This window comes from Macrosteles quadrilineatus, unplaced genomic scaffold (assembly GCF_028750875.1).
Source record: "Macrosteles quadrilineatus isolate MER2022 unplaced genomic scaffold, UCM_ALF_1.0 Scaffold_4__1_contigs__length_99947679, whole genome shotgun sequence".
Classification (NCBI taxonomy): Eukaryota; Metazoa; Arthropoda; class Insecta; order Hemiptera; family Cicadellidae; genus Macrosteles; species Macrosteles quadrilineatus.
In genome coordinates this window covers 30602032-30674120 of record NW_026542597.1, presented here as the reverse complement: position 1 = coordinate 30674120, position 72089 = coordinate 30602032, and the positions used below count along the sequence as shown (strand labels likewise).

The 72089-nt window shown below is 35.3% G+C and overlaps 3 protein-coding genes across 3 annotated transcripts in view; 1 reads left to right on the top strand and 2 right to left on the bottom strand.

Moving 5' to 3' along the window:
* Positions 1–3032, bottom strand: part of LOC128992463 (facilitated trehalose transporter Tret1-like) — a 4424-nt gene extending 1392 nt beyond the window's left edge. The window contains exons 1-3 of the mRNA XM_054416047.1: positions 2963–3032; positions 1196–1267; positions 1–63 (exon numbers count right to left, since the gene is read on the bottom strand). The exon at positions 1–63 is cut by the window's left edge and continues 1392 nt beyond it. Of these exons, the coding sequence (XP_054272022.1) occupies positions 1–63; positions 1196–1267; positions 2963–3002 (175 nt within the window). The 5' untranslated portion in view covers positions 3003–3032. The remainder of the gene's footprint in view (positions 64–1195; positions 1268–2962) is intronic.
* A 14774-nt stretch (positions 3033–17806) lies between these two features.
* On the bottom strand, positions 17807–37521 carry LOC128993279 (transcription initiation factor IIA subunit 1-like). Its single transcript, XM_054417070.1, has 9 exons — positions 37367–37521; positions 25476–25683; positions 24686–24780; positions 23939–24002; positions 23412–23537; positions 22856–23058; positions 21066–21215; positions 20139–20228; positions 17807–19068 (listed from the first exon to the last, which is right to left on the bottom strand). The coding sequence occupies exons 1-9, from the start codon at positions 37388–37390 to the stop codon at positions 18961–18963; spliced, it is 1068 nt and encodes a 355-aa protein (XP_054273045.1). The 5' UTR covers positions 37391–37521; the 3' UTR covers positions 17807–18960.
* Positions 37522–40179: 2658 nt separating this feature from the next.
* On the top strand, positions 40180–66168 carry LOC128992731 (proteasome subunit alpha type-6-like). Its single transcript, XM_054416457.1, has 8 exons — positions 40180–40391; positions 43407–43501; positions 45186–45267; positions 45869–45984; positions 53141–53221; positions 57599–57736; positions 59100–59194; positions 66046–66168. Exons 1-8 carry the CDS (start codon positions 40316–40318, stop codon positions 66101–66103), a joined length of 741 nt encoding a protein of 246 aa, XP_054272432.1. The 5' UTR covers positions 40180–40315; the 3' UTR covers positions 66104–66168.
* Positions 66169–72089: the final 5921 nt, after the last annotated feature.

Below are 72089 nucleotides of genomic sequence, written 5' to 3'. Positions count from 1 at the left end.
GATGAGGAAGAAGTGGAGTAGGCCACGCGAACCATGCCCCACCCGCAACCAGACTTATAGCAGCTGTAACAGAACAGTAGATGGTTGATTATTTTTCTAATGCTCTTTTTATACCTAAGTTTTACATTTTTTACTTTCTCCCCCTATACCATAGTATTAGTTTTGTCAAAATTTTCGAGTTTGAGTTTTGAGTGGATACATTCGTTTTGGGTCCCCCTGGACCCAAAAAAGTGGTTTTCGAAGTGATGTCTGTGTTTGTGTGTGTGTGTGTCTGGATGTGTACAGAGCTAGAGACTACACCTGTGGTCCGATTTCGATGAAATTTTGTATGTAGGTTCGAATCCATGGTATCTCCAGGCGTTTTTTTCATTTTTTTGAAATTTTGATTTTTAATGGGGATTTTCCCATAAAAACCCATAAAAATCAGGAAAAATTGAATTTTCTCAAAAATGGCCCGAACGATTTTGATAAAAATTTAGTATGTAATAGTCCTTTAAATTCTGATCAAAATTTTACTAATCCCATTTCCGTATATTTACTCTCACCGCTTACACATGATAAAGGTTGTTGACAAACTTATGGGAGAAAATATGTATCAGAATGCTGATACCGTTTATTTCGTTTTTATTTTATACACCACTGGCGTTTTGTATGAGAGTTAAGGGAAAGTGCTTGAAACATCTCAATTTGTTTTGATATGCTGGGGATCGTGCAAGGTTAAAAGAGGCCGCCAACCTCTTAAAAAAAATAAAAAAAGTTAAGTGTATGAATTTGCCTGTTGTGATTTTAGTTGATTGTTAAATTTGTATATTACACATCAAATCAATTTAATTTATATAAGAGACCTAGTGTTAATTAGGCCTATGTTAGGGGGGCCTAAGAGATAATTTCACTCCCTCCCACCTTTCTCACACGGAATTTCCTCTTCCTTGTGCCTCCAAAAAACCTAAAATCTCTTGCTCCCCTGAACCAGGCCCATTTATTAAAGCATTCCTGATGTTGGTACATTGTCTTAATAATGTCAATGAGTACAATTTCATTTCCTTTTCCATTGTATACAAAAATGTTTTAAATGGGACAAATGACAAAGAATTATTGAAGGCCTGTGGTGAAATTTTCGCACAATCCATTAAGTAATTTTCTCTCCAAAACTATCTTTCATTAGGAAAAAAAAGTATAGATTAACTTTGCTTACCTGCAACTCCGGCTGAATACTGGCGCCATCTCGTCTGGGGAAGCTTCTTGTCTTTTTGTTTGACCACTTGTACTAATCATATAAGAGAGTTACATTTTTTCATTCATATAGTATATAAAGTAACAATTAGATTATGAAAGACGATGTAAAAGAAAATTATTTTTGTTCACACTCTCGTCTAGAGAGTGAGGGAAATCCGAATAGGTAGTTTTCCCTTTGTTTTTGATTTGACGTTTCTTTGTTCGGTTCTGCTTCACTGTCTAGCCAGAAATGACACTTTTGGAACTTGTAATGCAATTTAATATTGTTTGTCAATTAGTTATACTGCATTAAACTAATTCAAATTTGAAATAATATGTTTTTGTAACAATATCACAATCAATGCCTTTCTAATAATGAAGCAATATTATTAGGTAGATGTCTATGTATAAAATTACCTTTTGAATACCTTTAGTACAAAAATGAAACAGAAATAATTTCTTCAAACAAATAATAAGACTTCTAAAGCAACCCACACACTAGGGCGCTTGTGCGCGCGCATGTGACGCGCGAACAGCTCGACGCGCATGCGCCTCAATGTGTGGGTAAATGTGCCCATGCTCACGACGCGCATGCGAGGTGCCTGGTGCCTGCCGCCGGACCTTCGAGCATCGTCACAAGTGTGCGAGCTTGTTATGATGCGCGCCAGTCTGTGGGAAACCGAGGCACATGTTCGCGAACTAGCAGTACAAACCATAGCTGCATATACTGTAAATCGGGAACTACAAGGTCTGCGCCTGCGTGGCACAGTGTACATTAACTGCCCCACGTGTTGCATTTTATTTGTCCTTGTTGTTTGGTTATTATTGACTTATTATTATTATTATTAAACACCAACGGCAAACACCATTTTGCATTAAGTTGACTTCTTTGTTGTGCGGTTAAGATGTCCTTTAATGGCATAAGAAAGATTTGGTCTGACTTTATTGAGCTTTATAGATCAAAAACGTGTTCTTTGGACGTGGGAAGTGTAAACTTTTCAAACAAATAAATGAGAAAAGGATGGAGCTATTGATAACGAAATGCAAGGGGGTGTTTCCTGACAGTGATGATAAGTTTGTGAAGACTGAAATTAACTCTTTGAGAGCTTAATATCGATGTGAACCAAATATACTAATTAAATCTAAGTCTATAACCCTTATACTCTAGAAACAACCCTAATACCCATATATTAAATAATACAACCCTCATTCTCATATTCTTTAATAACTTATTTCCCAAAAACCCAAAACCATAATACATACAACTAATAACTACCCAATTAATTGGTAGTGTATAATCACTTCTGTTTTTTTTTAGACAAATTTTATTCTTTAGTGACTTTGCTTGCAACTATAAAAAAATGTCCTTGTTAAAAAAATGCAAAATGAAAAAAAAATAGTAAAAATTAACATAGTAACGATACAAAGGATTTCAATATAACTGTTGAATTTGCTGTTATAGCCCACTATTTGCATCGTCAAATACGGTGGTGCGTGCGCATGTGTCTTTAGTGAGTGGTTACCAATTGAATCGCACATGTGCCTCGAGCCGCTCGCAGTCACCTCACCACGAGCCACGCAAGGCACATGCGCGCTAGTGTGTGGGCCGCTTAATACTACAAGGCTTTACAAGACACATTTTACCACCAAATAGTGACAAGATTGTAACATTTGGAATTTAGATCCAAAACTTATGAAGCAAATGTCCTACGAGATTGTAAAATTTTTAGCATATATAGGTACTCACAAGGAGTGCAAATGATGTTAGTAAGCTGCAATCGAGTCATTAAAATATATCAAGATTGAGTATTGCCTAGCTTAACACAGAAGTAAGAATGTAGAGTTTGCAATCACCAGTTGTTAACCCCAAGGTTGTGTTATGATAACAAACCACAGGGAACAAATAATAATTATAACTACTATCACTAATTACCTTATTTTTCCTACCTAAATTTTTTGTATCATTCAACCCTTTTATTGTTAGCAATTGCCTATACAATAGCTCACATTAATTTATAAATTATTTAAAAAAATTTTAATTTTAATTTATGTTTTATTTGGAAACAAACTCTTTCTGAGACTTTGCTTCAGTGTGAGAGTCATAATTATTGTGTTGTTAGCGAATTTCCCATATAGGGAATGAGCTATTACCGTAGGTCTCATGGTAAGACCTGGACTCGGGACCAATTTACTTTTTCATTTTGATGTCCCCAGAGGCCAAAAACACCATCCATTCAAATTCATATATATATATTTTTTTTGTTATTGTATACATCAATGAGAGCTACTTTAAATGTTACTAAGTAAATCAAAATACCACAGTACCCTAAAAACATTTTATTTTATATTACTTACATGTTTCGGACATTAATGGATCACAGTATAGTATATAACCTATTAGTTTCTTTTATTTACAAACATTATTAGATATTTCTTGTTAAAGAACAGGTGATAATTTTTATGTTAAGGGAAGGAGGTGTTTTCTTTAAGATTTATAATTTCATTGAATATTACGTTTTGATTTTGAATTTGTGTCAAGTTTAGTAAATTGTCTTTGTAATTAATATGATGAGTATAAATATAAAAGTCTTCTTTTGCATTCATTTTTTCACCTTTATTTTCAACATCCAGAATGTGCATATTTTTATTCATCTCTGAGTATGTATGGTCGGTCTGAAGTATATGTTCGGCGTATGAGGATTTTTGTGTTGTCATGTTGTTTGATCTTATTGTCTGTATATGTTCTTTGTACCTGACTTTGAATGTTCGACCTGTTTGACCAATATAATACTTTTCACAGTTGTTACATGATAATTTGTAAATTCCCGATTTCTTATATACACCGTGTCCCAAAAAAAACTGAACAATTTTATTTACTTATAAAAAGTTTATTAACAATCACACGATAAACTAATTACATTTTAACTGACACAAATATTCCTAAGTTTTGTTTGATATCATATGTGTTAATGATTTTCAACATGGTTGCCATTGTTGACAAAAATATAGTCAATACGGCTGTCCGATTCAGCCCACACTCTATGCCGCATTTCGTCAGTAATGTTAGTAAAGGCTGCATTTATTATTTGCCTAAATTCTCGGACATCGGAAACTACTATCTTATAAACTGATAATTTTGACAAATTTAACTCACATGCTGCACAGCGAACAGACTTTCGAGGGTCGTGAAGAAATAATTGTTGCACGTTTTCAATCAATTCATTTTGGATTTTCGGCCTACCTTTACCTTTTAAATATTGTAATTAAGCTTCCAGTTAACATAAATTTGTCATACCAGGCTCGAATGCTGTTCCGTGATGGAGGACGTCGACCATAGCGTCTTCTAAATGTTCTTTGCACTGCAAAATCTGACTTACTTTGAATGTACCATTCAACGCATTGCGCTTTCTCTCGTGCGTCCATGGTGCTTAATGACAGGGCAATGTTTTTAAATTTCAAGTTTCAAGCGACAACAATGAATCAGCTGATAATTACAATTGATACAGTAGAACCCCTCATATCCGGCCTTGGTTTTACCGGTCCTCTGTTTATCCGGCCCCTTCCAGGAAGCCAATATCAAAATTTTTTTCTCACAGCTTACAGACGTTTAGATGCAAGCACTAGTCTTTGTGACTGCTCAAGTCATAAAATAAATTGTTCTCATTATTTATCTGTTTGTTTATACATTTATTTGCTGAGTCACTATACTCAGTTGAGCTAGTAGGCCTAACCTCTGATCAGTTGGTTGACTATTTCCAAAGTGGGGTTAGTACAGTACAGTACGAGTACATTAATTTTTGTATTTAACAAAATGGTTAAGAATGTTGAGTAGAAATGCATGTACCATTTAAGTCATAATGATCTTTAATTACAATTTATTGTCATTTTTACCTCCATTTTAGGTTGTGTTACCTGGAATCATAATATTTGTACATTCATTACTTAATGACTTTAACCTACAAATATTTTTTTTTCTTTTTACAAACATGTTTATTTTTCTAAAAATGATCCCAGAACAGAATTAAATGATACTTTTGATTGCATATATTGATTACCTATTATTATTAGGTATGAATTGTCATTTTCATAGTAGGTTGGTTTATCCGGCCAAATTGTTATCCGGTCAGGGACTTGGTCCCGTGGTAGCCGGATATGAGGGGTTCTACTGTATTGAACAAAACTTCATGAGCTCAGTTATCATATGATCACCTTCAAAGTAGACTAGGTACGCCTGGACGTATTTTATAACAATTTAAAATTGTTCAGTTTTTTTTGGGACACGGTGTACATTTGGGGGTTGCGTCTCGGATTTGTTCTTTTTTGAATTATGTTAAAAGCGTTATTCCTTGTTTTAAAACTTAGTTTAAATTTTGAGTTCGGTAATGTCTTTCTTAAGGTTTTGTTTAAGGATGAGCTGAATGGAATACATATAAATTCTTTCTTTACGTTTTCTTGTTCTTCTACTTTCATTCTTTTCGTTTTTTTCATTTTTTATTAATTTTTCAATCATTTTTTCTTTGTATCTATTTGTTCCTGCAATTCTTTTTATAGTTTTCTTTTCTATTTCAAAGTTGTCTTTGAGACATTGGTATGTTAAGTAGTCTAAATACCATTGATTTGAATGTAGAAATTTTGTGTTGCCAAGGATGGTTTGACTCAAATGGAATGATTAGGTCAGTTTGGGTAGGTTTCCTATATATATTGAAATTATGTCGATCGTTTTCTTTAGTAATTGTTATGTCTAAGAAATTTATCTTCTTTTCTTGTGTCTCCATCGTAAATTTAATTGTTTGGGAGATAGAATTTAAATATTTCAAAAAATCTTGATATGAGTCTTTATTGCCGTTGTATAAGCATAATATATCATCGACATATCTATACCAATAGATTATATCTTTTTTAAACAGATTTTTGTCGTTTATGATTTTTGATGATTCTAGATGCTGCATATATATGTTTGCTAGAATACCAGAAAGTGGAGAACCCATAGCCAATCCTTCTAATTGTTTGAAAAATTTGCCATTGAATTCAAAATTGCTTTGATTGATTGCTACTCTAGATAGTTTCATAAGATCATTTAACTCATTTTTTGAAACCTGTTTATTTTTGTTTAAAGTTTCTTGAAGGATTTTAAGGGTATCTTTTGTAGGAATATTTGAATACATATTAATTACATCAAAGGAGATGAAAATTGCATTTTCAGGTATTAATTCATCCTTAATTTTTTCAATTAATTTATATGTATTGTTGCTACTGTATCCAGATTCAAAGTTTATCTTATGTTTTAGTTTATTATTTAGGTACTTACATACATTGTATGCTGGGGCATTCCTGTAGTGAACAACAGGACGTATTGGTACATTTGTTTTATGTGTTTTAAGGTTGTCCTCTAAATTTTGGTATTATTGGATTTATCATTTTTAGTTGTATCATTTCACTTTTACTTAAAGTTTTACATTTAGATATTGTACTATTAATTTCTTTACTGTATTCTAGTGTGGGATCTTTAGAGAGTTCTCTGTAATTATTGTCTTCAATAAAGTTTTCTACCTTTTTGTTATAGTCGTCTATGTTTATTATAACAGTTGTATTTCCCTTATCAGCTTTGGTTATTATTGCGTTGTTATCTTTGAGTTTCTTTTTATATTGATGTGACAGTATTTAAGTCTTTTCTAGATTTCTTTATTATACCTTTGTTTTTAGATTCTATTCTGTTTTTGTCTAATTCGTGTACAAAATTATGTCTAATTGACTCTTGGATGTCTGTCTTTTGTTTTCTTATTGCAACTTCTAGATCTAGCATTTCATCTTTTATAACCTTCTGTTGGAAGTCCATGTTAATGTTGTATTTTAGTGCTTTTGATAACATTTCTGTTTCATCTTTTTCAAATACAATATTTGTTAGATTTTGAACTTTGGGATAAAATGAATGGGTTTCATTCGAATTTTCATTTTTTATCTTTTTAGCTTTTTGACCTATCAGACTTTGTAGCTTCTTGTGATGAGTTTCTTTTTTTCTTTTTATAATTGGTTCAATCCAATTTTGTATGTAGGCCTATTCATTGAATTCTTCAATTGATTCTGAGTGGTAATTTTTATTGATTTCTGTCTTTATGATGTTCATTTTTTCATTCAGAGTATTCAGTTTAGAATATAGACTGTTAATTTCTTCTTTTATCCATATCTTCTTTGCAATTGTTAATGTTTTCTGAGCTGCAATTGATTTAGATTTTGTGTTAATTTGAATGTAGTTTGGCGTTATATTCTCATGTATACATCTTTTATTGAAAGAAATATCTTCTTTTATTGTTGCAATTCTCAAGGTTATCCTATACTCTAATACGAGCAAGGTTTGCTTGTATGTATATATGTATGTATGTATGTATGTATGCTTGCACCAAGATCTCGAAAACGGCTCCGACGATTTTCTTCAAATGTTGTAAATAGTTTATTTCTGGCCTAAAAACGAGTTTACTGCAGTTAGAACTGCCAACAAAAATCTAAATACGTAGAAAAATGAAACTGAAAATCACATTTTTTTAACATTAGTCTTATGGGTTGCTAGGTAACCATGTTGGCAGAATTAAATAACAAGGAAAAGGTAAACAACAGACTTGAAGTTGTAGCATGTGTTCATAATAAGCCAACTACCCACAGTATACTAGCAAATTACAAATACAGTACAAAAGGAAAAACATCAGTTGTTACTATTAAGCAAAGATTATACTGAAGATTAATCGATACATGATACCATTATACATTTTAGTCAAGGGTAGCAGTGAGAAGTCTGGGATCTGTTTATGACGATTAGATTAAGGAATCTGCAATCCTAAAATACTATGGGAAGGGAAGGAAACAGGTCCGCGACGTAGGAAGTGGTGAAGGAAGTAGTAAAGGCAATCATAAAATGCTATGGGAATAGAGGGAAACAGGTCCATGACGTAGGAAGTGATGAAGGAAGTAGTAAAGGCGAGCAGTCCGGAATGTGGGGACTGTTTATTACGATAAGATTAGGGTATCTGCAATCCTAAAATGCTATGGAAAGGGAGGAAAACAGGTCCGCGACGTAGGAAGTGGTGAAGGAAGTAGTCAAGGCGAGTAGTCCGGAGTGTGGGTACTGTTAATTACGATTAGATTAAGGTATCTGCAATCCTAAAATGCTATGGGGAAGGAGGGAAACAGGTCCGTGACGTAGGAAGTGGTGAAGGTAGTAGTCAAGGCAAGCTGTCTGGAGCGTGGGAACTGTTTGCAATACTAAAATGCTATGGAAAGGGAGGAAAACAGGTCCGCGACGTAGGAAGTGGTGAAGGAAGTAGTCAAGGCGAGTAGTCCGGAGTGTGGGAACTGTTTATGACGATTAGATTAAGGAAGAAAGTATTAAAAGTATTAAAGTATCTGCAATCCTAAAATGCTATGGGAAGGGAGGAAAACAGGTCCGCGACGTAGAAAGTGGTGAAGGAAGTAGTCAAGGCGAGCTGTCCGGAGTGTGGGAACTGTTTATGACGATTAGATTAAGGTGTCTGCAATTCTGAAATGCTATAGGAAGGGAGGAAAACAGGTCCGCTACGTTGGAAGTGGTGAAGAAAGTAGTAAAGGCAATCATAAAATGCTATGGGAATAGAGGGAAACAGGTCCATGACGTAGGAAGTGGTGAAGGAAGTAGTCAAGGCGAGTAGTCCGGAGTGTGGGAACTGTTTATGACGATTAGATTAAGGAAGAAAGTATTAAAAGTATTAAAGTATCTGCAATCCTAAAATGCTATGGGAAGGGAGGAAAACAGGTCCGCGACGTAGAAAGTGGTGAAGGAAGTAGTCAAGGCGAGCTGTCCGGAGTGTGGGAACTGTTTATGACGATTAGATTAAGGTGTCTGCAATTCTGAAATGCTATAGGAAGGGAGGAAAACAGGTCCGCTACGTTGGAAGTGGTGAAGAAAGTAGTAAAGGCAATCATAAAATGCTATGGGAATAGAGGGAAACAGGTCCATGACGTAGGAAGTGGCGAAGGAAGTAGTCAAGGCGAGTAGTCCGGAGTGTGGGAACTGTTTATTACGATTAGATTAAGGTATCTGCAATCCTAAAATGCTATGGGAAGGGAGGGAAACAGGTCCGCGACGTAGGAAGTGGTGAAGGAAGTAGTCAAGGCGAGTAGTCCGGAGTGTGGGAACTGTTTATGACGATTAGATTAAGGTATCTGCAATCCTAAAATGCTATGGAAAGGGCGGAAAACAGGTCCGCGACGTAGTAAGTGGTGAAGGAAGTAGTCAAGGCGAGCTGTTCGGAGTGTGGGAACTGTTTATGACGATTAGATTAAGGTGTCTGCAATTCTGAAATGCTATGGGAAGGGAGGAAAACAGGTCCGCTACGTTGGAAGTGGTGAAGGAAGTAGTCAAGGTGAGCTGTCAGGAGTGTGGGAACTGTTAATGACAATAAGATTAAGGTATCTACAATTCTAAAGTGCTATGGAAATGGAGGTCCATGACGTAGGTAATGGTGTAGGACGTAGTAAAGGCGAGCCGTGTAGAGTTTGGGAATGGATTTATGTATCTCCAATTCAGTACTAAGACTGCTTTCAGAGTGAACTAATGATTTTCCCCGAGCAAAGCTCGGTCTCCAGGTACTGTACTTAAGTTGATGTACAATCTTTGGTTGGTTATCCATTATTATTTTGTTATTGTATACATCAATGAGGGCTACTTTAAATGTTACTAAGTAAATCAAAATACCACAGTACCCTAAAAACATTTTATATTACTTACATGTATCGGACATTAATGGTATTTTGATTTACTTAGTAACATTTAAAGTAGCCCTCATTGATGTATACAATAACAAAATATACATATATATATATATATATATATATATATACTAGCTGACCCGGCGAACTTCGTATCGCCTAAGTTATAGGTTTCCCCTAAGACAGACCGATGGAAAGAAAGTACCGTTACGTTTAATTTTCAAGATGATCTCGTTCGCATCGCTCAATCACGTCCTGGTTGAAGTTCGTTCGCTACGCTCACTCACCTTTGGGTTGGAGCTCGTTCGCTTCGCTCACTCACCTTTAGGTTGGAGCTTGTTCGCTGCGCTCACTTGCCTTCAGGTTAGCTTGTTCGCTACGCTCACTCGCCTCTCTCGTTCGCATCGCTCAATCACGTCCTGGTTGAAGTTCGTTCGCTACGCTCACTCACCTTTAGGTTGGAGCTCGTTCGCTGCGCTCACTTGCCTTCAGGTTAGCTAGTTCGCTACGCTCACTCGCCTCCAGGTTCAAGTTCGTTCGCTACGCTCACTCACCTTTTGGTTGCAAATTAGCTGTTGTCATAAATGTAAAAGAAATAATAGTGCTGCACCCTGTTGGTAATCCTTGTAACTTTAATGCTATTGAACATCATAGAACAGAACCAACTTGTTTAATTGAAACAGCTGTTAAGATTCATTCAATTCCATTTCTCATAAGGTTAACATGGGAAACTCCAGAGCCACTGGGGCGGAGCCCTTTTAAGAATTTCGAAACGGGAAATAGTTTACGTCCGATTCGCATACCTACAGAATTTACACACCAAATTTCATAACGATCGGTGAAGTCGTTCCGGAGGAGTTTGCAGACAAACACTGTGACACGAGAATTTTATATATTAGATATATATATATATATACACACATATATATATATGTGTCCGTCAGCACGATAACTCAAACAAAAATTATCCGATTTTGATGAAATTGGGTATAAACGTGTAAACCTACATTTATTTGAACGAGTTCGTGAACCAGCATGATCGGACCATGGGAACAGGGGTTTATGGGGGGTTTTATGGGGTAAAAATGGGTTTTTCCCATTTTTGACCCTAAAAACATAAAATTTTGGAATTTTTTTCCCAACCATTTTGTAGAGCTTAAAAAAGTAAATATTTTAGTATATTGAAGCATTGTTGTATGCCTAATGGTTACGGAGAAAATTCAAAAAAATGCAAATTTAAAATTCCTTTGTTATTCTTATGGAGAATATGAAAACTGTTGTGGTTTACTTGTTTATGGATATATATTGATAAAATTTGGCAAATTTATTTATTTCATCCTATACTATTGACTTATGGTCGAAAAACGCTTTTATTTTCCCTGTAGCAGCAAACCTAAGCACTCGTTAAATCTAATGTTATTTAAATTGAGAATAAGTATGTCTTATATATGGATATATTTTAGTAAAAATGTAATCAGACAAGTTGAAATTCGCTTAGTCTGCAGGTTTGCTGCTGCGGGGGTATTTGTTGTCTAATCTTTAGATTTTATTTATATGAGATATTAAAATTGTGTCTATATGCTGATGATAATTTGTTAGTTTCTGGTAAATATTTTAATAAAATACAAGAGTCTGCTCTAAACCATCTATTATCTATAAAAAAGCTACTTTAACTTCAATAAACTATATTTAAATTTTAATAAAACCAATTTTATATCATTTAGTACAGCACAAAAGTTAAGTCCAGATTTTGGTATCAAAGTAAATGATCAAATCATTCAACACAGAGTACATGTATTGAATATAGTCAAGTCAATAAAATTAGAAAGTAAACATTTAGTCGAGGGCTTACTTAAAATACAAACAATATAATGTATTTCTAAGCACCGGGAAGATAAAAAAAGTAAATAAATAACCAAACAAGTTCCCTTAGTTATGTTATGTACAAAAAACTTTTTTTTTTAAATGATTATTTGCTGATTTTTGTGCTTAAAAAAAATCTTCTATCGAATAATAAGGATATTGAATCAAAAACTTTTTTAATGTGTGTGAGTTTATTTATACGTATTTTCTTCTATCTTTAAAGGAGCCGGTAGGTGTTGTAAAAATGTTAACCCTGAATAGTAAGTTTTCTTTTTAAATAATTCCAGATTATGCCGTGGTAAAACAATTATAAATCTAGTGTTATGGCCACCAGTATTATTTTGAGTGGATGACAATTGAATTTGTTTGGCATAGAGGGATGTTTCATAAATATGCAGATTATAAACTGTTAAGATTTGTAATTCTTAAAACATCGCCTAGCAGAATCTCTTTTTCACAGTTTCATCGTAACACGAATAGCCTTCTTTTGTTTAATTAGAATGGGATTCCAATTGCTCTTTGTTGTTGCTCCATAAATAGATATTCCATAAGATATGTGACTATGCAGTAATGAAAAATATATTATTCTCAGAGTATCTATGCTGCAGATCTGAGATATCTGCCTCAAAGCAGATATACCAGAACTCAATTTTCTTATAACATGTTTAACATGATTATTCCAAGTAAGATTTTCATCGATTTTAGAAATTTAGTTTGTTCTACTTGCTCCATTTTGTCCTTTTTTATAAAAATGTCTGTTTCAAATTTTGTTTTGTTTGTGGAAAAATATATAAAATTTGATTTATTTTAATTTATAAGGAGATTTTTTTTGTTTAAAAATTCATGAGTTACAGGAAGATTTTTTGAAGAGGATGTTTCGATTTCAGAATTAGAATTTCCAGTAAGGAGGATGTTAAGAGTCATCAGCATACAGACACATAGATCCGTCACTCCCGAGAATAGTCCCAAGCAAGCCTCTAATATAACAAAGAAATAGTAGAGGGCCCAGGATCGATCCCTGGGGCACTCCATATCAGTGTCCGGTGCTGAGATTGAGCTTTTTCAATGTAATTTATATTATTATGCTCTATGATGTCATCCACTTCAACAAACTGGTACCTATTTTGAATATAGGATTCAAACCATTTGAGTTCTTTACCACAGACTCCAAGTTCATACTTTTATTAACTTATTGTGTGACACACTGTCAAAGGCTCTACTGAGATCTAAGAAATTACTGATGATGATTGATCTCCAAATTACTCAAGCAAAGGTAACAACATTTTTGGATTCATTGCTTGATGAAAATGCATCATTGTCACTCCATAAATTTCCTCTGGTTTATTTGCCTTGAGAAATCTGTCAAAATTTTGTTCGCTTGAGATATTGCTTAAGTTTTACCACACACATATCAACTCACATAATTACATTTGGTATTGAGTTATGAAGCTACAAGTAATCAAAATTTACAAAGTATTCTAATCCTTCAAAAAAAGGGCATTAAGAATCATGTTAAATCTGAATTATGAAGAATCGGCCAAAAGCTATTTTCCTAAATTAAAAATTCTAACCGTTTACAGCTCATATATGTTTCACACTATATGCATGCAAGGGCTTCTGAAGACAAGGTGCTACTGCTGGGGATAATCATCGATATAATACTAGGCATAAAAATTATCCATCCGTAACACAACACAAAGTGGAGTTTTATAAAAAGAAGCCAACAGCTGCAGGTATTCAAGAAGAAATGTTTGTGACTAGAAAAAGGTGAACACTTAAAAACTTCAACTTTTGTGTTGTTTATGTGTCTCTATGGACTTATTCAATGGTAAGCCTGCTTTCCTGTAAATTTTCTAAACAATTCCTGGCAAATGCCCTATCTTTTAATCAAATAATTATAATACAGTAGAACCCCTCTTAACCTACCCTAATGCAGGGGTGCCCATCCCCCCCTAGACTCGTGACGCACCCCCCCCCCCCAATTGAGCAACAGCCCCCCCCCTATAAATGATGTACACAACAAATGAGAAACATTATTCCCCCGCCCAGCACTATTTGTATAAAAGAAGTTTTAAAATTTTTTTAGATATTTAAAATTCAAACCCAGTTAATCTATATCAATAAAGTTATAGTTTTGTCTGTACATTGCTCAGAATTATACATATTTTGGGTTATTTATGTTTTATACATTGAAGAAGTTGAAACATGTCTTATCTCCATTTATGTCCGTCTGTCACGGCCCAGAAGGCATTTTATGCAGCCTACTCATGGTCTACTCTGAAGAAAACTAGAGTACCGCATATGATTCTAATGGTTTAATTGTATCCACAGGATTGGCGAGAGAGTCCTTATAGCCATTAAAATATGGCCTCACTATTTTGGAAATAAAATAACGGACGATCAAAAATACAATTTTGTGTGATTTTTTCTAGTTTATTTTCTCCATGTTTACTACATACGTCATTAATTTATGAAATACTAATAATCTGTTAAGAAAACACGTCATATATGAAATTACGAACAGCTGTTTTGATAAAGATTCCTTTTCCTAGCTGTCACTGATATGTTTACATAAATGTTCTTTAAGAATACTGTGTAGGTCCTAACCCTAACCATTTCCGATCACGTTTGTAAGCAAATCCAAAACCAAGTGAGATTAATAACCGCGTGGCTTTGGCTTACATAACGGGTTTGATTTATCACGAGTACTAATATGTAACTGTAAATTAAATTAAATAACTAGCCATCATCCAGGTCGGGAACCGGAGATTCTGCGTGTATCAAGTTGTACTTGAATTTTGATTACAGGGAAAAGACCGTGAATCAGTGTTGTACAGGACTGGAAAACTTATCTTTCTATATAAATAAAATTAGAGTTTTATAAGTCACCTCAATTTAAGCAATTTTTTATTGCCAGAATATCCATAACGAATTGTCAGCGTCTTTCTCGATATAACGATCCCCTCTCCCTCCCTTTAGAAACATCATAGCTCCTTTGATGAAAATGAAATTGAAACAACGCTTGCGCCAACAATCGTCTGCTCCGTTATACACTTCTGTCTGCTGTGCGCTATGTTACAACAGATTTCAGATACAACAGCTGGGGAATGATGACGATATAATGCTTAGTACACTGTGATTGAGTGATAACCATGGTAACTTTAGTAAGGCTGTGATTGGTCAATGAGTAGGCCTAAATATGGCGACTTCGACTTGTTGAATTTGTGTATGAATTGAAGAGAAACCTATTAATGAACAGAAGAACAAAGAAAGAGAATAACAAGATTGTTCTCGTTACATTCTTTTTTAAGAGTGTTTTAATTATCTCTAAATATAATTTTACACTTTTTCATTACTTATCTATCAATTCCTATGCTGTGATACAGCACCTATCGGTAGCCTATCAGTCTATCATGAGCAGTACCTTATAACACTTTCTAAAGGTTCCTTTAATATTTACGTTATTTATAGCAATGTAATGTTTGGCTCGTGATTAGTTGAGTTTGAGTTAGCTAGAATTTTAATCGTTGCCGTTTGTACAACTGAACCAAGATAAATGATTTGAAATTTACAATAATAATGATTGTGCAATATTGAATTTCGTTTATAAAAATGTAAATCGTGACTTAATGGCTGTTTACAGCGTGTTAAAGAGTTTTTCATCTGTTTTTATACTATACTAGCTGGCCCGACAGACGTCGTCCTGTCCTAATGTGGTTTTATGTCAATGCTCGTTCATTTTCAAGATGAGCTCGTTCGCATGGCTCAATCATGTCCTGGTTGAAGTTCGTTCGCTACGCTCACTCACCTTTTGGTTGCAAATTAGCTGTCGTCACAAATAAAAAAAATAGTGCTGCACCCTGTTGGTAAACCTATTAACTTTTTAATGCTATTGAACATCACAGAATCAAATTGCTTAGTTGAACCAGCTGTTAAGATTCTTTAATTCCATTTAAATATGAGTACTCATAAGGTTAACATGGAAAACTCCAGAGCCACTGGGGCAGAGTCCTTTTGACGGATCTGCACCAAACTTCACACAAACCATCCTTGAATAATGCTTAATAATGCCTGAAAGTTTCATTACAATCTGTCGAGCGGTTTCGGAGTCCATAAAGGACAAACATACATTGGATTATATATATAGATTGGATTAACCGTATTTTTCATTCCCCCCCCTCTCCCTATTAACTCAAGTAATCGAGTATACACAATAGTGTAAAGTATTGTAGCCTATGCTACTTGCTACTTGATTGTATTTTAACGAGCTTTATGTCAACAAAGCGTTCTGCTGTGCTTAAGTCGCGGTGTAGCTGGATGTGTCTGTACCACGCGTTATCTGTTATCTATCACAGCAGTTGAGCCATCCCGTGCGCTCCCTCTCTTAGATCTCACGTGTTGCTAATCATAACTTTATACACGAATCCTAAACTATCCTAAAATCCTATTTGAACTAATTTAATTCAAAAATATAACTATTGTCATTAATTATCCACTTTCTATCTGGCGATTTCGTAATGTATTTTGGATTGTCGTCACGTTGAACACTGTTGCAATTAACTTTAGCCCCCCCCCCATTTGAATTTTTTGAGCCCCCCCCAAGAATTTCAATGACGCAGTCTGCGTCACGGCCCCCCCTTGTGGGCACCCCTGCCTAATGGGACCGGACCTAGGTTGGATAACTCAAAAGGTCGGTTAAACCGGGCAATCCCTAAAATCGGTACAATCATAACATAATGAAGTGCTATTCATTTGGAATTATATAATCATTATTTTGAAGTCATACTTGATAAAATAAACTACTCTTGTCACCTTTTTCGTATTGATAGAAAAGTCACAAATAAACACAAAACACGGTTAAGTCAAATAGGCCTACTTTCAGTGGAATATATTATACTGTAGTACTAGGCAAGAGTCAATAAAAATTCCTATTTTAATAAAATTAGTACAATACTGTAATTTATTAATTGATGCTTTCCAAATCCATCGTAATACAGTACAGAACCTTTTGTCGAAATTAAAGATACAAGCAACCATTTTGTTACAAGACAGGATGTTTATTTATAGCCTCTCACTGGAGGCTCAGGCTCAAAACCTATCTTGACCTTGGAGTTGTTAACCCCCCTTCCCTGCCCTCCCTACAAGTTGTGTTGTTTGTTTACTCCAGTGATAAGATAATCAGTTCTCAAAATTGTACCGCACTTTACAATGTTATAAATTTGCCGCACAGATAACAAATCAGATCTGATGTACTCGCAGCGCTACAACTACAACGATGATGACAAACAGACAATAAGCTATATTTTTTGTGATCAATATAAAATAACCTATTCTTAGTCATATCCTGTGGAGATTAGCGTATGGTTCAGTTTTCATCGCCCAGCGTGAGAGCGGAAATGTCGAGATTCATAGAAAGCGGCGGTTAAACCGAACTGCTCTCAAAGCAAGGTCGGTTAAAACACACTATTATTTTAAGATCGAAGGCGGATAATCTGATAATCGGTTAATACGAGGTCGGTTAAAAGGGGGTTTACTGTAATACTTACTTGATGAAATAATGTTGATATTTGATCTTAAGTTTGTGTACTTACTGGGTAGCTTCCATGTCATTGTTGTTCTCACATTCAACTAGAATAATGAAGTTTTAATTTGCTCATTTCATATGATAAGTGCTATCAGGACTTTCCATTCAGTAAACATTTTCATTTTGATCTGAATGATTGTAATATTTATTCTATTGGCACATTTAAAAAAGTTGATTGTATGTGCGTGCACATGCCACAAGATCATTAAATATATTGATTCTGATTATAGTTTGTGAGCTTTTTGATGGTTTGAAACTGGATAAAGATGTTTTAGACTATTGAGCTTAAGTAAATCCTGGCTTAATAATCAGCTGTTCAGAGTAAAAGACATTACACCCATTCCGTTCTTGTGATGAATTCATACTTCGAATAAAGGGTTTCTAAAAATAAAAGAAAATGGTTACAAATTCATATAACAAATACGTTTATTATGCACAGTAATTTTAACAATATTTGCAATACCAATGTTGCTAGCTACCTCCATTAGCCTAGTTGTGACTATTTCTGTGTTGTCTTGATATGTTTTACGAGGGAAACCTCGAAAAACTCAGTCTTGTATCAGTCGACAACCAAACAACATTGGCAGTTAAGTGATAAACTGTGTGTCTACCATCACAGGCAAAGTTTGTATCTCCCTAAAATCATAAAACTGTTTGCCTGGTGGTAGGTCATACTCGATGTTCTTGCTTCACTCCAATAAATATGAATTAAAATTAACTATCTCATATTATACTTATTAGCACACATTGATTAGTTTAAAGAATACAATACATTTAAAAAGTTTATAATTCACATAAGATAAATTACATGTCTTTGTTGTGACTAACGAGATTACTGTAAACAACACTTCAAGTGCCATAAAAATTGACTAGAACAAAATTAAATAATTGAACAATTTTGTTCCTCAGTAAAAATACAACCATTGAACAAATATTTGTGATATTCATATTAATTTAATAGACTTGAGAAACAAAAAAATATGGGAAACCATCTACCTATATTAAAAGATTTAAGAGTCCAGCTCATTTTATAGGCATTTCTTTGGGTTAAAAGATAATTGTAAAACACTTTGTTCTTAACCACTTAAAAAATTTGTTTAACATTAATTTTTATTAACTTTTACCGTGTAGGCTACATAAAACTAGCTGTAAGATAATAAGCAACTCAACAAACATTAAGAATGAAGGTATTAATGGTAACTCTAAATATATAAACATAGTGAAAGTTGTGGCGATAAATAACAACCAAGAAGCACAGGGGACGTTAAATATCGAGTTCATATTTGAATGATTTAATAAACTAACATATAAATCTTAATTATTGTTGTCTTTAGAGTATTGACAACTAAACTATTTTTATGAAAAATATTTTCTTTTGAAACTACATCTATTCAATTTAAATAACATAATCTAAATCCCACAACCGGCTAAAAGGTTCTGGTGAAAATGCCTTCTAACTAAGCAAAACTGTGATCGTCCACTTTCAACCTGAGATTCGCTATTCAGCTGCCAATGTACAAATATATTACAATTTCATCTAATCTAAACAATAGGAACCGTGTTCACCACTCTGCGTCTCCGTTGGCCTTCTGGAACACAAAGTCTTTGCCACCGAGGTTCATGATGCCGTCTTTGAGGTAGAACTTCCATTTGTTGCGGCTACGAGTAATCTAGGGACAGACAACATTATGTAATCATAATCATCTATTGTATTTTGGTATTTACGAATCATTCAACGGATAAATTCAGGATTTTACAAACCACGAGGCTGAAAGAAGATTCTTAGGCACGCTGTAACTTTTTTAGGCCTAAATATTTAACTTACTGAAACATATATCAAAAGGTGGGGATTCTTCGATATTGTAGAATTATTGGAGCTCATTACTAGTTTACGCAACGATCGTGTAAAGATAGTGTTAACGACACGAGTAGAAAATTTAAGGTACGAGCCTTTGCCTTAAAAACTTTAAGTGTCGCTTAGACTATTTACACGAGTTGTGTATCAATACTTTACCTAAGTCAGTTTTTTTTTATAATTACTAACAATCACTACTCATAACTTCTATGAGAGGTTATGTTTTCGTTGCCACTGACAGTGAAACCTGAATAATTGTACTAAACACTAATGAGCTACTCATCAACAATTAAATTGATCTAAACAGCTGATTGGTTGACGTTTGAAGCATTACAATTTTACTTCTTCTCTCTGAATCCTTGACCCTCAATGGTCTAATACCCGTGTTGTTAAGTAAAACGACAATGCTGTTAAGTAAGTAAACAATGCTGTTAGGCATGTGAATCTTTTCAATTCTGAGAACTAAACTGAAACGGCTACTTTAAAATATGGTCTTAGGTAAAATATTTAACACTAGCCTATAAAATAAAATATTCTAAATAGTAAACAGACAGGTAGTCACACCACATGTTCGGTAAAATATCAAGAGTTTTCAGAGCAAGACTACTATACACAAGAACAAACAAACAGAATATGAAGGAGTTCATCCCAAACACATTGGTAGGCTTTAAGTTTCATAATAATACAATGAAAAATAACCAAGTTATATGCAAAATAGTCATGAGCCTATTAATAGGATCTTGGCAGCCAAAGGAGTAAAGCACAATATTTACTAAAACGTAAAATAGATGGCATTTTTTAAGAAAAGCATAGTAGGTACAAAAAAACTTGACACGGCTGTAGAACCGTTTTTACCCTAGAAATGTACTACTATGTGGCACATACCTTGTCATACTGACACACAACTACGTTGTCTGTATCAAACATGTCAGTTGGGTCTTCTTCACTGACATCATCGCCTGAATTCAGCGGTTCCTAAACAAAATATGATATAATTAAACAGATCATTCAATGATTACATAATAACACTAAATTAAAATATCGTGATTGTAAGAAGTTTATGATAGTTTTCTGACAAGTGCAGTGCCAGGGAAAAATCGTAAATTTTTCTATACTTACTAATTTATTTCCGTGGCCAAGGGTAACCTATAGTGCTTCTCCATTGCTCCCAGCTTGTCCGTATAAGCCTAACACTTCTTGCATATTTGGGGCCTGCCATTCCAATTGAAATCCTACTCTACATTAGGTAAATAATTCTGGAATAATTGTTCCCTCTAATAACATTACCATCTGTCTCTTAATTTTATCTTCTGTCCACTACACATGAAGATCAGTGAAAAGATATGATATTTCCTAATCATGTTCCTATGTGTCTCTGTGATTTACTCAGTAGGCTACCTTATTTTTAAAAGTAATAAGTTTGTCTATGGTATTGTTGTATATAATCCAGATTTTATAGGCACCCTTATAATTTTTCAGCCAAGTTTTAAAGTTTTTAAAAATAAGATTTTGTTACGTACAGATACATATTTTTACCCATTGTTTATTTTATAGATCAATGGTATAAACATTGTGATCTGATTTTTTTTGTCAATAGAAACTCTGAAGGTTTGATTTCATAAAGCAGACCCTTTTAGCCTAGGGCAGAAAACCCCTGTCCAGAAAATCAGGGAGGAAATAAAAATCCCAGTCTGTCCTCAACTAAAAATAAGATCCCAACCATCCGTAATAATAACATTTCTGACTGAATACACAGGTTATCATACAAGATAAAACTGTACTATACGACCAACTATACACAACCAAACCTACCTCCTCTGCTCCGGCCTCATTTTCATCATTCTCCTCCTCGTCCTTGTCTTCTACGTCATCATCATCATTGTCATCATCTTCCTCTTCTTCTTCCTCCTCATCATCAGAAGAGTCGTGTTGTCCGTCCAACTGAGGCACTGAGTTCTGGAGCTACCAACAAAATCACACATTAAGATTATGAATAATTTTTACTACCAAAATCTCATCAAGAGATTCTGTTATAGTTTCAGGAAGTTCAATTTTTTGCCATAAAAATTTAATGAGAACAAAGTAAGCCTATATAAACGACTATTCTTTCTGTTTTACAGAGCAAAGAAATTGCATATGGCTACCTTCAGTGAAAGCTGTCTTATTTAATTGAGGCTTCAGTGTTGGGAGCTAGGTTTTATGTGGAGATGGACTAATTCTGATTTCTCAAACTTTATTCGTTAATTCTTGAGTCTTCATGACTTTGGATTTGATGATAATTTCAGGATCTCTCTTAGCCGTGTCTAAAACATCATCTCTCTATTGAGTCATAAATTGTTTATTTGGATAGTAAAAAAAAAGATGTCTTCCATAGTATTGATTATTGGGATGTGTCGAATCCGAATCTCTAATCCACTGAATCCTAAGATTCGGATTCGAGATTCAATTAACAAGATTAGAGAAAATAATTAATTTTTTTTTAGAATAGAATTATAAGGCATATACATTGCCTAACCAATATAGAGATTATTGACATCGTAATAAATATACAGTACTTTTAAGTACTGTGACATTGCCTCATAGAGGTTATTGACGTCGTAATATACAGTACACTGTGACATAGACTGCTCATATAGGTTATTGACGTCGTAATATACAGTAGGCCTACACTGTGACATTATACTCACCATATAGGTTATTGACGTCGTAATATACAGTACACTGTGACATTGACTAACCATAGAGGTTATTGACGTCAAAATATACAGTACACTGTTACATTGACTAACCATAGAGGTTATTGACGTCGTAATATACAGTACACTGTGACATAGACTGCTCATATAGGTTATTGACGTCGTAATATACAGTAGGCCTACACTGTGACATTATACTCACCATATAGGTTATTGACGTCGTAATATACAGTACACTGTGACATTGACTAACCATAGAGGTTATTGACGTCGTAATATACAGTACACTGTGACATTGACTAACCATAGAGGTTATTGACGTCGTAATATACAGTACACTGTGACATTGACTAACCATAGAGGTTATTGACGTCAAAATATACAGTACACTGTTACATTGACAAACCATAAAGGTTATTGTCGTCGTGGTGGTTATAAGTGTTAAATGATTCCAATTCCATTCTTGCTTTTTTAATCACCATAAGCCCATTTGTAATTATTTTTGGGACTCGAGATTTGAAGATTCGAGATTAGATTTTTTTAGAATTCGGATTCGAGATTTGAAATTCCTGGATTTAACCATCACTAATTGATAATACAGTATTGTCAATTTTTGATTTTGTGATAATGGACAAACTATTTCATTCATGCCAGAAAAAAAAAGGAAATACAACTTCTAAAACTCATTTTTTTACCAGATTGTTTTTTATTCATCGTGTATCTCAAATTTGAATCGAGAATCAAAACCAACATTTATAATGGGAATCGGAACAAAACAATTTTTCCCCATCACAGATATTATATAAAAAATGCAAACCATTTCCCGTCAAAAATTTCAACAGCTTTCTCATGAATGACAGGATACACTGCAATATTGTCAAAGGGCATAAAACATCCAGTTAGTACCTGATGGTGAGTGAAGGGCTGCCTGTTGTCATGAGGCATTCCTACATTCTGCAGCACCTGGTGATGTTGTTGGGGCTGCGAATGTTGCTGCAGATGTTGCTGCGAATGTTGCTGCGGATGTTGTTGCGGATGTTGTTGTGAGTGTTGCTGCGGATGTGGCTGCGGTTGTTGCTGCTGCTGCATTTGTTGTTGTTGCATCGAGCCTAGACAAACAAACACACAACTTTATTATACATACTGAAAACACAATTAGATAGTTTCCATACTGTGTTTGAATGATAGAAAACTAAATTGGAAACTTGATTTTTTTATGATTAACAAAAATTGATTCAATATGTTTTGCGTTATCCTTTCCTCTTTTCTGACCTTGTCTCAGCCAGTTTAGATCAGATAAAAAAGACTCGATCAACTGTATTCGGACAAAGTTCAGAATTAGGCTATGTTTGGTGAACCTTTATTGTGCAGGCCTATCTGTTATTTTCGGGGGAAATACAAATAAACTTGAAAGTTGACAAGATTGCGCTAGATTGGCTTGATACAGACAGTGCATACATACCAGACATGGCTTGTCCCTGCAGATTGGCAGTGACGTGTGACTGAAGAACAGCCTCGGCTACATGAGTGGGGAGAGCCATTGTAGCAGATATGACTGGACCAGTCAGCACAGAATGTAGCTGGTTACCTGCAAGTAACAGTTGGTGATAATACAATACTCAATTAACTCTTAATGCATTTTAAAGTATTGACAACAAAATAAACCAGTAAAAATTCACTTATCCTTTTAGGTAGGCCTGCTTGTGTAACTTATATTTTGTACTGGCGAGTTGCTTTTAATCTTCTTGGTACGATCCCATCATAGACAGAAGTGCTGATGTTTTGACCTCGTTGCATACAACTATCTTCAGAGCAGTAGTAATTAACAGAACAGTAACGCCTGACATCTGTTCTGAAGAACTGGTCTGAAGATGGCTGCCTACAACGAGGCCAAAACACCAGCACTTAATAAACCTGTGACTACCTAGAAGACCTAGTTTGTAGTGGTAAGCTTATATTCTTACGTCATTGTTGCTATTGTAAACTTACCATGTAAAGCGCTTGCAGGGACCTGGATAGTTAGGGTTCTGGACTGACTGTTGGGAGTGCCAACCTGAAACCAAATTTTAACATTTTTTTATTGTTCGTTCACAACGAGGATTTTACTCTGCACCACCCAGTCCCATGATTGGAACACTCAATATTGCTCTTGAACCTACTTTATAACTGTAGAAATACTCTTATAAATAACTAGTGAAATGAAGGGAGGGAGCATTTAAACATTGTGAAATCCTTACTTTGAACATCATGCATTCATTCACAAAATATCATACTTCTATCTGTCTGTAGAATTCCTAAATATAATCAGAGTCAGAAGAGAGAGGGTAGTTGGAAAATAGTTTTGGATGGTTTGAACTTCCTTGACTATCAATGCATGAGATCTAGAGATAAACAAGAATTATGTCTAGATACAATGATAGCACCACACTGTAAAGCTTTGAAGCAAAGCTTAATGTCACATAGCCCAGTCAAGTTCATTCGCCACTTTTCATGACAGCGTCACTGCTTCGCCTGTCCCTAGTACAGAGTTTTTCACGTGTGGTAATTTTGACATGGTTTACGCTTGTTAAAGTCTAGTAACGATGTGGTCACCAAAGCCAAACCAAAGCTACCAAACTTCCATTGTTCGTCATTTTGAATTTATCTTGGAAAGTTAAACTCCTTAAAGTTGTCAGTTTTGGTTTAACAATCGCTCTGGGTTTAATTGGTAATTTTAACAGTCTATTGTTGGCTCACCTGTGCAGGGAGAGTTATCTGGATTGGAACTGGTTTGCTGAAGTCTGTCAGAGCAATCTGAGGCTGGCTGTTAGCAGACTGCGCCCCGGAGTTCGCTAAAAAAACAAATTAACTTAGATCCATCAGCTTGGAGCTGAGATGTTTTGAAAAACAATAACTCATAATTTCAAACATTTAGTGAACCTTTCAGAAAAAAACATAGTTTTCTTTGAAAACAAAATTTTTTTAAACACTTTTGAAAACAGAAACTAAGATACATTTTCAAATAAATTGAGTTTTAGGTCATAAGTGACAGCAATCTGTGGGAAGAAAATGTCTGTTGCCTACGTAGGGATACATTGTTTGTCTTTTATGAATGGAAAATTTGGTGTTCACTTAATTGATCATCTTAAAAAACCAATCCTGTCTATCGGTAATAACAGATGCTGTGACAATTGCTTTTTCAAGTTTTCAGTAATTTTGATTCTAGCTTTAGACAAATCGTTATGTATATAAACACAGGGAAGGAATTACTAACATCGCGTCTGCAATTTGCCCAATTCTGTGCATGCTCTTCAATGTAATAATCTTCCGCAATCAACACAGTTATCATTTCCCAACATCTCTTTTTGTCTCAGCGACACTGTTCGCATCTCCTGCATATTTGTGATTTTTGTAGCCTACTACATACAAAGACATTAAACAAAATCAATCAAACACCGTTAATATACACTCGGCCATAGACAATTTTTTAAAGTTTGTTGGTCCCAAACAGGATTCACTTAAACAGTTGACGGTTTCAGTGGCTCACCTGGTATGCTCGGAGTGGCCTTCTGTGAGTTAATGAGAGGAGGTTGAGGCTCGGGATGTTCAGGCTGCTCTAGCGCCTTGCTAGACAACAGTTTGCTTTCCCAGATCTGCTTGAGCTCCTGCAGTACCTGCTCGTCCACACCCTCGTCTAGGAAAGCATCTCGCACTCCACTGATCACATCCTCTATCACACTGGTGTACAACTTGAGCTGAAACATTGTGATACGATGATGAAGCAACGTGCATAGCTGAGTATCATCATTGACTTGTTCTCCCCTATTTTTTCATACCGTAATAGATAATTTAGAATGTAAAATACTGTCTAGTTTACATTAAGTTGTCCTTTCAGTTTGGCTTGGTTAAAAAGTTAGCATATTCAACAGAAATCGGTAATTAAAGTTTGTGCACTACCGGTGTGTGTTATGCGCGATTTATTACTAAATTCGTTTTTATTTTTGTAGGGTTAGAGAAAAAATGTGTGTGTGTATAAACTGTATATGTAACAGTATCTTCATGAATTTTATTATGCGTGAATATTAATGAATAGTGTGAAATAGTGTTTATAAAAGGTTGTATTTTTCTTGCGGTTGTCCGTTTATTATATTATTATGCCCATAACACGTAAACAAAATTGTTACTCAACGTGTTTTACATTTTTATGAAGGTAATTGAATACACTACAAGATGATTATGTTGGTTTGGGGTAAAAATTTTGGTACATAAGTTGTATACTACCGGTAAGTACTATGAATTTGGTTTCTTCACAAAATTGCTAAAATGTTTAAAATATAAGTTACAAATAAAAACTATTTTTACCATTAACTTTACAACTTTTTTGGATGCCTTACTTCATTAGCTTCACAAGTATGTAAATATCATTACATACAGGGTGATTGATATAAGTGTGCCAGCCGTTTTATTCGAAAACTTAAAACTATAATAGATATCAAAAAAAGTTAAATGGTAAGTGCCTTGGATTTTTTATTTAAAAAATTTTAGTCAAGTCAAAAAAATTATTTTAGCCGCCATTTTTCTAATATGGCCGCCAACTTTGATTTTTCTTATGGAACACCCTGTAATTTATGATGTAGTCTGGTAGAAAATGTAATTTTAAGACGATTTTATTCTTGTAATTTTTTTCATAAACCTAACCGTTTCAAAGATAATAATGGTTAAAGTTTTTAAATTTCTACATGAGAAAGAGTTTCGATAAAGGCCTAAGCAAGCATGCCAAGCTGTTTTATTCGAAAACCATTCAAAATTTCACAACTTAAACTATTATTATCTTTGAAACGGTTAGGTTTATGAAAAAAATTACAAGAATAAAATCGTCTTAAAATTACATTTTCTACCAGAATACATCATGAAATACAGAGTGTTCCATAAGAAAAATCCAAGTTGGCGGCCATATTGGAAAAATGGCGGCTAAAATAATTTTTTGACTTGACTATAATTTTTTTAATAAAAAATCCAAGGCACTTACCGTTTAACTTTTTTTGATATCTCTTATGGTTTTCGAATAAAACGGCTGGCACACTTATATCAATCACCCTGTATAAGTTAATGTACTAGCCTATACAGGGTGTTTTTTTTAAAACTTGCATCTTTATTTATGTAAAAACCGCAATAGATAGAAATATGCAGTTTGCGGGAATCATCTATTGAAGTAGGGGGCCCAATTGTTTTGAATTCAACGTTACATTCACATTCCCCCCCTGCCCCCAACTTATTTTTTTTAAATAGCAAGGTACCCCTTGTGACATATCAAATGAAAGAGCATAAAAAAAGAAAATGTTTGATGAAAAAAAATTAAAAATCGGTTCATAAATTTGCGAGATATTCCCCCCCCCCCCTTCCCCGGAACTTGATTAATTTTTTAATAGCAAAGTACCCCTTGTGACATATCAAATGAAAGAGCATGAAAAAAGAAAATTTTTAGTGGAAAAAAATTTAAAATCGGCTCATGAATTTGTGAGATAATCCCCCCCTTTTTCCCCTACCCATAACTTGTTTTTTAATAGCAAGGTACCCGCCCTTGTGACATATCAAATGAAAAATAAATTTCAGCAAAAATTTTATTTTTTCATGCTCTTTCATTTGATATGTCACAAGGGGTACTTTGCTATAAACAAAAAAATCAAGTTCCGGGGAAGGGGGGGGGGGGAAATCTCGCAAATTTATGAACCGATTTTTATTTTTTTTTCATCAAACATTTTCTTTTTTAGCGAATTTCCCTATAGGGAAGTAGCTATTACCGTAGGTGGCACGGTAAGACCTAGACCCGGGACCGATTTACTTTTTCATTTTGATGTCCCCAGAGGCCAAAAACACTATTCGTTCAAATTTTTATATATGTATATATATATATATATATATATATATATATAGACTTATATATATATACGTCCGTGAACGCGATAACTTGAGTAATTTTTGTCCGATTTTGATGAAATTTGGTTTAAAGGTGTAAAGCGGGATACACTTGAATGAGTTCGCGAACCAGCACGATCGGACCATGGGAACGGGGCTCTACGGGGGGTTTTATGGGGTAAAAATTGGTTTTTCTCACTTTTGACCCTCAAAACACAAAATTTCCCAATTTCTCTTTAGACCTTTTTAAAGAGCTTAAAAAAACAAATAATTTAGTAAATAAAAGTATTTTTGTTCGATTATTAGTAACGAAGAAAATTTAAAAAATTGTAATTTTAAAATTCCTATGTTATTCTTATGGAGAATATTGTCAAATGTTGTAGTTTGCTTGTTAGCGAATTTCCCTATAGGGAAGTAGCTACAGTAGAACCTCGGTTAACCGAGGTAATTGGGACCGAGGGTACCTCGGATACGGCGAACCTCGGATAACACGGAACGTAACCTAAAAATCGTTACCGGGGCTAAAAATAGCTCAAGATATACTAAAACATGAACAAAAGTTATTAACTGAACTGTTGTTTAGTTTATTAGTACAAGAAATGTTATTAGTACGCAATAAAACGTGAGAGGAAACGGTAACACTCACAATACTAAACACTGTTTTAATATAACACTCAATTTATTGCACAACTGAATACGTATGATATAGGCTACACAATGTACAGATGTTTAGTTACAGTACAGTACAGTATTCCTGTTTACAAAATTAAATCAAAGAAATGAAAATTAATTTACTGTACATTGTACAAAAATAAACAAGTAAGCTAATCTTTTTTCCCAAAGAAATCAGTTATTGTTTTTTGACTTAGATTAGAGGATCTTAGGCTAGCCGCCCTGTTGCGCCAGCGTCGTAGTCGTAGCCAAACTAAATCGTCAGCCCACTAGATGCGCAATAAGCTACGGAGTCGAATCGGGGTGGTGGGGAGAGCAAATGGCTCAGTCTCAGTCGCGTCTCGGCATTGAAACAGTTCGCATTGGTCCGGCGGCGAGCGGTGTCGGGTTACAATACAACACCTGCAGCTGCTCTGGCGAGCGGTGTCGGGTGACAGTGCCGTATGCATTCGGCAAAGATAAGCGCTAAGCTACGCAAATATTTGGCCGAGGAAACACAACAGTTGCCAACATTTTACTGTACAGTAGTTTTAACGCATTGCAGGCTAGCGTGCGTATTGCGATAATACCCCCGCCGCAGCAAACCTGCAGACTAAGCGAATTTCCATTTGCCTGATTGGATTTAGACTAAAATGTCTCCTTAAAAATATCACATTTATTCCCTATTTAAATAGAATCAGTTTAACACATACTTAGGTTTGCTGCAACAGGGAGGGTAAAATTTTTTTTTATGTAGGCCTAAAATGTTAATAGTTGGTAAGAAATAAAAACATTTTCCAAATTTGGGCAAAATATGTTAATAAACAAGCACACTACAACGGTTTACTTATTCTCCATAAGAATAACATGGGAATTTTAAATTAACAATTTTTTGGAATTTTCTCCGTAACCATTAGGCGCATTATAACGCTTCAATATACTAAATTATTTGTTTTTTTAAGCTCTACAAAATAGTTTGGAAAGAAATTTCAAAATTTTATGTTTTTTGGGTCAAAAATAGGGTAAACCCATTTTTACCCCATAAAAGCCCCCATAAACCCCTGTTCCCATGGTCCGATCATGCTGGTTCGCGAACTCGTTCGAACAAACGTAGGTTTACACGTTTGTACCAAATTTCATCAAAATCGGATCATTTTTGCTCGAGTTATCGCGCTAACGGACACATATATATATAAATATATATATATATATAAATATATATATATATATGAATTTGAACGGATGGTGTTTTTGGCCTCTAGGGACCTCAAAACGAAAAAAAAAAATCGGTTCCGGGTCCAGGTCTTACCATGAGTACTACGGTAATAGCTTATTCCCTATATGGGAAATTCGCTAAAAGGAGCACCCAAACGCTCATTACTGTACGTAGTTTGTGCGTGTTTCTTTTGCTTTTTAAATAAAAAAAATCGTCCGAGGACGGCCTCGGTTAACCCGGAGGCTCGGTTAACCGAGGTTCTACTGTATTACCGTAGGTGGCACGGTAAGACCTAGACCCGGGACCGATTTACTTTTTCATTTTGATGTCCCCAGAGGCCAAAAACACTATTCGTTCAAATTTTTATATATGTATATATATATATATATATAGACTTATATATTATATATACGTCCGTGAACGCGATAACTTGAGTAATTTTTGTCCGATTTTGATGAAATTTGGTTTAAAGGTGTAAAGCGGGATACACTTGAATGAGTTCGCGAACCAGCACGATCGGACCATGGGAACGGGGCTCTACGGGGGGTTTTATGGGGTAAAAATTGGTTTTTCTCACTTTTGACCCTCAAAACACAAAATTTCCCAATTTCTCTTTAGACCTTTTTAAAGAGCTTAAAAAAACAAATAATTTAGTATATAAAAGTATTTTTGTTCGATTATTAGTAACGAAGAAAATTAAAAAAATTGTAAATTTAAAATTCCCATGTTATTCTTATGGAGAATATTGTCAAATGTTGTAGTTTGCTTGTTTATGAATATGTTTTGATCAAACTTGGCAAATTTATTTATTTTGTACTAAGCTATCAATATTTTACTCAAAAACACACTTTATTAGTTTCCTTGTAGCAGCAAACCTAGGTACTCGTTAAACCTAATGTTATTAAAATATATTTAACTGAAAATCAATTCAGACAAATGGAAATTCGCTTAGTCGGCAGGTTTGCTGCGGCGGGGGTATTAGCGAATTTCCCTATAGGGAAGTAGCTATTACCGTAGGTGGCACGGTAAGACCTAGACCCGGGACCGATTTACTTTTTCATTTTGATGTCCCCAGAGGCCAAAAACACTATTCGTTCAAATTTTTATATATGTATATATATATATATATACCGGGTGTCCAAAACCACCCGTACACCCCTTTCAAAACGATGGAAACCTTTTCTTACAAACAAAAAATAATACAGAACTAGCTAAACTGGGCAAGGTCTACCTAATGGTGATAATTTCAAATCCAAAATCACACCGGAAGTGGCTTTTTCAGACCGGAAGTTGACTTTTTTAAATGTAAACTACCAATTTTGATTTCAGAATCGGATTCTATGTAGAAAAATACATAACTTTTGTCCAAAACATTTTTTGAAAAAACTTGTTTTCTACCTCTAATCCCCCATTAAAGTCAATAATTTTTGGTCATTCGTGTGTCAAAGTTACTCGAAACAATAATAGAGAAAAACAAATAAAAAAGATTACATAAAGACATAATGATGAATAGAATCAGCTGTTTATTTTAAACACCTTAGCATTTGAGTAACAGCTGGTCTACACATTGCTAAGTTTAATTTTTTTATAATTTATTTTTACATTTGACCCCTTAATGAAAAAACAAATGATTTATTTTTTAAATAAAATGAAATTAAGCAATGTGTAGACCAGCTGTTACTCAATTGCTAAGGTGTTTACAATGAACAGCTGATTCTATTTATCACATGTCTTTATGTAATCCTTGTTATTTGTTTTTCTCTATTATTGTTTCGAGTAACTTTGACAGATGAATGACCTAAAATTATTGACTTTAATGGGGCATTAGAGGTAGAAAACAAGTTTTTTCAAAAAATATTTTAGACAAAAGTTATGTATTTTTCAACGTAGAATCCGATTCTGTAATCAAAATTGGTAGTTTACATTTAAAAAAGTCAACTTCCGGTCTGAAAAAGCCACTTCCGGTGTGGTTTTGGATTTGAAATTATCACAATTGGGTAGATCGTGCCCAATTTAGCTTATTCTGTATTATTTTTTGTTTGTAAGAAATGGTTTCCATCGTTTTGAAAGGGGTGTACGGGTGGTTTTGGACACCCGGTATATATATATATATAGACTTATATATATATACGTCCGTGAACGCGATAACTTGAGTAATTTTTGTCCGATTTTGATGAAATTTGGTTTAAAGGTGTAAAGCGGGATACACTTGAATGAGTTCGCGAACCAGCACGATCGGACCATGGGAACGGGGCTCTACGGGGGGTTTTATGGGGTAAAAATTGGTTTTTCTCACTTTTGACCCTCAAAACACAAAATTTCCCAATTTCTCTTTAGACCTTTTTAAAGAGCTTAAAAAAACAAATAATTTAGTAAATAAAAGTATTTTTGTTCGATTATTAGTAACGAAGAAAATTTAAAAAATTGTAATTTTAAAATTCCTATGTTATTCTTATGGAGAATATTGTCAAATGTTGTAGTTTGCTTGTTAGCGAATTTCCCTATAGGGAAGTAGCTATAGTAGAACCTCGGTTAACCGAGGTAATTGGGACCGAGAGTACCTCGGATACGGCGAACCTCGGATAACACGGAACGTAACCTAAAAATCGTTACCGGGGCTAAAAATAGCTCAAGATATACTAAAACATGAACAAAAGTTATTAACTGAACTGTTGTTTAGTTTATTAGTACAAGAAATGTTATTAGTACGCAATAAAACGTGAGAGGAAACGGTAACACTCACAATACTAAACACTGTTTTAATATAACACTCAATTTATTGCACAACTGAATACGTATGATATAGGCTACACAATGTACAGATGTTTAGTTACAGTACAGTACAGTATTCCTGTTTACAAAATTAAATCAAAGAAATGAAAATTAATTTACTGTACATTGTACAAAAATAAACAAGTAAGCTAATCTTTTTTCCCAAAGAAATCAGTTATTGTTTTTTGACTTAGATTAGAGGATCTTAGGCTAGCCGCCCTGTTGCGCCAGCGTCGTAGTCGTAGCCAAACTAAATCGTCAGCCCACTAGATGCGCAATAAGCTACGGAGTCGAATCGGGGTGGTGGGGAGAGCAAATGGCTCAGTCTCAGTCGCGTCTCGGCATTGAAACAGTTCGCATTGGTCCGGCGGCGAGCGGTGTCGGGTTACAATACAACACCTGCAGCTGCTCTGGCGAGCGGTGTCGGGTGACAGTGCCGTATGCATTCGGCAAAGATAAGCGCTAAGCTACGCAAATATTTGGCCGAGGAAACACAACAGTTGCCAACATTTTACTGTACAGTAGTTTTAACGCATTGCAGGCTAGCGTGCGTATTGCGATAATACCCCCGCCGCAGCAAACCTGCAGACTAAGCGAATTTCCATTTGCCTGATTGGATTTAGACTAAAATGTCTCCTTAAAAATATCACATTTATTCCCTATTTAAATAGAATCAGTTTAACACATACTTAGGTTTGCTGCAACAGGGAGGGTAAAATTTTTTTTTATGTAGGCCTAAAATGTTAATAGTTGGTAAGAAATAAAAACATTTTCCAAATTTGGGCAAAATATGTTAATAAACAAGCACACTACAACGGTTTACTTATTCTCCATAAGAATAACATGGGAATTTTAAATTAACAATTTTTTGGAATTTTCTCCGTAACCATTAGGCGCATTATAACGCTTCAATATACTAAATTATTTGTTTTTTTAAGCTCTACAAAATAGTTTGGAAAGAAATTTCAAAATTTTATGTTTTTTGGGTCAAAAATAGGGTAAACCCATTTTTACCCCATAAAAGCCCCCATAAACCCCTGTTCCCATGGTCCGATCATGCTGGTTCGCGAACTCGTTCGAACAAACGTAGGTTTACACGTTTGTACCAAATTTCATCAAAATCGGATCATTTTTGCTCGAGTTATCGCGCTAACGGACACATATATATATAAATATATATATATATATATAAATATATATATATATATGAATTTGAACGGATGGTGTTTTTGGCCTCTAGGGACCTCAAAACGAAAAAAAAAAATCGGTTCCGGGTCCAGGTCTTACCATGAGTACTACGGTAATAGCTTATTCCCTATATGGGAAATTCGCTAAAAGGAGCACCCAAACGCTCATTACTGTACGTAGTTTGTGCGTGTTTCTTTTGCTTTTTAAATAAAAAAAATCGTCCGAGGACGGCCTCGGTTAACCCGGAGGCTCGGTTAACCGAGGTTCTACTGTATTACCGTAGGTGGCACGGTAAGACCTAGACCCGGGACCGATTTACTTTTTCATTTTGATGTCCCCAGAGGCCAAAAACACTATTCGTTCAAATTTTTATATATGTATATATATATATATATATAGACTTATATATTATATATACGTCCGTGAACGCGATAACTTGAGTAATTTTTGTCCGATTTTGATGAAATTTGGTTTAAAGGTGTAAAGCGGGATACACTTGAATGAGTTCGCGAACCAGCACGATCGGACCATGGGAACGGGGCTCTACGGGGGGTTTTATGGGGTAAAAATTGGTTTTTCTCACTTTTGACCCTCAAAACACAAAATCTCCCAATTTCTCTTTAGACCTTTTTAAAGAGCTTAAAAAAACAAATAATTTAGTATATAAAAGTATTTTTGTTCGATTATTAGTAACGAAGAAAATTAAAAAAATTGTAAATTTAAAATTCCCATGTTATTCTTATGGAGAATATTGTCAAATGTTGTAGTTTGCTTGTTTATGAATATGTTTTGATCAAACTTGGCAAATTTATTTATTTTGTACTAAGCTATCAATATTTTACTCAAAAACACACTTTATTAGTTTCCTTGTAGCAGCAAACCTAGGTACTCGTTAAACCTAATGTTATTAAAATATATTTAACTGAAAATCAATTCAGACAAATGGAAATTCGCTTAGTCGGCAGGTTTGCTGCGGCGGGGGTATTTATGCTCTTTCATTTGATATGTCACAAGCGGTACCTTGCTATTTAAAAAAAATTAGTTGGGGGCAGGGGGGGAAAGGGGGGGAATGTGAATGTAACGTTGAATTCAAAACAATTGGGCCCCCTACGTCAATAGATGATTCCCGCAAACTGCATATTTCTATCTATTACGGTTTTTACATAAATAAAGATGCAAGTTTTTAAAAAAAACACCCTGTATAACTTTTTTACATCACAAACTAACAAAGTACGGTTTTCAATTTTTTCAGTTCTCCGTTTGTTATAATATTACGCCCAACAAACTTACAAAGAAAAAAATTTTCCTAACATGTTATATATTTCTATGTAGGGAATTAGATTGTCTAACTTACAAAATGAATATAATGAATTTCCCATAAAAAATCTGTAGAAAAATTTCACCCAGACTATTTTTGTACCGTAATTACAAAAAAAAATTCAAAACTTTCAAAACTATTTTTTCCAGTACCGAAAAAAAAAAAACTTTCCAAATAATTATTATATTACTGTTTCTAGAATCTCCTGTTCTTTCCAAACAAAAGGAATGTGAGGTTGGCTAGGTTTACTTCTGCGGTTGAATTTTTTTCAAATTTCCAAAAAGAGTTCTGCAAAATCGCCAAAATGGGTTGGCCATTCCACACTTCTAACATAGGCCACTGCTAGGGTTAACCCTCCGTCAGGTGCATTGATTTTCGAACACCAAAGGGCGCTCACGGAAGTTATCTCCGAGAGTACAAAAACTATACAATTATGAGTAAAAAACATTTTAATAGCAATAAAACTGTAAGTAAAACATTTTTTATAAGTTATTACACTATTACTTAAGTTGTAGGCCTATACCAAATAGAAAATGTTATTAAAAAATAAAAATACGTAAGTGTTGTGAATAAAAAAGACTTACTTTTTGTACTTATATAATACTATCGTATATTAGAAAACAAATTTTAATATTGTATGACTATGACATAAAGACACGCATATGGTCTAATGAAAATAATCATTTTGTACAAAGACAACTCATTCAATCAAAGCTCTTAGACAAAAATTTCATCAGTATGACATAAAAACATCTGTGGTAGGCCTATTATGAAAAAAGATAATTATTTCATAAGGACAACTTACTTTGTCAAAGCTCTTTAGACAAAATTGCAATGGTGTTTGAAATATAACACCTATAGTCTAATGCAAAATTCATTTGTTAGAAGGACTACACTTACATTTTGTCAAAGCTCTTTTTCTTGAAAAAAAAAAGGTTTCCGAACTCACGCACCATTAGTTATTTCTACTAAATGTTGTTCCTTGTCCTCCCTTTCAACACTAGCCAACAATCTTGCAATTAGTTCTTCTTCATCCATTTTTTTGTAATATCGCTAAATAAGGTCAAACACAAGGGCGCACACGGAACTAGGCTCCTGGAAACCCGTTACATCACAGGGCGCTCACGGAAGCTACTTCCAGTAGTGACACAAACCACTCCCTAAGGTCGACTGACAACTGGGAAAGGGGTAAGAGTATACAAAACCGATTCCGCAAAAGAGGTTCGTGAGGTAAATCAGGCCACAGCCCTGCTGAACAAATAGGCCTACTATGGTTTTTATAACAAAAAGTAGTGACCCGGAGGTAACTTCCGTGATGCGCCCAATGGAAGGTTAAGACCTTTGATTCATATTCAAGTCGATAACTTATTTAACCCTAGAAAGGTATCACCATATAAGTTAGTATGATGCTAAGGTTATCAAGATAAGTTACGTAAATTTGATGTAGGCCTACTGCCGGCCATTTTACTACTTAAGTACTTATACACAAAGGGTATTGACATGCCAGTTTGACCTATGCGTTCCAAGAAAGGGACTAGCAAGGACACAAAGAAAACACACTACGATCCAACCAAGGCAGCTGTAACATGGCAAATACCTCAGTTACTGAGAGTGCTGCTGAAAGTAGGATGAGCATCGGCAGTCGGATGTTTTCAAACATCGATGTTTGATGATTTTACATCAATGGTTGGTTACATAGGCCTAAGTTACCGATGTTTTTGTTAGGCCTAACTTAACTTAACTTACATAAGTTATTTGTCAAACATCGATGTTTTGGGGCAAGAAACTTATTTAGATATTGATGTTTTCTATTACTTAAGAGTACGAAAAACTTAAAAAAATTAATGTTTTACAACTAAGAACGTGGATGTTTGAGGGGGTGGGGAGTGGGACGCTAAAAATAACTCGCCCTACGTGAAATTTATATGCGCTACCCATCTAGGCTAGGGTTAATCAAATAAAGTAACCAAGGCCTACTGTAGCCTATTGAATTTGAAAAGTAAGCTAAGCTTAATATTTACCACCCAATTGTTCGAACTTAATTTAAATCATGCGTAAATTAAGTTAACATAAATTTAAATCTTACCCTAGGCCTAGGCCTATCTTAAAAAACGGAACAAGTTGGGCATTGAGTAAGTGAAGTTAAATTAGGCCTATCTGACTGCAATTAAATTGTTCATTAACCGCCCGAAATTAGTAATTCAACTTTCCTTCTGTAAAATAGTTTATCACAACCAATTAATTAACTTATAACCAGTCTCAATAGAAATTTGCCAACATGGCCATGACAATGAATTAATTGGGAGTAGAGTATGAGACGCATTACTCAGCATTATAATAGGCTAGGTTAGTTTATTGATTTTAATAAAACACTCACCACACTACTTTGGCTCAAAAACATTCTGAAACTTGTAGCCTACTGTTCACTAAATAAATAGGAAAATTGTTACTACAGTGGTTAACGGGGCAATGGTGGGCTTCTAAGAAGCCAACGATCCTTGTTTCGGAGTGCTTTTATACTTTCTCTCTAGCCTTCCCTTACCACCCGTATCAAGTAACACTGTAACAGGCACCTAACGAGTCAAATAGATTAAAATGTTATATTAAATAAAATATTTATTTAAACCACAGTAATAAATTGATAAAATTAGATTTTATATTTATTTTGGATCAAGAAATTCACCATGGTAAATGTTTATTCATGGAAAATAACAAAATCGAAGTAAAAATTTGAACTTTCTTTGATACCGTAGTAGGTATAAAGAATGATCCCTGAAGATCCAGTGTTACAGCATAGATTAAATATTTTAATATATAGCTTAGATTAAATGATGCATCAGAGGTCCAGCGTGGAGCCTGCACGGCCACCTTTAACTACAGGCCGCGGCCTGGTAGAATTGGCAACGTTGCAAGTGGTGTTGTTTAGTGACAGACGTCCCATAAGATAACATGGCAGACAGGTGACATCAGCATTAATTCGCACGTTATTTATTTATATTTATGAACATAAATTTATTAAAATAATGAAAATAAAACATACATAATTTAAAACCGAAACAATATGAATTAAAAATATATATCTGTATATTTTAAGTGGAGTCAATATTGTCATACATAGTCCAGTAACCAATCTTTCGTAAATACACAAATACCATCAGCTGCTTCCAACCAAAACAGTTGTTACTTACAACACCACTTGCGAGCTGCGACGTTGCCACTTCGAAGGCCGTGGCCTGGAGTTAAAGGTGGCCGTGGGAGCCTGGCTCCAGCCACTACAGCTACGACCACCTTTAACTCCAGGCCGTGGCCTGGTAGAATTGGCAACGATGTAAGTGGTGTTGACTACCGCTAGACGTCCAATAACATAACATGGCAGACAGATGACACCAGCTCATTAATTTGCGTATTATTAATTTAAATTTAAATTTATGAACATAAATTTATTAAAAGATTGAAAATAAAATATATAGAATTGAAAACCAAAACAATGTTTAAATTGAAAATCTATTTTTTCCTACAGTTACCTAACAATGTACATGTTCTCTCACTGATTTGAGAAAGCAAAGTGGCCAATTCGCTCATCAGTGAGACAATGTTAACATTGTCTCACTCTAATTACTTTGTCTCACTCCAGATTTGCAACGTGAAGGCACGAAATAGTGAGCGCGTAACATGCAGGCAACGTCGTATGCGCGCGAATACGTTGGCAGCACTGGCTGTAAATCAGCTGGTCAGCTGTTGTACTGTTGTATTTGTCACTTCACATTCAATGTTATATTAAAAGTTCACTTCTGTGTAAAAATAGGTTATGTTTCTTCACAAATTTATTTGTTTTATGGTAACTGTAGGAAAAGTATAATGTGCAACTCGAGTTCAAAGTACAATTGCCTCACTCGAGAAACCATTCCTCTCGAGTGAGTCAATTGCTCACTTTTCTCACTAGTTGCACAAATAACTATTTCACATTAAATTGGAGCAAATATTTGCATAGCCCAGTAAACAAGCTTTTGTATTCTTAAAGCCCCCACACACTACCAGACCAGACCTCCAGACCAGACCGTCTGGCTGCAACCAGACCGTCTTGGACGGCTCTACACACTCCCAGACCAGACGGTCTAACATTCGTAATTGAGAGACCGTGTTGAGAACTCCAACAAATGGATTAAGACTGTCACGATGGTCGGCCGTCTGACAGACAGCGCTACACACTCACAGACCAGACAAAAATAGTGGTGGGAGAACCTCAGACCGTCTGTGGTCTGAGGGTTCAACCATCAGACACGCAGACCGTCTGGTCCGACAAAATCGGTCTGCAGACAGCCCCACACACGATAAGACAAGTGCCAGACGCCAGACCGGACGGTCTGGTCTGTAGGTCTGGTCTGGTAGTGTGTGGGGGGCTTAAAAAAATACACAAATTGCCATTAACCGGTTCTAAAAAAAAAACAGCTGTTTCAACCCTACTTGCGATGTTGCCACTTCGAAGGCCATGGCCTGGAGTTAAAGGTGGCTGTGCTACAGCTGTGGCCTGGAGTTAAAGGTGACCGTGGCTACAACATACTAAATTATAGTCATAGATTAAGTACTTGTGTTGGTTATTCTATGAAACAGGATGCAGTCAATGATACTTTTTTACAGAGATATTATCTTTATGGATCAGCCAAATACAATCACGGCCACCTTGCGGTCTCGCAGGATTGGTAACGTCACAAGTAGAGTTGTTTAGCGTCAGACGTCTCATAAGATTCTATGTTTAGCAGACAGGTGATATCAGCTTATTAATTCGCACTTTATTGATTTAAATTTCAATTTGTGAACATAAATTTACTAAAATATTGAAAATAACACTTACAGAATTAAAAAACCAAAACAATATGAATTGAAAATCTTTATTTGTACATTTAAACCAGAGTCAATATTTTCATAGTCCAGTAACCCTTCCTTCCACCATGCCAGTAACCAAGCTTTCGTAAATACACAAAAAATACCATTAGCTGGTTCACGCTGCTTCCATAAAGTTGTATCGGTTGTATACTATCAGCGATCTATATCAGTGGTTGTATTGGTTGGTTGAGCCAATTTGATCCTACTTGTTGGTGTTGTTGGTAACACTGAACAATGATTCGGCTAGATTGAAGGATTGGATTGGAATGATTGGATGAAATGAAACTTCCAAACTTCGAAACTTGCTTTGCTTCTTTGCTTGGAATTGGAAACCGACTACAGACACAGACAGACAGATAGTAGGAAAAACTTGCGAAGTCATTAAAGATTTAAATACTATTTATGCTTTTATTGTAAATTTGGTTGGATACAATCTTCAATAATGTCACGAGGAAGTAGTGCTGGATTTGATAGGCACATCACAATATTTTCTCCTGAGGGAAGACTCTACCAAGTTGGTAAGTTGTATGTTATAACCTACAAAATGTTATTATGGATCTTTTATAGAATTTGGTTTCACCAAAACCAATGTTTTCAATTTACTTGAAATAGGCCTATAGGTACTTCATGTTTTAATAAGCTCACCAACGCATGCAATGAAGGTAACAAGGTTAACCAATAATAGGCCTACTGCTGCTCTCTCTAAAGCCTGGTTTACACGGGTCGAGTACGGCGGGCGAGTCAGTGTGCGAGTTGCCACTCGCTCTTTAACTCGCCTGGTGTAGACATGCAGGCGAGTCGAGCAACGGGCGAGTTGATAAAAAGAGGTCAGTTGAGAGCGAGTCGAGTGATTTAGTTGAAAACCGAGTTGCTCGGCCCAGTAGCTACCCCTACCACCACGATTTGCCCGCAAAACATCTGTTTACTGCTCTCATGAGTCCAGCAACCACAGAAATTTTTTTTTTGTTATTTTGTGGTCGCTGACAAAGAGTCGATCACAACGTTCAGTATTTTTGGGGTTAGTTCAGTAGTGTATGCCTAATCACCCTCAATACTATATGGTTTAGTTGAACATTTGGCCCTGTGTTGCATTGTCTTGCTGATCGTAAATCTACTCACTCTTATAAAATTCAGTTTTCAAAATTGTTGTACAACTTAATATCTACAGTTCTACTGGAACGATTTTATTAATCAATGGGTTGTTAGAAAGCTCACTCCCTAAAAATGTTTTCTATCAGAAATACATTGAAAACAGTGTTTTTTCACATTTTTTTTTATTTGGAGGCAACTTTTGGTTGCCTATATGTTTTATTTTAAAGAAATGCAGTACCGGTATAGTAATTTGTAACAAATCTTATTCTTTTAGAATATCACCTTCCACTTTGGTCTATTGTATAAAAAAAAAAAAACTTAAGCAACCCTGCCTGAATTAAATGGATGATTTAGTTTTAATTCTAATAATCTAATTCAGTGATTTAATTAATTTATAAATTCAGCATTAAACTCTTGAAAGTCCCATTTTAAACTCAAACAACATTTAACACGAAAGCTAAGGTATACGGAATACCCTACACCACAGAACACAGAGAAATTATAAAAATTACTTCTCTGTGCCTACTTACACTGTCATTGTTCTAAATAGGAATTTTAGGAATGCGTGTAGACAGTCTAGTCAAGTACCGGGCGAGTTGAACAAATCAACAACTGGGCCTAGTAACTGGGCCGAATAACTCGTCTGACATACTCGACCCGTGTAAACCAGGCTTAAAGGACTTTAATAATGGCCTTCTTCTTAGTTGCATCAACTTCACTGCACCAAGAGAACATGCTCTTAGAACATGAGAACATGCAATTGTAATGAGATTGTAATGTCAAGCACTCACATTTACTTGTATCTTGTCAAAATTCTTGCTATTTATTATTGTTACCGCGTTCAAATCTCTATGCTTTTGTTAATGTTATATTTATTGTTATAGGTACTGTTGTTTTAGTACTTAAATGTGAACTATTAGAAACTAATAGGCCTATATCAACTATCATGATTTGCTGTAAAATGGTGTAACCGTTGAGACTAAATAAATAAATAAATAAAGCAGCATTTTCTTAGTGACACAATTAAAAAGCCTGTTACACAGCGTGCTTCCTCTCCAAGGTTGCAGGAAGCACCAACCCCTTTGAAACCAATTGGACTTGTTTTGTTTCCTAGCGACACGGTACTGCCAACTGTGCAGCGTACCGGTACCTAATTAATTGGGAACACTGCCTTGAGAGCAGTCAGCTGCAAATAAACTGCCGAACTGGGCTAACGATAATGTGTACATTTTAAATATAGTAACCTAGCTTAGTCTGAGTGATCTTACTAAGTTCACCATTGATGTTGATGACAACAGTTTACTAATTAGGCCTAGGCCTGACTGTGTGTCTGAGTTTTAAGGTTATTCTTAACTCTGTTGGCTTTAAAGTTGTATCACCAAATTTTCTCCCTCACTAAGATAAGTCTACACAAGACAGGAAAACTGATCTTAAGTTAGTTAGTAGGGTATTCCTTAAATTTTACTTTATCCTCTTATGAAGTGCTTATTGATGAGAATACTAAATGCACCGTCATGGCTCCTAGATTCAAACAGTTCACCACATAATTTGTTACTTTAGGACAGTAAGTTAGAGCTAGGGCTCCATCTCTTCCCCGTCTACCAAAAACATAAAATCAAGACATAGGTACTTTCTTCGATCCATAGGAGAATTTGCTAGTCACACAACTCATTGTCTGATTTCAAGGAATAACTTTAACACTTTTGGACCCTGTAATTTTAACCTGCCCTATTCTAACCACGCTGTTCCTTACCTGTTGTGTTCTTTAGCTTATTTGCATAGCACGCAGCTAAGTGAAATTGGAGGAAACGCACCTCAATCAAATCATCTGTGATTAACCCCCAGCTCTGTTGACTCGTAGTGGCAATTCAACTATATTCTGATTCTTCAAGTCTGAACACTCAGCATGGAGCACTTTAAAGCATTTTATGTGTTAATTCTGAAAACTAAGGTAGAGTAGGCCTATAAATAGACCTGACTCGTAACTGCAATGGAAATTGCTAAGTGACAAATTTGTAAATTAAGGACTGAGTGTAGTACTTGAGTATCATTGGATTAAAGTATTGAGTTGACCCGATATCCCATTTCATTTTATATGATGAGTTAAGTAGGGATTTGACATGTCATGCTCTTCACTAGCATGATATGGTACTATTATTTTTTATGGGTTATTGTTATTCTTATTTTGAATTCTAGATTGCTATTTCATATATGTGGTATATCCTGTGGTACAGTAATAGCTTGTTGTGTCTTGAACAGTAGGTTAGCATAACTTAGTTTAAATTATTTTACTGTTGACCAACAAATCTCGGTCTTTAGGGAGATTAACATTAACCGCACAAAGTTTTAATTTAAGTAGTATTCGTTAAATTAGTCCTACTTTGACCATGGAAGGTTACAATCTGAATCTAGTTTAAATTAATGTTGTTTACTTTTTACAGAGTATGCTTTCAAAGCCATAACGCAAGGAGGTTTGACGTCTGTTGCTTTTAAAGGAACTGACACTGCAGTTGTTGCTACTCAAAAGAAAGTTCCGGTAAGAATTATTTAATTATTGGTTTTATTATATCTTTTTTACAAAGGGGGTTCCACCCGCCAACTGATTACCACGTTACAAACATGGTCCTACCAAAAAGAAACTCGCGGCATTATTTAATTGTTTAAATAAACTACTATAATATTCACAAAAGATCCAAATTATGCACTGGATGAACTGAAACTTCGTACCGGTTTCTTTAAGTACTTTACACAATTTTTTTGAAAATCAGTAGGCCTAAATTAGTCTTTGTAAGTCACATGTGATTCTAACTTCTAAATAATAGTTAAAAATAAATTTTTCCCCATCCATTGCAAGCTCTGATAAAGAGCACAAAAAGCACACAATCATTGGAAACAAATTAGTTTTATAATGTTGAGAGATTTTAAAATAGAGGCATGTTCAATCCCGAACTATATTTCAATCCATAGCCTATAATCTGCCATCTTGAATTGAAATTCAGGCTGCCAGGTAGATCCCACTTAAATGCCAATGGCTTTAAACTAATCATTTTCAAAGGTAGCACATTTATACTCAGCTAGCTGAGGTCTATAAAAAAACTTTAAATTTCCTGGAACCTAACTATAGAAAATAAGCAGCTGACTTTGCCTGGCCTAATTACTATACTAGCATCTCAGTTTCCCCACCCGCAAACTGATGAGAACCTTTTCTGCAAAAGAGTGGGATATTGTGGGAGAGCCCATCACGTCGATTTAAGAAAACCTTTAATTTTATTTTATAATATTTTAGTTAGAAAATTAACTTTTTAACTATAAAATTAGTTTTAAAATATTTAATTATAAAATTAAACTGTCATAACCTAACCTAACCAACCAAACTTGCTGATCATATAAAAAAGATATAAAATAAAAGTCTAATGAAGGTTTACTTATGATTAATTTTTAATTTTAAAATTTGTTATTATAAAAAATAAAATTATAAATGCCTCAAATTCTAACAAAAGATGTACAGTTAAGAAGTATTCACAATCTAAGCAAAATCTTGGACAAAAAGTTAGTGTCGCCGGCGGGATTCGAACTGGGGACCTCCAGTTCACGAGTCCGAGACGCTATCAACTACGCCACGAACCCCAATGGAATCACTTCGTCTCGTTACGGTAATGGGGTAATGGTGTTCCCTAAAGAGCAGAGTGACGTCACGCCCCCCACTCCTTCTCTAAAGAGGTTCTCATCAGTCTGCGGGTGCGGAAACCGAGACGCTATATAATTACTATCATCCCTGTTTCAAACAATCAGTAAAATTCCTTTTCTGTGTTTTAAAAAACAGCAGACTTTAAAATGAATTTTAAACTCACTTTTCCTGCCCCAGCAATCCTGCAGTCTAAGCAAACTTCCATTTAGCTTACTTGGCTGAATTTCTATGAAAATATTCCCTTAAAATTTATCAGATTTATTTCCCATTCAAATGACATTAATTTTAATAAGTAGGCTACGTTGGTTTGCTGGCTACACAGGGAATAAATACTATTACTATACCAGCACGGTGCTGCGTGAACAATGACGAGCTGACTCAGAAACAGCTGTAGCCCATTCAAGGGCAAAGGGTTAATATTAAACTCTAAGAACGTTTTCTGTTAGATAAAGCCTTACACAATTTGATAAACTAACTATATAGTTTCAGCATTCAATCTTAAATGAATATTTATTACATTCTTGTATGACAGGACAAGTTGTTGGACCCTGCCACTGTTACTCACCTGTTCAAGCTGACCGATAGCATCGGCTGTGTGATGACAGGAATGCTGGGTAAGTTGTTTACCTCATCTGATAAAATGCCGGGTCCATTTTGTATGAAAGATAGATTTTTAAAAACATCTAAATTAGGCTAGGCTTAATTTATTTGGTTCTTATCAAAAACCTAACTATGTAGCTCATGGTGCAGATATGAGATATTTAGCCTATTTCCAAAAGTAAAAATACATGCTTTCATTAAATAACAATATTCTTAACGGAAATTATCACTTAAGACTAGGCTGTGTTTGGGGAAGATTATGTCAGCTAATTTAGTAATACGCACAATAAAATGTGAAATAAATATAGTCATTTTCCCATTTAAAAATATAAACAATAAGTTAATTAAAAAGTAATGCATGGCCATTAAATTTGTAAGTAACTTATTTATATTTAAACTACTGATGATATTAGTTGTTTTTCTTTAAATTTAATTAACTTAGTAACTTAAATAACTTTTTTTGTCAAACTGCAGAAAAAATACGTGCATTGCAGGACTGAAGTAGCTCTTGCATGTCAGAACAGCCAAAAGTAAATCACAACATCATGAATAGTAGCTGTTTATGCCTTTTAATCATTGTTTGCTTAAAACTCTATTGCTTGTTCCGGTGTGTAGCGGACAGCAAGTCTCAAGTTCAGAGGGCTCGCTACGAAGCTGCCAACTTCAGGTACAAGAACGGCTATGAAATGCCCATAGACATGTTGTGTCATCGAATGGCAGACATATCCCAGGTAAAACCAACAAAATTCTGTTGTTTGCAGGGATCTGAACTAAATCAGTCAGCTGTTTTTTTATTTTTTTATACTAGATTTGTCTCTTAAGCCCCTGTCACACGGAGCTGGTTTTCTCGCTGCTAGTAACTAGCAGCTAGAACCAGCAGAAAACCAGCATCGTGTGACTGATTCTCCAGCTGCTAGAAACACTCGCATGAGCTGGTATCTCCAGCCGCTGGAGGTTTTAAACAGTTTAATATTACAAGCGCTTGAAGATTCACTAGCAAGTCATGTGACCACCCAGCTGTAGTCTCTAGCACCATTCCAGCTCTATCTGACAGTATCGTCTTAGTTCTCGCATTAAGAAAAATGAATTTAAATTTATTGAACACATTTAAACTTATCAAGAATAAATTTAAACTTTCTTGTTAAGAAATCTTTTCACGCATTGTCATAATTTTCTCGTTGTTACGATTGCTACATCTCACATATATTAATAAAATGAATGTGATTTTTTGTGTTGATGAAAGATAAAGTCCTTTTGTTATACGCCTACCACAACTTATTTGATTTTAATTTAATTTACATATCCGTAGTAGATACAATATAATAGTGTTTTTATATATTAATATTTTATGTTTTCGTGGCACTTTTTACTTCTATGATGGCTGATCATTGACAAAACATCACTTCTAGGGATGGGTCGAAGTCGAATCTCGAATCTCGAATCCACCGAATTTTCGGAAAAAATTCGAATTCGAAATTCGATCGGCGAAATTCGACTTTCGAATTCAAATTTACGGCAAAATCGTAAAGATCGTTATCCGCCAAATGGCGTCGGCGGCAATGAAAACCACGCAATGATGTAGGCTAACCGATAAGACAAGAAATAGAACTTCGTAGGTTACAAAACAAACATTATTTGTTGACAAATATTAGTGGTTTTGAATTTATTACTGTACTTCAATAGTACAACACAAAACTATAAAATAAACGAAAACGTCGAAAACATTTTTTGTTTGTATTGTGACGTTGCAAACGGCAAGCAAGAGCTTCAAGAGAAGACAATAACAGTCAGCTGTCGTCAGTCGTCACTCGTCACGAAACCAAAACCAAACTGAAACCATTCAACTCTACAGTCTACAGAGAGAGAGAGAGAGAGAAGAACAGACTACCTAGTAGGACTAATGCCGCCGTCATCGTCGTCGTCTACTTCTTGTCTGTCAACTTTCAATCTGATCTAAACCTCTATCTCAGTCCAAGCACTCCCTCTCCCTCCCTCACGCATATCAATAAAGTATTTTGATTTTATCGTCCATTCAAATGCCACTGTTAGTTGTAAAATTTTAACTCACGGAAAACAACTATTTTTAGGCTATTACAACTCTAACCTATAACTATATTTAGTAGAAATTAGAAATTGAAAACATAATTATATCGTTAGCTGAATTACCGCCGTTTCGTTTTTGTACCCATTCATACGCCACTTTTAGTTGATGAAATTATAACTCATTGAAAACAACTATTCTCTAAATTAGAACCATAGATAAAACATACTCCAGATCTAACTGTATACTCAGTAGAAAACAAAATTAAATCTTTTGGCCAATTTCGATACCGCGATACCGGTGTTTCATTTTTATAGATTAAATAAGATTTACTGCAATACAACATGGCACAGCATAGCGCCAGAGAGGATACTTAAACCATAGATAAAACATACTCCCCGTTTGGTGGTTTGAACTTAACAACAAAAAATATCACATTATTTATCAGAAGTAAAATAAATCGTCATTATGATAACTGGAGAATAGTATCACGAAGGTTTTATTTTGAGATTCAGATATTGAGATTATAAGCTAAGGTACCCCAGCGGAACATCTCCTAATGACTTGGCAACACTGTGTGTGCACAATCTGGCAACATGGCGGCAAAAGGAAAAAAGTCAGCCGGCTGATGCAGAGGGTTTGTTTAACGGTTTAAGAGAGAGACAAACAACGTAGGGGTGATCATCGATAGGTCAACTATCGATATACCGATAGCATAGTCGCGAAAACATCGATGTTTTTCTCAGTTTTCCCGTCTGCTCTCTGTCCTGCAACAACTAATTAACCTACATCTAATACAATTCAGTCATGGAAGACATCGATTTTTCAATACTTGGCCAAAAAAATCGTTCGACTAAAAAGTCAATGTACTAAAAACATCGGTAATCAACCATCGAAGTAAAAAACATCGAACATCGATATAAAAATATCGATGTTTCGAAAACATCGATTATCGATCGTCATCTTGAAAGAAAAGTAAGTAAAACAAAACAAAAGCTTTAGCTAGCTTGCTTCACGCGTTTACGTTAACGTTTTCGGTACTGCTTGCTTAAAACTTCTACATTTTTACTGTATTAGTTGAGCTGAATTTTCTATTTTATTTTATTTAGTTTTGTGAGTAACTGTAACTTAGACTTGTATCAGTGTTTTGGTGAATCAGTGACTGTGCGTATGTAAAAATGAGTTCTGAAGTTTGGAAATACTTCACAATAGATAGTGCTAATCCAAACTATGCAAAATGCAATCTCTGCAACAAGTTACTTTCGCGAGGTGGGGCTAGCAAAACTACATCCAACCTGACGAACCATTTAAAGAAAATACATAAGTCATTTCCACATCAACCAAGTAAAGGTACTGGTAGGAATAATGGTAGGCCTAGATCAACCGCTGATATTGACTCCCCCTCCTCATCCTCATCCTCATCTATAACTTCTCCAGCCACAGCCACGAGTACAATAAGGAGTTTTTTTACCAAACCTAATCAAAAAACTAAGCCTAGTTCCACAGTAACTTCAAACCAATGTAGGCCTACAGAGTCCAACCAATTTGATGTAGAAAGTGGTGGAGATGTGATGCAGGTTGAGTTAAATAGTGATTTTGGACCACTAACCATTGAAACAACTATATCTGATTCTGAAGAAGGCCTAGCAGATCTAACCTCCCCAGCTTCAAATATAATATCACCTCAGTCCACCTCCTCCTGTCCTCTATCCACTCCTGAACCTAGAGAGAGACAATCTTCAACATCTCCACTCGTCCCTAGGACTATTAAACTTCAAGCGACTAGTCAGCCTACTATAGAAGCCTTATATGAAAGGAAATTGAAGTTTAAATCAAATGACCCCAGGGCTACTAAAATTGATTGCTTAATAGCAGAAATGATATGTATTGACCTTCAGCCTATGTCTATAGTTGAAGATAAAGGTTTTTTGAAGCTCTTAAATCATCTCGAGCCAAGGTACCAAGTGCCCTCTAGGAAAACATTTTCCAAAAAGATTATAGTCAAAATGTACAACCGTGTGATGGGCGAGTTGAAGGCAGATCTTTTAGAGGCAAAACACGTGGCCATCACTACCGACATGTGGACGTCTGTTGCCAACTGTGACTTTATGGCATTCACAGTTCATTTTTACAGCAACAGGAGTAAAAAAATGATTCATAAATGTCTGGAATGTGTTCCCTTCCCGGAAATAAGCCATACGGCAGTTAACCTAAGGAACTTCTTAACAAGAATTTTCAATGAATGGGGGATTCAAACGAAAGTAGTCGGAGTTGTTCGTGATAACGGACCAGACATTACAGCTGCACTGAATGGTAGTGATTACCAGGCGTACTCCTGTGTAGCGCATACACTGCAGTTGGTAATAAAAGATGGCTGTTTGGACAATCCAAGGATAAGCAATGTTATCAAAAAAGCAAGAAAAGTTGTTGGCAACTTCAAAAAGTCAGCCAAAAACACGAAGGTGCTAAAAACCATCCAGAAACAACTAGAGCTGCCCGAGCATAGACTAATTCAAGAGGAGCCAACGAGGTGGAATACGACATACTATATGCTCAAAAGACTCGTTGAGCAAAAAGATGCTCTAATTTTAATATCTGGACGGGCGGACATCAATCTCACAGTGGTACTAACTTCGGATGACTTTAAGACCATGAAAGCGGCTGTTGATATTCTTGAAATCTTCGAAACTGCAACCAGACAAGTCAGCAAGGAAGCTTCTACAATTTCTGAAGTAAGTTATCATTGGTTAGGCTTAGGAAATATTTAGTAATCAAGCTAAGCTAGAAAAATGTGGGAAAGATAAATAGGATTCTAAAAAAAAAAATAACTAGGCCTATTTTGAAATTATGTTTTATTGATTATAATTTCAGTTGTTATTTATTGTGCCTATTCATCAAATCCTTATCAGATTAAGGTAATGTAAAAACTAAACACATGCAACTTTGTAAAAGTTTGGCCAAACATACATTTGATTACATGAACCTAATAACAATTTTTAACAACAGCATAAACACCCTTTAGGCATACTCAGACAACTAACTTTAACAACATTTTTTGCACTAAACTAAATTGTTATAGGCTACTTACATTAGCCGGGCCACAACCTTTTTGGGTTTGGTTAGGCTAGGTTATGTTTGGTAAATGAGTGAATAAAGACCACACAACTAACTAACCTAGCCGCCGTAGTGTGCTTTGTAAGGTTGTGGTCCGTATAATAAGCAAGTACCTAAACTCAAATTGTTTTCCTTATAAAGTTCTAAGCCTATTTTTTTTTTTTCAGGTAATTCCTCTGATAAACACAATGGAGAATTTCCTGGTCAACATGGATGTTACGGGTTCTGGTCTGATGGGCGTTAAGAATGATATTGTCTCGTCCTTGAAAAGACGATATGCCGATATTGAAACAAATGTCAACTTGGCAGTGGCCACCATACTTGACCCAAGATTTAAAGCAGTTCCTTTCAAGAACAAAGAAGCTTTGGAAGAGGCTAAGATAAGAATATTGACAGAAATGAGGGATGCGGAAAGTCCAGGATCTTCTAACACATCCGTCGAGCAGGAAGAAACGTCTCACTCTCTGGATGAGTCAAAACAGCTCAACTTTTGGTCCCACTACGCTCAGGCTTTTGCCAATGTAAACCCAATTTCTTCGACAGTTCAGCGTACCTTGGAAAATGAACTTCAGCAGTATTTAGAAGAAGGCCTGATACACCTACAAGGAGAAGAGAAGAGCATATTCGAATATTGGGATATCAGCAGCTCTTTTAGATTAAAACAAGTTGCTATGAAATATTTATGTATACCGCCAGCAACAGTGTTCAGTGAGCGACTCTTCAGCACTGCAGGACTTGTCTGCGACAAGAAGAGGAACCGGCTTGATCCCGAACGGGTTAAGATGCTGGTTTTTTTTAATAAAAATCTTCGTTAGGAGGACTGAGTGAAAGTAGTTGTTTAAAGGAAACGTTATTTTAAGAATTATTTCTCTTATTTAAAATTTGCATTTAATTTGATCCAACTATCAAGATAAAGTAGCTATACTTAAAATAACTTATTGAATATTGATGTGTACATAGACCTACCATCCACCCCATTTACCATCGGAATCCTCACCGCAGTCCTTTTTTTCATCGTTCTTCTAACTTGCTTCTTCATTGTGTGTAGTGTTGTAGGGTGAATGTATGGTTTGTGTTTTAGCATTACTTTATGGGAAATGTATTTTCTTCCTGATATTCTGTATGTTGTAGTAATGTTGATTTATGAAATATTGTTTGAGCTGTTTTTTAAAGATAGGGAGCGTGTTTATATCTAAGTTTGTTAGGCAAGATGTTGTACAGTTTTAATCCTATGTAATTCATTATTTTTCTGGTTTTTGTTACTTTGTGTTGGTTTGGTTTATATTGTTGTATGTCTTAACCATAACTGATACCTAAGTAGTTGTATGTCTGTCTTATCTTGTTTTTTGAAGGTATAAATAAAATAGGCTTCTTTTTTTACAGTCTCTTGGTCTAGATTTTTATTTTCCCTTTAATTGATACTCATTTATCCATGTATGTAAGTACTGGTAACTGGTATTTTTTCATCGTAGATCAAGATCAGTCAGTGATTGGTCACTCTTATAGTGACAGTTAGGTTAGGTTTGGTTTGGTTAGAAGATTGATTAAACAATAGACTCTTCTTAACTGATCATTTTAAGTTGACTAACAAATAGCACATACACTAGGCTAATCTAACCTAAACGTCTAAATGAGCAGTGCTTCTATTATCACCTAAAATTAAAAGTTTATTCTCATTCGACTTTGTACAATTTTATATAGCATTGATAAAGTTCATACTGTTCATAGCCTATATTACATAGGTTACCAAATCTAAAGTAACAGATAAAGTAATAATGAGATGTACTGTATATATGTAGGCCTACAATGAAACTTATTATTTGTATTCATCTAATTTTTATTGTGGCTTTGGCTTATCATCACAAATTAATGCAACATTATTTAATGACTGAGAGAGGAAAAGCTAAAAAAATATGAATCGCCTTAAAAATTCAAAAAATTCGAGATTCGAGATTCGAAAAGACAAAATTTGAATTCGAATTCGAGATTCGAAAATTTCAAATTTTCCCATCACTAATCACTTCTAATACCAACATTATTTTTGTTACCTACGGAGTGTGTAGTTACATCCAATTACATCCCCAGACTTGTAAGTTGTAGCGCTAGTTTTCCAGCTCCGTCTGACAGGACTCCTAGCGCGCTGGAGAACTAGCAACTAAAGCGCTGGTTCTCGCAGCGAGAACTAGCTGCTGGAAACCACTGCAACATAGTGATTACCTTAAAGTTATTCGAAGCTTTTGAGAAGCCGTTTGTCATGATTGAAACATACTTTAAATAAGGATACTTGCTTCCATGATAAAAAATGGTTAAGTTATGATAGCGTGGTTAGGCTATTTACTCCAAAAATTACTAAATAAATCACTCTGTACAAACTATGATTTTAATTCCCAGTAAACGGGAATGATACACAACAATTGTCATAGCATTATTAAATTGCTTTTAAAGCCATAATTTACTTACTAATTTTATTGTACAAACTACGGTAAACAAATGATACTTAAAAAGTTAAAATGGCATTGTGTCAAATTAAATTTGTATTTATTTTTTCTAAATTTCCTCTATTGTAATCTGTTGATCCCTGCCATTATCATTGACTTTTGAAAAACGTGTAGCCTATGTTGGCTTATTAAAATAAACATTGACTCATAAAAAGATCTTTAAGCTGTTGTAAGTTGGATAGTCAGATAGGTTGAATGAAACATTTTCATATATTTGTTTTTCTCTATCCGCAGGTGTACACGCAGAATGCTGAGATGAGACCCCTTGGTTGCAGTATGATGCTGATTGGAATCGACAAGGAGAAAGGGCCACAGGTATGTGTACAGTGTATAGGCTATTAGGCTAATATCTTGGTTACGAATCATTTTGTAATCCTTTAAAAAAATGCTCTTCTTCCAACATTTAAGATCTTTCTTCAAATTCTTGTACAGTGATGGTACTTTATTACATTGATTTGTAGTTCAAGAATTCTGAATTACTATGCTTAATGTCAGGGACGGCCTGAGGGGTGTGCGACGTATACAGCCTGTTACAGTTTAATTTCATAGTTAAAATCAATTTTTTTCAGGGGAGGGCCCCCCAGCCCCCCCTTTAATCTGAGGGGTATGGAATACCCCTGATGGGGCATGATATGTGAGTCTTGCACACTTGCAATTTTTTCTTTGGCCAGCCCTGCTTACTGTAATAACCTGAGGTGAAGAGTAACCAGGCCTACCTGTATAAGTCATTAAATTATGTACTTACATACAGGGTGAGTTTTAAATGAGTTCCCCCCTACTTTTTTCTACATTTCTTAAGATATCAACTTTGGACCACGTCAGATCATTGTAGTGTAGTAAGTACTTCGTTTTGACTGGGTATACATTTTTGGCCTCCATCTTGGATCCGCCATATTGGATACAACATTTTTTTTCAAATGTGAAGGTAGGGTTGTGACCCATTGTTTCAAACTAGAATTTTACGCTGATTACAATGCCGCAATTAGTTTTTAAAAATCTTGATCCGTTCTAAAGTTATGAGGACTTTTTATAACTTTATTTTTAGCCCATTTTAACATTGTGCATTTACAAATTAAGACCATAATCTCAAAATAGGGCTAGATAGAGATAAGTATACACCACCATTCATTGTCGACCTATTATCACTTGGTTATGACGGATTTATTTTTTTCGGCCGCCATCTTGGATCTGCCATTTTGAAATGTGATAAATTAATTTAAATATGAAGGTGGTGTTGTGACCCATCATTATGAACTACTTTTTTATGCTGAACTCAATGCCGCAATCCGTTTTTGTTTCTCAGGCTTTCTTGATGAGATATTAAAATTATCTTACTTGAATTTCCAATATTTCAAAAAAACAAATATGAAAATGCAAAACGGATTGCGGCATTAAATTCAGCAAAAAAAAGTAGTCTAAAATGATGGGTCACAACACTACCTTCATATTTAAATTAATTTATCACATTTCAAAATGGCAGATCCAAGATGGCGGCCGAAAAAAATAAATCCGTCATAACCAAGTGATAATAGGTCGACAATAAATGGTGGCGTATACTTATCTCTATCTAGCACTATTTTGGGATTATGGTCTTAATTTGTAAATGCACAATGTTAAAATGGGCTAAAATAAAGTTATTGAGCGGAGCGAGCGAAGCTCTTATACGTCGACTTTTATGCATTTCGTAATACGCAAACTCCTCCTAGACGGCTGAATCAATCGTTTTAAAATTTTGCATGGTGATAAAGACCATACCGGTGAGTGCCAACATCTATATGGCGTTAAAAAAGTCTTTCAGGAATCCGCCCCACTGGGTCTCAAAGTTTCAATGTAATCCTTATGGAAGCAGTATTTGACACATAAACAAAGACATATGATCAGCTGTTGACTTTTGAATGCAGGGAGATAAATAAAAAGCTGATAGCATTATTCCACAGACATTAGAACATAAACGGTGGGATGGATCATAAATATAATAAAATAACAACAGTAGCTTGAGGTCCGTGACGTAGGAAGTGGTGAAGGAAGTAGTCAAGACGAGCTGTCCGGAGTGTGAGAACTGTTTATGACAATTAGATTAAGGCATCTGCAATCATAAAATGCTATTGGAAGGGAAGGAAATAGGTCCGTGACGTACAGTTTATGACGATTAGATTATGGTATCTGCATTCCTAAAATTCTATGGACAGGGAGGAAAACGGGTCCGCGACGTAGGAAGTGGTGAAGGAAGTAGTCAAGGTGAGCTGTCCGGAGTGTGGAAACTATTTATAACGATTAGATTTAGGTATATTCATTCCTAAAATTCTATAGGAAGGGAGGAAAACGGGTCCGTGACGTAGGAAGTGGTGAAGAAAGCAGTCAAGGTGAGCTGTCCGGAGTGTGGAAACTGTTTATGACGATTAGATTTAGGTATATTCATTCCTAAAATTCTATAGGAAGGGAGGAAAACGGGTCCGTGACGTAGGAAGTGGTGAAGAAAGTAGTCAAGGCGAGCTGTCCGTAGTGTGGGAACTGTTTATGACTATTAGATTAAGGTATCTGCAATCCTAAAATGCTATTGGAAGGGAAGGAAACAAGTCCACGACGTAGAAAGTGGTGAAGGAAGTAGTAAAGGCGAGATGTTCGGGGTATGGGATCTGTTTATAAACCGTAAGATTAAGGTATTTGCAATCCTAAAATGCTATTGGAAGGGAGGAAAACAGGTCCGCGACGTAGGAGGTGGTAGGGAAATAGTCAAGGCAAGCTGTCCGGAGTGTGGAAACTGTTTATGACTATTAGATTATGGTATCTACAATCCTAAAATGCTATGGAAAGGGAGGAAAACAGGTCCGCGATGTGCGAAGTGGGGAAGGAAGTAGTAAATGCGAGATGTTCGGAGTATGGGATCTGTTTATGACCATTAGATTAAGGTATTTGCAATCCTAAAATGCTATGGGAAGGGAGGTAAACAGGTCCGTGACGTAGGAAGTAAAGAAGGAAGCAGTAAAGGCGAGTTTTTCGGAGTGTGGGAACTGTTTATGATGATTAGGTTAAGGTATCTGCAATCCTAACATGCTGTAGAAAGGGAGGGAAACAAGTCCGTGACGTAGGAAGTGGTGAAGGAAGTAGTAAAGGCGAGTTGTCCGGAGTGTGGGAACTATTTATGACGATTAGATTAAGGTATCTTGGTATCTACAATCTTAAAATTCTATGGGAAGAGAGGGAAACAGGTCTGCGACGTAAGATGAGGTGAAGGAAGTAGTAAGGTGAGCAGTGTGGAGTTTGGGAACAGGAAACAGTTTGTAGCAGTTAGTAACAATGTATCTGCAATGCTGAAATGCTATGAGAAGGGATGGAAGCATGCCCACGACATAGAGAATGGTGAAAGAAGTAGTAAAGGCTAGCAGTGCGGAGTGTGGGCAATGTTTGTGACAATTAGATTAACGTATCTAAAATGCTAAAATGCTATGGAAAGTGATGAAAACAGGTCCACGATGTAAGAAGTGGCTTAGGAAGTAATGAAGTATGGACATATTGTGAGAACCGTCTGTGGCAATTAGATTAATGTATCTTCAATCTTAAAATGCTATGAGAAGGGAAGGAAACAGGCCCCACGACGTAGGAAGTGGTGAAGGAAGTAGTAACGGCTGGCAGTGCAGAGTGAGGGAACCGTTTGGGCAGTTAGATAAATGTATCTAATACTTAAATGCTATGGGAAGGGAAGGAAACAGGTCTATGACGTAGGAGATGGTGAAGGAAGTAGTAAGGCTTGCAGTGCAGAGTGTTGGAACTGTCTTTGGCAATTACAATGTATCTGCAATCCTAAAATGCTATGGGAAGAGAGGGAAACAGGTCTCCGACATAGGGGTGGTGAAGGAAGTAGTAAAGGTGGGCAGTGTTGAGTGTGGGAATGGATTAATGTATCGGCAATGCTAAAATGCTACGGGAAGAGACTGGTTAAAATGATTATGAAGCACGAATCGTTACATTTTTCGATACATATTCAATCGTTTACAATATAAATTTACAACTGAGTTGACAACAGCTGAGTTTTACTCCATAGAGGTTAAAAATTAATTTTATTTCCCTAAGAGTAAAAATGCTACTTTAGACCCGGAACGCATGCATCAATGACGACTGTTTTTACTGCAGTATGACAAAAACAATATAATATAACCCTTGATGACTCCGCTCAATTTTGTGGATGCATCTGCGAACGCCACCTAGTAAAAAGACCTCATAACTTTAGAACGGATCAAGATTTTTAAAAGCTAATTGCGGCATTGTAATCAGCGTAAAATTCTAGCTTGAAACAATGGGTCACAACCCTACCTTTACATTTGAAAAAAAAATTTTGTATCCAATATGGCGGATCCAAGATGGCGGCCAAAAATGTTTACCCAGTCAAAATGAAGTACTTACTACACTACAATGATCTAACGTGGTCCGAAGTTGATATCTTAAGAAATGTAGAAAAAAGTATGGGGGGAACTCATTTAAAATTCACCCTGTATATCTGGCAAACCTTTTCTGACCAGGTTCAACAGAACTTTTAATCCTAACTAATCCATGACATTCACAAATTCTTGGTTCATTGTGGGGATGTTTTTTATTAATTAGTTGATGCTGTAGTTTCTTGGTAACAGTAGTTAGAGAAAAATCTAATCTATACCTAAATTCTGTACTATATCAATGTTGATTTGTTTGTGGTAGGTATACAAGACGGACCCAGCCGGATACTTCTGCTCATACCGGGCCATCAGTGTTGGCGCCAAGCAGACCGAGGCTAACAGCTACTTGGAAAAGAAGCTCAAGAAGAAACAGGAGTACACCGAGGATGAGGCCATTCAGGTATTTAAATATGTGGAGTTAGGCACAGTTAGACAAAGTATCATCAATGACTTAGAAGAAGATATTCTATATGTAAACCGACTGTAGCCAATTATTTGTTATTTAAAAAGAACATAGATGAATGTGCCAATCGCAAAGTGTGCTACAATCTAAAATTGTATTTTGTCCCTTAGTTTTATTTACTGTGACTGTTGGTGTGGCATACAAGGTGCTATATGATAAGTTGTCATTTCAGGTTAAAAAGTTGGTGTAGGCCTACTTGTCTTGAATCAGTAATTTACATGGGCACACTTAGTCGGTACTATCATCTCGTAAATCATCTATAGTATTGATGTGATTGTAGTTGTCGTTTGTCACAGATCTGTCAGAGGCTTATTGTGATACGATACGAACAAAATGATAGCATTCTATTATAAATTTAAACTGTCATAACCTAACCTAACTAACCAAACTTGCTGATAATGACAAAATCGAATGAAGGTTTACTAATTGAAAAAAAGTTTCAGTAGCAAACTCCTTTTCATTCTCAAGTACAACGCATGTTTCGAAACTGCCATTTGCACTCCAGTATAATGAAAATGTTAATATAACTTAGATAATTAAAATGAAAAAAAGTTGCTTATAAAAAAAAAATATATAAATGCCTCAAATTCTAACAAAATGTGTACAGTTAAGAAGTAATCGCATTCTAAGCAAAATCTTTGACAAAAAGTTAATGTCACCAGTAGGATTCAATCTGGTTACCTCTTGAACATCAGCCGAGTACTCTATCCACTTCACCACGAACCCCGATAGCAGTACCACATATCATTGCGCGTTCATTATATTAATTGGACCATTAATCGATTGAATCGAACCCATTTGGTCCGAAATAATATCGATACTTAGTATTTCAAAATATTAAACCGATTGTACACGGCCTTTTTGTTCGGAAATTTGCTCACCTTTAACATGACCAAAACTGTAAACAAAACAACTCATTAGCTGTTATATGCCACAAAACTTCAATAACTTTTTATCCTATTTTGGATCACACATATATAAATATTTATGCGAAATTATGCTTAAATATTACACCTATTACAAAACACTAAACTAAACGCACATTACACAGTAAAATTACGGATAAAAGTTACACTTCGTCTTGTTATCTGACAAAAACTCATGACAATGCCGCCATTTTAGGTTAGACGATGTTTGCTCTTTGAAAATGCCTTATAAATGCTTTCACTGCTACCATTTAATTTAGAAACTAAATTGAACTGTATTACTTAATTTGATAATATTATTATTTTGTTAACTTAAGACTGTGAACACTTATTTAGGATACAAAATCAATTATGTATTTTTTGTTTTGTTTTAGTTGGCAATCTCCTGCTTGTCCTTTGTCTTATCTGTAGACTTCAAGCCTTCCGAGATAGAGGTTGGAGTCGTCACCAAGAACAATCCTAAGTTCAGGTAGGTTGCAATTTGCAAGTAACGGCTTAAAACTGTATAATCTTTTGACAAAACAAGTTACTTTTTTACATAATCATCATTTCTCTTTGTTCCTGCAAGACGTGAATGTTCATGTGTATTTGATTGAAAATTAGTAGGTTCCACCTAATTTCTTGGTTAAGTACTTCCTAGTTGGATCAGTGTGATTTTCTGGGTTCTATAGTCAAGGGATATATTTCTCATTAATCATCTTTTGTGCAGTTACTCTTGATTTAATCTAATTAAAAATATCAATTTTCGGCACTTATTACTTGGGTGAATGTAATGAAATAAATGTTTTTTTAATAACATCATCCAACTTTAACTAAACCTTTTTGGGGTGTGTTGCTAGCCTAGTGGTTAGCGTCTCACACTTCGGTGTGAGAGGGACGGATTCAATTCCTGGCATATCCACAAAACTTTAATGGGTTTGGACCGCTTTCCCTTAAAAGCATTTAAACTAAAATTCAAATAAAATCAAATCTTTATTTCATATTGTACATTAAAGTACATGGAATGGCGTCAAATACTAAATCTAAAACTTAACGTAAAGAAATCAAGTCTAATAGAAATAAAAAACACTAATTTAACATGTATTCTTCTAAAGAGTATAGAGGTAGTGACAACAAGTGGTACTTCAAATGTTTTTTAAATTTGAAAAAATTATTTTCTTTCTTAATGTGATCAGGAAGTTTATTATAGAATTTACCTCCAGCATAGGTAGTTTTCTTTTCATATAGACTTAGTCTATGGGCAGGTGCTGCAATAGTACCCCTATTTCTTGTATTGTAGGAGTGGCATACACCTAATAGAGGTAAGTCTGCAAAATTTTGTCTACAATATAAAATTACTTCATATATATACATGTTGTATACAGTCATAATTCCAATTTTTTTTAATTCCTCTTTGACGGTCTCTCTCCATTTAATATCCAATATGATTCTCAATGCTCGTTTTTGTAAAATTAAAAGCCTATCCAAATTTCTTTTACTTGTAGCTCCGTAGATGCAGATACCAACATTTATATTTGAATGAATATAAGCAAAATATATCATTTTTAGTGTTTTAAGATCACAAAGATTAGATAATTTATACAAAGCATACAAACCAGATGTGACTTTTTTAGCTACCGTATCTGTTCAATATGTAAATCCCAACTTAAATTGTTACTCATTATCAAACCTAAAAATTTGGTGTTAGTTATTGGAGATATTTTATTTTTATTTATAGTAATTGAGATGGGATTTAATTTATTATTTTTGTTGTTGGTGGCGCTGATTGGCATTAAATTTGTTTTTGAAATATTGAGCAATAGTTGATGATCACTAAAGAAGTTATTTATATCACTTAGATTATTGCTAATAGATTGTTCTATTTCTATGGCAGATTTGCCACTTATTTTCAAATTGGCATCAACTGCATAGATGCAAATTTTGTTTCCCTTATTACCAGAAATGACTTGAGGTAATCCATTTATATATATTAAAAATAAAAGTGGTCCCAAAATTGAGCCTTGGGGCACCCCATGGTGAATTAGTTTCATCTCTGATTTTTGTATAACTAAATTATTTTGATTATTGTAAACTAGCTCAACATATTGTTTTCTGTTTGTTAAATAACTTTTTAGCCAGGATAACATAGGTTCTTTAATTTTTAGTTTTGCCAATTTATTAATAAGTAAAGAATGTGAGACACTGTCAAAAGCCTTAGTTACATTCAAGAAAACTCCTACAACCTTTTCTCCCTCATCAATTGAATTTATTACAGATTCTATGAACTCAACCGCCGCAGTTACAGCAGACCGCCCTTTTCTGAAACCATGCTGCTCTTTGTCAATTATATTATTTTTTTCCAAAAAAGTTATTAATCTATTATACATTGCTTTTTCATAAATCGTAGAGATTACTGGTAGCAGCGACAATGGTCTATAATTTGACATAATTGATTCATCTCCTTTCTTGAAAAGAGGCTTAATTTTGGAAATTTTGAGTTTATCTGGAAAAATACCACTAATGAAAGAGGAATTTATTAAATGTACTAAAGGTTTTATTAAATATTTCTTAACATATTTAACTAAGGGCATTGGGATTTCATCATAGCCGGATGAATGCTTATTGTTTAAAGAACTTATTATTTTGTCTATTTCTTTGTCGCTGACAGGTTCACATTTAAAGTATGTCAAGTCTGGGGAAAAGTCGGTTTTAGCATTATTTAAGTTGGCAGTTTCATTTAATTTAGGTATCACATCACGATCTACAATGTTAATGAAATAATCATTGAACAAATTGCAAATTTTGTTAGGACTAGAGTAAACTTTGTTATCTACTTTAATACTAGATATATTATCATCTACTTTACGCGTGTTTCCCACTTGCTTATTAATTATATTCCACGTTGTTTTTACTACATTAGACGAGTTATTGATTTTGTTTCGGTTTTTAGCATTGTTAATTTTCTTTCTAAGGGTTTTATTTTTTAGTTTAGCATCATTTACAGTATTTGTATTTTTAAGCAGTCTGCCCTTGGTATGAAGCTGGATGATTTGATCTTTTTTGTTTTTTAAAGTGTCATTATACCAGCGACACTTGTTGTCAATCCTTTCTCTAATTTTGACCACTGGAAAACATTCGTTAAAATATAAAATTATTATATTTATAAATACATCATATTTTTGTTCTACCGGAGATTGAAACACTTCCAGCCAGGTTTCATTTTTTAGTCTATCTAAAAACAAATTCTTATTACTTTCACAAAACTCTACCATATTTAGTTATAAGCTTACTCCTAAATGTATTTTTTGATTTCTTATAAAAAATCTCTAACAATTGACCATCATGATCTGATAACATAGCATTAATACCAGTAACTCTTGTGATGTTTTTATCAAAATTTATGAGTATGTTGTCTATGGCTGTACATGATGTTTCTGTTATTCTAGTTGGAAAATGTACTAGATATTGCACATTACAAGCTTTTATTGTGTCACATAGCTGCTCATAGTCGTTATCATGTTCCAATACATTTATATTTATGTCACCAGCTAGCTATAACTACTCTCTTATATTTTTTACATACAATCTTTAAAGCTGCATCAAGTTTGTTACAAAAATTGTTTACATTGGTGCATGGAGATCTATAAATTCCAATTAGGAGAAATCTAAAAGAGTCAAACAAAAATTATGCTGATGAAAATTCAAACTCCTTTTCATAAATTAAATCATTTAGTCCCTGTAATCTAATTACTCTATGTTTTATAAATCTTTTAGAGAGAATAACAATACCTCCTCCACTATATTTTTCTCTGGCATAAGCTGAGACAACGTGGTAATTCTCTAAATTTAATCTCATTATCTCATCAGTTTTCATCTTGTGTTCACACAGTACAATTATGTCAGGATTTAATTCGGATGCTGTGATTTCTAATGCTTCTAACCTAGATGGCAAATGTAAAATATTTTGGGAAAAGCTTTTTATATAATTTTGACTACCAGGTATGCTGTGATTATGTGCTATGTTTTTTGTGTTGTTGTCTCTTTAAATATTAAAAAATAATTGTTAGATTCAAATTTACTATGAACAGGAGTGCTAATTTGTTTGCTTAAATCTAAGTTTATGCTAGGATGTACATTGTTTGGAATTTTTTCAACAGGACTATTTCTTAAAGTAAGGCACTGAACATTTTTAGGATCACCATTGCTCTGCTTTTCACTTAACTTCACCACCTCACTATACTGTAGCTGGCCAGGAACCACAGGAGGGTCGTTTTGCAGGGTTGAGTGTAGGGTTGCCTGAGTTACAGTTGCTGTTGAATGAGCGCTGATGGGTTGAACTGCCGAAGGGGTGACTATAGATGGTGAAAGTACTATGGACAGGTTGTGATGTAGAAGTGGTGTTTGGCCTGTCATCTTCCAGCTGTCCATTGCCATCAGTGTCTGGGATGGTAGGAGTTGGAGATGTGAGGGTTTTGTAGTGATTTCCGATAGATGTATATAGACTATTCAAAAAATCACAGTAGTTTAGTCCATTTCTCAGGTGGTTTCTAGATTGTTCCTCAAATACAGTTATTTCAATAGGCGCTCCTGCCGTTTTATGAAACTGAACTATATTTTTTGCAAAAGCATCAACTGGTATTCTGTCTCTTGAGCATCCCATTGGAGAACAATTAACTTCTACTCAATTCAAAATGCCACTTGCAAATAAAAAAAACATAGGCCTAAAAAAAATTCATTACATTTTGGTGCTTTTAGTTGTCTCTGTATGTTAAGTATAGGTGTTTTCCTCTTTAACTAACTATACATATAATAATGTGACAGCTTAGTGGTGAGTATAAAGAACGGTCTAGTGAATATCTTACCGAACCAACAAGATAATACTTAACACCTTTTTTAGAAATATTTAGATAAAACCTCTCCACCATTATGATGGCATTATAAAGATTCTGTGTAATTGTTACATACCTTGAATTGGGTGTTGTTTACAAAATGGGTGTGTCCCAAAATTGGGAACATGTTTACTCTTCACCCAATCTTGAAACCTCCTACAACAAATTTCATAATATTCTTCAAACAGCACTGGATTATACATGCCCATTAAAGAAAACTAAAATTATTAAAAACAAAAAACATATGAAGTACTACGATCCTGAAGCAAAATACCTTAAAGAGAACTTTTTGAAAGCTCTGCAAAAGTTTGAGTTAACGAACAGAAATGAAGACAAATTAGAAATGATTAATAGAAAAAGGATATACGACATGAAACTAAGAAACCTAAAAATGTCCTCAACAGCTAGCTTCATAGAACAAGCTGACAACAAACCAAAAGCACTATGGCAAGTTATAAACAAGGAAAGGAAAGGAAAATGTGAAGAGAAAACCCTTGCAGAATTAGAAATAAATGGCAAACTCACAAACAACACAAAAGAAATGGCCGAACACTTCAACACATTCTTCTCAAATATAGCAGAAAATACCCTTGACCAAAACAGAGCAATCGTTATAGACCCTGAAACAGTGCTGAGTGGAGAGGAACCAGTCTGCCCAATACACCTTACCCTAACTTCAACATCCTATAAAGAAGTTAAAACGATAATAAACTCCCTAAAAGCCAAAACATCAAGTGGAATAGATGAGTTTTCCTCTAAGATGATAAAGCACTGCTCTCAAGAACTCATCTCTCCTCTGGTTTATCTTATAAATAAATCATTTAAAGAAGGCAAATTCCCATCCGCCATAAAAGTCAGTAAAATATACCCCAAACATAAAAAAGGACCAACTGAAAATGCTCAAAACTACAGGCCCATTTCTCTCATCTCCAGTTTCTCTAAAATCATAGAAAAAATTGCTCTGGCTAGATTAATGGCACATCTTAATCATAACAAACTCTTAACTGACAACCAACATGGCTTTCGGAAGAATAAATCTACATCCTCAGCTATAACAGCACTAATTGAGTACGTCCTAGACCAGATAGAAAACGAACAATACATTTCCGCCATCTTCCTTGATTACAGTAAGGCTTTTGACTGCCTGGGCCACGACCTGATATGCAAGAAACTTGAAAGACTCGGTATAAGAAACTCTGCGCTAGAATGGTTCAAAAGCTACCTAACGGGACGTTCACAAGTCGTGGAACTGAAAAACTCATCAAATGAAGTCACAGAAAGTTTCAAATCTTCAAAAAGCAAGCTGACGAGAGGAGTTCCACAAGGCTCTGTATTAGGCCCGATTCTATTCATCTTATTGACTAATGACTTCCCCAAACAAATTGAGAGTGAAAATGCTGTTGCAATCATGTATGCAGATGACACAACCATTTTGATCAAGGACAACACAGCCCAAAGCCTTTACCTTAATTCAAAATCGATCTTAAATAAAGCTATCCTCTACTCAAAGAACAATGACTTAGCAATAAACCCCACAAAAACTACAACTCTGAATTTCAGTAAGAAAAAAGACATAGTCCCTCAATTAGAGGATGTAACAATAGAAAACTACACAAAATTTCTCGGTGTTATCCTTGATAACAAACTAACATGGAAAGAGCACATCAACCACCTAAGCAAAAAAATCAGTACTGGAATATATGTCGTCAGAAGGATAAACTACATAGGCGGACTCTCTGTGGCCAAAACAGCTTACTTCGCACTGGTAGAGTCGCATCTTAGATATGGCTTGACAGTGTGGGGAGGAACTTCAACAAAAAATATGAATCGAATTCTTGTCCTTCAAAAGAAAGCCATAAGAGCCCTCGCCAACCTTGTACCACCACAGACTTGCAGACTAGCATTCGTAAACCTAGGAATCCTCACAGTGGTGTCTCTCTACATACTTGAAACCATTAAGTATGTGAATGAAATAAACCCCCCAAGAAACCAAGACCTGCACCACTACAACACCCGTCATGGCTCCAAATTTGCACTACCAGTTCACCGAACAACTCTTTGGGAGAAAAAACCTTCCTACACCGGCTGCAAGCTGAGGAACCATCTACCTGACTACCTGAGAGACCTGACTGGCAACAAGCTACACCAGGAGCTGAAGAAGTGGCTAATCGCAAGACCCTTCTACTCAATAAAGGAATTTTATGAAAATTAACATGTACAATTCACTATTGTATTGACACTATTGTAATTCTTGACGAATTAACAATAAAGAATATTGTATTGTATTGTATTGTATTGTATTGTATTGTATTGTATTGTTTTAGCTTTTTTTTGTTGCCATTATTGTACTTATTGTTGGAGTTGTTGGAGTTATTGTCAAACAGTGTATTTTAAACTTATTTCTCAGAGCTATAATCTATCTCAACTTAAATTTCTCTCTTTTTTGTTTCAGGATTCTCAATGAAAGCGAACTTGATCGGCATCTGACTACTATTGCAGAGAAGGACTAATTTCCGTTATGTATTTTTATGTATTTTGGTACTTTGATGAATAATAAGGCAATTAATAAATTAAACTTTTCACCTCTCTTAACACCAATTCTGTTAATTAAATATTCATTTTATCTGGAACTTGTTGGATTTGACTCTATACCAGGTTTCAAGATCATAGATTGTTAGTGACTTATAAACCATCATCTTTGTTAACAACTTCAAACCATATCGTATTTCCAATGCGCCACCGGAATTTTGGGGGAGAGGTGGTTTGGGATATTTTTCTTCTAGGTGTAATAATGAATGTATAATTTTGTATAAGCAGCCTGAAAAAGTGTTTCTAATTAGTCCACTCACCAAAAATATTTTGCTATTCGTAATTAAGATGACTTCTAAAAATGGTAAAAACAAACCTTGTCAGACAATCCTTAACATGTACGGTAGTGTCGAATTTTACTTGCTACATATGTTTTGGCGGCTCTTAAACTCCACCATTGTCAGGCTTACAAAATGATCGACTTCTGAAGGTGTCGTCAGAATATGTTACGAACATTTAACACAAAGCACGAAACGATTACAGATAGGCATATCAATTCACCCATGGACAGGACTGGAAGTAAACTGAATCAGGTTATGACGGACCAACGTGATCTCTGTATTGTCGTCTGCGCTATCAACAGCTTATTGGACTATTGTAGTGACTGAGAAGAGTGTTGATAATATAATGGGATTCATAAATTATTAGAGTTTTTTAATTCAAAATTTGTATTCTGACCATAGTTTTTATGTCTTTATATATTTCAAACCCTTCCAAAGTATTTAATAAATGTACTTTCCCGCAGAAATCTAGAATGTCGAGCGAGACCATCATTTATATTCAGCATATCATGGTTATTATTATTGTCAATAATAATAAAAATGACAACAAGAACAGCAACAAAAATGTTTCTTGAATTCACAAATTTTCAAAATAAACTTTTAATGAATAAATAGTTATTCGGCCTACGACAAAATGCCATTAAATGAAAAGTCACATTCTATGTATTTTTAAGATATAAGGAAAACGGTGGCTATGACCAGTTCATGAGATTTTCAGGTTTCTCCAACATTACTAAGTGAATTTCTTATCGACCTCTTCCAAATGTATACCCCCAAGGGCCAAGACATGAAATGTGAACAAAGTACAAAACAAATGGACGCCTCAGGTAAGTTTATCTCTGAACATCTCCAAATAATATAAAGCCAACCAGTAGATGGAGGCTAGCCAGGGATCCTGTCAGCAACTGGACCAACAGAAACACTTTCTCTATAGGGAAGAATACCCATGTAGCACAGATGGTTGGGCCAACGTTGGCCAACTGTGGGACAGTTGGTCGATGGTTGGTTGGAGCTTCCACAACCAACCAACCGTTGTCCAACTGTATATCTCGTAGTTGGGCCAACCAATATTTACAACTGTGGACCAACATTGGTTCATTGTTAATGAAATACATTAATATGCATTGCTGGGTATCATACATCAATCCAACCGTTGTCCAACCGTTTTTCACTCCGTTGGACCAACAAAAGATACTTTTGTTGGACCAACGATGGTCCATAGTTGAGTTTACACGACTTTCATTCTCTGGGTCTAGCTTTCACAACATAATTATAATAAAATATCTGGTTTTACAATACCTTTATCAGTTCCAAAAGTTTTTGGAACTGATAAAGGTATTGTAAAACCAGATATTTTATATATTACAGTTCCGGGGCTACAACAATGAATTTTAATAATTATAATAATGCAAATATTTTTTAAATTAAATTCTTTAACTTATTTGCAACAATTTAAGGGGAAAGAGTAATTAATCATATAACAGGCAATTATAATAGCATTAATAATCTAACGGTAATTAATTAATCTATATTCAAATACCAGTATCCTCTCTAACTAAAAAAAAAATAACTACTTATAATGCCTTAACAGATTAACAGAATCATATTATACTGTGTAGTATCAAAAATGTTTGAAGTATTGCGACCATTGCAACTGTCGGCTACTCTTTCACCACTTGAAAACTCTCTATATCAACAATCACAGATAGCTCAGTGGTAAAGTAAGAGGCTCATAAGTCGAAGGACCCGGGTTCGAGACCCGTCTGGGCCAAAAAATTTTGTTCTAGCTTTTTTTCAAAATTTGTTTTTATGAACTATTTAATCAATGTACTCAACTAATAATTATGCTTTTCGTGCTAAATCTTTATTATTTTGTGTGAAATAAAATGGTTGGACAATGGTTGGCTGGAAAACAGTTTAAAGAGGTGACATTTCTACCGTTGGCCAACTGTGTGGCTCCACAATTTACCAACGTTGGCCCAACCATCTGTGCTACATGGGTATACAATATTATCATAGATGAATTCTATACTAATACCTTAGAAGGCTTGAAAAGTATACCAAAACAGAAATTACTTTTTCATGTTGATGTCTCCATAGTTCAAAGACACAATTTGTTCAGATTTGTGTATATATATACTGTATGTATACACACACATATTTTAACACGTTATGAATTACTAAAGAATGTTCAATAGAGAACAAAACCTATTTTCAAGCTACTCAAACGTCCTAAAACAAACAAGCAACCCACTACGATTAAGCTAGGGCTGAGCAAAATGCTTCATCATTAAAATTTATTTAAAACTAGCTGGCCCGACAGACTTCGTCCTGTCCTAATGTGGTTTTATGGCAATGCTCGTTCATTTTCTAGATGAGCTCGTTCGCATGGCTCAATCACGTCCTGGTTGAAGTTCGTTCGCTACGCTCACTCACCTTTAGGTTGGAGCTCGTTCGCTACGCTAACTCGCCTCCAGGTTGAAGTTCGTTCGCTACGCTCACTCACCTTTTGGCTGCAAATTAGCTGTTGTCATAAATGAAGAAACATATAGTGCTGCACCCTGTTGGTAAACCTATTACATTTTTAATGCTATTGAACATCACAGAATCAAATTGTTTAGTTGAACCAGCTGTTAAGATTCTTTAATTCCATTTAAATATGAGTACTCATAAGGTTAACATGGGAAACTCTAGAGCCACTGGGGCGGAGCCCTCTTGACGGATCTGCACCAAACTTCACACAAACCATCCTTGAATAATGCTTGAAAGTTTCATTACAATCTGTCGAGCGGTTTCGGAGTCTATAAAGGACTAACAAACATACATACAAACAAACATACATTGGATTTTATATATATAGATTAGATAACTTTAGTCCTAAAAATAAAAAATACCTGTCAATATTTTAATTGCTCGAATAAGACTATGTCCTGTCATGACCATGGATTCATTTCATTTAAAACTAATTTGCAAATTTTATGTATCATTGCATTGTCTTAGCCACACCATTTCAACAGAGAAAAATAAACATTTAACCATGGAAACCGAAAATTCTGTTTCTCAATATAACTTTCGCACTGTAATCACGTAACTTACTTTGAGGCAGTATGTTGAGGAACCCGTTTGCTGTAAACGTAAGGGAAGGGTTGCCTTTACCCGATGAGGTTGCTCTGGAAGCGCTTGACTGTTGTGACGTTCTTGACCCCTCGGTGGAGGAGGCTCAAGAAACACCTCAGCCAAGACTTGGAGAACTGACTGAACCGGGCTCAGCTTAAGTTTGTTCGGTTTAAATTGTCAGCGTCTTACGCTAAGCGGTATTATCATACCACGTTTATTCGGTAGATTCTTTGGGCTATGGGTTGTGGGCCCCTTCCGCCAAGTGACATACGGAACTCTTGGCCAAATCACCGCTACACCGGTCCCCAGCCCGGGACCTCTCCTGGCAGTAGAATTAACATTTTTCTATTAACAATTACCTGGAGTTTGAAAGAAAACAAAAATCTTACCTTTATCTTTTCTTTATTGGAGAGGGAGAGGAGGGAAAATGTGGATATGGATAAGCGATCCAAGTTAAAAAAGTTTAACACGTTCGCTACCACAATTATATGGAATTTACGTTCGCATAGACCAGCGACGCAATTGTGCGTCGACTCGTTTCTCACAATAGACCACCGACGCATATTTGCGTCAGCTGGTCACATTGAAATGGACTAACGACGCACATTTGCGTCGGTATTCTAATGTTATTAAACAGCGTATTTCTTAGCAACGGTCTATTTTAAAACCCGGATTTTATCGTATCGGTCTAGAGGGATATCTGCCGCAAATGTGCGTCGCTTGGTCCGTGGATATGACGATTGGTTACGTCACACAACTGTTGGCAACATTGTTGTTTACATTGTGTATTCCGCGACATCACAGAACAGATGTAAACGTTATAACCTTTGCAGTTTTGGCTAGTGTTTAGTGGAGTTTCTTTAGTTGTTTGTGTAAAAGTTTGAAACATCCAAATTTACAACGACGCTTACGTGCGTCACCTGGTCTATTGAAACGAAAATGTAATATTTTTAACTGGATTTCGTTAAATAGACTGACCGACGCATATATGCGGCGTTTTAAAATTCGCTCATAACGAAAAATAAAAACAATATTTATTGCTTACTAATTCACTTAAGGTTATTATGAAGTCAATTAGTCCATTTAAACGATATTTCTCTTTTGGTCTGTCGGCAATGTTATTCCTATATCACTTGGTCTGTAAGCAACGTCATGATCATTCCTTTTAGTCTGTAAGAGTGACCGGACCGACGCAAATGTGCGTCGCTCGGTAGCGAACGTGTTAAAACAAGCGTTTTAAATACTCTGTAATGGGGAGCGAACTGGTCTAGTTGTTAGAGTGCGGGACTCCGGCTCCTGGGTTCCCGGGTTCAAATCCTGCCAAATTACCAATCGATTTTTTCTAAAGTGATAATGCCGTAACCCCTAGGTCAAGACTAAAGTAATGTGAAAAACAATTCCGAGCTCGTGCCTAGCGTCCTAGGAAAAAAAATCTGTAATATAATTTAATAGCAATCGTGATAACTTAGTATCCTTTCATTCATGTTGGAAGGAATAAGCGCGTTTTTTCTTCCACGATTCTATTTAATGCCATTGCTAAAAAAAACTCAACGGTATATATATTCTAGACTAGCTGGCCCGACAGACTTCGTCCTGTCCTAATGTGGTTTGATGTCAAATGCTCGTTCGTTTTCAAGATGAGCTTGTTCGCTGCGCTCACTTGCCTTCAGGTCTTCAGGTTAGCTCTTTCGCTACGCTAACTCGCCTCAAGGTTGAAGTTCGTTCGCTACGCTCACTCACCTTTTGGCTGCAAATTAGCTGTTGCACGGCCGCCTTTAACTACAGGCCGCGGCCTGGTAGAATTGGCAACATCGCAAGTGGTGTTGTTCAGTGACAGACGTCCCATAAGATAACATGGCAGACAGGTGACATCGACATCAGCTCATTAATTCGCACTTTATTGATTTAATTTTTAATTTATGAACATAAATTTATTAAAATATTAAAAATAAAACATACAGAATTGAAAATTGAAACAATATGAATTAAAATATATATCTGTGCATTTGTAAGCGGAGTTAATATTGTCATAGTCCATTAATCAATCTTTCGTAAATACACAAATACCATTAGTTGCTTCCGAAAAAATCAGCTGTTACAACACCACTTGCGACGTTGCCAGTTCGAAGGCCGTAGCCTGGGCTGTTGTCATAAATTTAAAGAAATAATAGTGCTGCACCCTGTTGGTAAACCTATTAACTTTTTAATGCTATTGAACATCACAGAATCAAATTGTTTAGTTGCACCAGCTGTTAAGATTAGTTGATCTATCTATCTATCTATACTATTACTAGCTGACCCGGCGAACTTCGTATCGCCTAAGTTATAGGTTTCCCCTAAGACAGACCGATGGAAAGAAAGTACCGTTACGTTTAATTTTCAAGATGATCTCGTTCGCATCGCTCAATCACGTCCTGGTTGAAGTTTGTTCGCTACGCTCACTCACCTTTGGGTTGGAGCTCGTTCGCTACGCTCACTTACCTTTAGGTTGGAGCTCGTTCGCTGCGCT

Bases quoted from the DNA above. Each gene is read 5' to 3' on its own strand.
- LOC128993279 (XM_054417070.1), bottom strand. From the start codon at position 37,390: ATGTTTTTGAGCCAAAGTAGTGTG. The intron at 23,538-23,938 runs GTAAGTTTACAA...TGTTACTTGCAG, and splicing joins CCCTGCAAGCGCTTTACATG to GTAACCAGCTACATTCTGTG. The intron at 21,216-22,855 runs GTACTAACTGGA...TTTTGTTGGTAG, and splicing joins AGCCCTTCACTCACCATCAG to CTCCAGAACTCAGTGCCTCA.
- LOC128992731 (XM_054416457.1), top strand. From the start codon at position 40,316: ATGTCACGAGGAAGTAGTGCTGGATTTGATAGGCACATCACAATATTT. The intron at 57,737-59,099 runs GTATTTAAATAT...GTTTTGTTTTAG, and splicing joins CCGAGGATGAGGCCATTCAG to TTGGCAATCTCCTGCTTGTC. The intron at 59,195-66,045 runs GTAGGTTGCAAT...TTTTTGTTTCAG, and splicing joins AAGAACAATCCTAAGTTCAG to GATTCTCAATGAAAGCGAAC.